Raw genomic sequence first — 72,089 nt, forward strand, 5'->3', positions numbered from 1 at the left:
AACTTTGTAATTCTGTTTGTCTGTAACCTCCCTCCAGAGGTTATTCTAGTCACTTCCCCTGAAATACCAACTCCAGCAGCTTCTAATATGAGAGATGTAGTTCACTAATCTTTTCCTGTCAAGATCAAGTCTTCCGTGTCCAAAAAAATATTGTGGAGTCTTTTCACTCCCATGTGTATTTCAAGTGAAGCTTCCCTTCCTGCTAGCTCTTTCAATCCTTTTGGTTTTGTCTGTCACTGCACAGTGTTGGGATGCCCCAAGATGGCATCTGTAGCTAGACCAAAACATCTCTGACAATTTACTCCTGGTGAAAAAGAACCAAAGGACCAAATAAAGGTCCCCCTGGCTATTCTCACCTGTTTCACAGAATCACAGAATCGTCTAGGTTGGAAAAGACCTTGAAGATCATCCAGTCCAACCATTAACCTAACATTGACAGTTCCCAACTACACCATGTCCCTAAGCGCTATGTCGACTCGACTCTTAAACACTTCCAGGGATGGGGACTCCACCACCTCCCTGGGCAGCCCATTCCAATGCCTAACTACCCGTTCTGTAAAGAAATGCTTCCTAATATCTAGTCTAAACCTTCCCTGGCGCAACTTGAGGCCATTCCCTCTTGTCCTATCGCTTGTTACTTGGTTAAAGAGACTCATCCCCAGCTCTCTGCAACCTCCTTTCAGGTAGCTGTAGAGGGCGATGAGGTCTCCCCTCAGCCTCCTCTTCTCCAGACTAAACAACCCCAGTTCCCTCAGCCGCTCCTCGTACGACATGTGCTCCAGACCCTTCACCAGCTTCGTTGCCCTTCTCTGGACACGCTCGAGTAATTCAATGTCCTTTTTGTAGTGAGGGGCCCAAAACTGAACACAGTAATCGAGGTGCGGCCTCACCAGTGCCGAGTACAGGGGTAAGATCACTTCCCTGTCCCTGCTGGCCACGCTATTTCTGATGCAAGCCAGAATACCACTGGCCTTCTTGGCCATGTGGGCACACTGCTGGCTCGTGTTCAGCCGGCTGTCAATCAACACCCCCAGGTCCCTCTCTGACTGGCAGCTCTCCAGCCACTCCTCCCCAAGCCTGTAGCGCTGCTGGGGGTTGTTGTGGCCCAAGTGCAGCACCCGGCATTTGGCCTTATTGAAACTCCTACAGTTGGCCTTAGCCCATCGCTCCAGCCTGTCCAGATCTCTCTGCAGACCCCCCCTACCCTTGAGCTGATCAACACTCCCACCCAACTTGGTGTCATCTGCAAACTTACTGAGGGTGCACTCGATCCCCTCGTCTAGATCATCAATAAAGATGTTAAACAGGAGTGGCCCCAAAACCGAGCCCTGGAGGACACCACTCGTGACCGGCTGCCAACTGGATTTAACTCCGTTCACCACAACTCTTTGGGCCCGGCCATCCAGCCAGTTTTTTACCCAGCAAAGCGTGTGCCCATCTAACCCTCGAGCAGCCAGTTTCACCAGGAGAATGCTGTGGGAAACGGTGTCAAAGGCCTTACTGAAGTCAAGGTAGACAACATGCACAGCCTTTCCCTCATCCAATAAGCAGGTCGCCCTGTCATAGAAGGAGATCAGGTTTGTCAATCAGGTTTGTTCAGGGAAAAGACTTGGCCAGGAAACACTTCACCCTCTCTCTCTAGCAGCCAGTGCTCATGCTTGTTTTTCAGCCATTTGTTGTGAGAGCAGGCTAAGGTCTGACCACAGCTAGACAGGAGAATTTAGCTACATGGGTACCCTGCTCTGCATCACAGACTGAGAGATTCAATGTAAGGAACATACTGTGGCAATCCTGCCCAATTTATTTAGCTGCAATACAATTCTCATGTAATTTCTGCACTGCAATTTCTATGCGACTGCTTTATTTTCACACCATTTGTCTCCAGTTTAGAGACAGGCCACACGATAAGGTTCTACTGACTCCTGCTTTTGCTATTATAAACCCTTCTGCCCTTGCAGGGAGCAGGGCAAACATAGATTATAAACCCCCATTTCCTATTTAAACTCTCTATTTCCAGCAATCTCCTAGCAATTTGTTATTTTGACCTTTGTACATATTTTTGCAGACTGAAGATGGGAGGGGGCCTGTGAGACAGGTGTAGGGAGACTGAGTTATAGAGTTATAAAGAGTTACGTGCAAAGAGGGAGCAGACTTAACTGTTAATTCCCAGACATTCCAATTTTTTATAAAAGTAGAGAAATACGTTTCTTAAAAACACATGATGTTGACTGTTGGGTGGCAGCTGGATTCCACTTTTAATGGGAGCTAGGGATCCTCTTAATCCTCTATTTTGTAAAGATTTTTGTATATAAATAAATGTACCTGGTACTATCACAAGCCTCCAGACCGTATTTTGGAAATCACTGGACAATGAGGCCTTGTACAAACAAGCATGGAGCAAACGGAGGCCTGATCATAAGGAAAGCTAGAAGAAGGATGGGGTGCAGCCCAGCTCTGGAACCATAAGGGCAGAAGTACTCACTGCAAGGGGCAGCATGAATGAAGGAGGGTGAGTTTAGTGCCCTTGGCTACCTCTGTAAATTCATTCTTGCAAGCTGTAGTCCAAGAACTGAAGACTGATAGCTGAAGAATCAAGCCATGGCTTTGCTTGTACAAATTACATCCAGAGAACCTCTTACACACACACATGAGTTTCATAACATGCCTATTAGCAGATCTAGATCTGTTCCAGGTTAGAAACACATGCTAATGTATTATTCCTCGGAAGTGATTTCCTTAGCTGCCTTAAAGAAATGGGACCTGAAGGGCAGGACTGAGGGGAGTTCCCCTGCTGGAAAATATGCCCCTTTCCAGGTATGCACATGAATCGGCGGAAGGGCAACTTCAGCTTATGAATACCCTGTGCTTCAGGCATCTGCTGGGGTTACTAGAACTAGTTCTTTCAGATCTGCTTCCAATACCCCGGGTAGTACTTAAAGAGTAAAGAGAATATTTCAGTCAGCTGCCACAGACAGCCACAGACAGTAGTTTTTGCAGCCAGAAGAATTTTAAGACAGTTAGTTTTGCCAGGTTAAATTAAAGAAGGTATGCCATCAGTAGAAAGCAGCACTTTGTATGATATGATATGATATGATATGATATGATATGATATGATGATTGATATGATGATATGAACTCCCCACAGCATAACATGGTCAGCTGTAAGCATGGGGAAGCAGGCAGTTCCTAGAGATAGCAAATAGTCCTGGGCCTGCTCTCTACTTTCCCCTTTCCTGGGGAGCCTGTATTGCTGAGGGCCAGTGTTCCCCATACAAGTAAGGCATCTCCTTCTGTAGGAGCAGTTTGCCTAAAGAAGAAAACTTTTTGGGGTAGGAGGAAAATAAAGCTCAACTCTCCAGGGCTCTCCCCTCAACTCTTTATTTAATTCTGCCCTTTCCCCCTCTCCCACACACTTTTACTGCAAGAGTTCCCACCCTTGTCCTGGTCCTGGCATCCCATTGCTGGCAAAAAACCTCCATATTTCTCTACAGTTGTTGAGAATCTCTGAGCCAGCTCTAGCCAAGGATGAGTTTTCCATCCTGCTTTCATGTTTTCTTCTAACCAAGCTCTACTAATTGGAAATTAATGCTCTCACTGTTCGGACTTGTAATATGGCAGTGCCATTTTGCTACCCTGCACCCTGCCCTGGGGCTGATTATGCTGTGTAGCCAGAGGTTGACTGCTGTCACCACAGGCCTTAAGGGAATGGTACTGTGAGAAAGACCAGAGTCCACAGAGCATCACCGCCTCCTGTTAAGTTCTCCTGGAAGCAGAAGCTTCAGTGAATATATGCAAGGTTTGATACAAGGCTTGGACATTACAAGGCTAATGTAACTGAAGCAGATTTTTTATTACCTCTCTTTGAACAGTTGTCCTTGATCCTGCACATGACTGAATGAGGTAAAACACCTGGAACAAGAAGGAGAAGGTTTGCAGAGAAATGGCATGGACTTTTGATTTGCCACATTTAACACAGGAGAAGAACGACTGCACTGGTTGGGCATTCACAAACCCTTATTCAAGCACATGCATTCACTAATCAGGTGGCTTTTGGACAGCACAGTCCAAACAATCTGCCCAGCTTGGTCATGACATTTCCTGGCAAAGACATTCTGGCTGTCACAAATTATGGTATGTTATTGTCTATTTATTGTCTATCTTTTCAGGGATGAAAATATTCGTTCTAGACAAGTCATAACATATGATATGATAAACTGCAGTTATGGAAGTTTACAACCCCTTGCTATTAATAAGTGGGGTGGGCAGCATCCCTTATATCAGAACATCCGCCTTTGAAATACAAAGTAACCACAACACATGATCTGTCAAAAACTATCATGATGATAAACAATGGGGTAAGCTCCAAAATAAATAAATAAACACTGCCAAAGAAATTATTTGCATATTTTTCTCTCTCCCCAACCAGTGCTTGAAAAATGTCCTCATTCAATGTGCTTGCTCATCCACGCAGCTGCCAGCTGTGCCTCCTTCCTTCAGCAGTAGTCACATGTTACATGGTTTGTAATACTGAGTCCATATTGCTGCAGAAACCTAAGCTATGAAATACAACTCTCTCTGGCCCTTTAGAAATTTTGTGGAATTACGATTTCAGTGCTGCAACTAAAATTTGACATTCGGTTGAAGACTGTGGCATGCAGGAAACCAAGACAGACAGAGTACATGCAAAAATGTCCAGACACTGAGAGACATCTCCAGCAACCCTCATGTAATTAACATAAATCTGGGCTGCCAAAAGTACTAACAGCACTTGAAGCAGCTTTGAAATCCCAAATGCACGACTTCTAAATTTAGAGCTCTGTTCTTACTATATTCTGTTATGCACATGTTTAGATTTCTGTTGATTGTTTGCAGAAGAAAAGGAATGTAAAGGTTATTTGTTTAGAGTGAAACCATGGCCTACAACTGCAACTCAGTATTGGGGGATGAAGAAAAACTACCCTGCCAATGCAGGAATTTAGAGTGGCATCGTGATTCACAATAAGCTCAGAACTGAGGCAGCTGCTCCGCTCTTAAAGAGGGTGAGGCTGGTGATAGTGGTGTTTGCTAGCATACGCAGTCCGCCCTGTTCCTTGTGCCCTGCCTTTTGCAGATGCTAAAAGAAATGGTAGGTCCGCACAGCTGTTATGCTCACTGAGTGTGAGATCCTGACCATAACTGTCCCCTGTGTGGATGGCACAGATATGGGAGATAAAATTAGAGCACGGTATAGTGGAACTGCAGGAGGTTGCAACTGGCACTGAATAGAAACACAGACTTCAAATATGGAGGAAGAAGGTAAGGACCAACATGGATTTCTTTTCTTATTCAGGAGTGTCACCATTCCAATTTTGGTACTCAACAGATATACTGTTTCGCATCCCCCTTAACATGTCACAGACAGCTAGATTTGGCTACAGTTCAGTTGTTTAGCACCACCTAATTATCCATAAGGTCTGAATTTTTAATCTGTGTATTTGTTACAGGGCTTCTACTTCAACAATTCCCCTCGGACATTTCTCCCATGATCTTTTAAGACACGTCTGTGCCATTACATAGCTAATAGAAGAAACACATACCCTACTCCTGCTATTTTATCTTTTTATTTTTATTTCCTGTGTGGAAGGAGATCAATAAAAGATCATACTTTGTATCTACTTTCTAAAATCTAATCTTTCTTATTTCCTGTTTCTAGACTTATGTGCACCTTTATGAAGCTGAAACTGCTTTAATGTGTGCTTTTACATGTGCTTCTGTAATGATGAAGCTGTTCTGCTTTGTGATTACACGTTTTTACACCATTATGAATCCTGACATTAATGTTCTTTTTTTTTTTTTTACTTAATTATTCCCTTGTAGTTCTATTAACTCTGTGAAATGTATTTTGATGGGAAAATATGATTGCGATTATTGGTCAATATCATTAAGTTTCTCCCTCTTCTCTGTTTGGGGCAATTCTCTAAGAACTGTCTCCTTTTCCCAGCAACTTGAAAATTATGTTTCCTAAAGTTTAAGGTCCTTTTATACCAGTACGTCTTCCTTTTCTTTGTAAATAATTTTAGCAGTAGTCTGAACGAGAAATAGCATGTACTCAGTGGAGTTCACAGATACTATGGAAAGAGACAGATTGCTTGATTCTAACGGATATCATCTCAGTAGTAGAGGGAATAATCTCTAGGTAACGTATTAGGTTGCTGTTAACGTATCCGTGAAGGCAGAGGGTGGTAACAGGTTAATACTAGTAGATATACTCAGGTGTTTAAACCAGTTTTATGGTATCCTTCACACGATAATGTAAGCAAAAGGGGTCAGATAAGGAACACGTATTTAACCATTTGTATATCAGTGAGAGGAGCCTAGATAATAAAAATAACAGCTGGAGATGCTCTTGCCTGAGAAGGAATATTCTGCATTTGGTACTGGAAATATGATAAGATGGTTGTTATGACTAAAATAACCTTTCATACTTCCGGCTTCTTCCATAAGGATAAAATGGGGAAAAAATACACAGACAGGGACTTCACATCAAAGACACTGTTAGTTGTCTCTGATAGCTCAGAATGGGAGTCAAATGTTATGGATGAAATATCTACATAGCAAAAAAAAACCCTACAAAAAAAAAAATCTACTGGCTTGTTTCTAGAATCCACAATAGAAAACCTACTCACAGTAGATAACAGCCTGTACTGTTCTTTAACATCTGTCCATAATGTGTAACAAAGCTAAAAATTTTAATAGGGGTGACTTCATCCCGGAAGATGCTTGCTCATCCTCTCATGCATCACAAAATTTTCCAGAATTTCTAAAAATAGTAAATGGTAATATCTTTATGCAGAAAATCCTGAACTCAGAAAAGATAACTCATTTTTTTATCTTATTTAAATTAATTAAGAGCTAATTGCTGCCATAAAGCAAATGGTTTCCTAGGTATAAATATCATGATCTGATTACATTTACCTTGTGCAGACAGAACCTATCACCAAACTATGTATAGTGGGTGTATATATATGTGTGTATATATATATATATATGAAGTTTGTGTAGGCTACTTTTTGGTATATTGTACAATGAAACAGTTATTGGTATATCACATATTTAAAGTGGTAAGTATTGGAAAAATGTGGGAATTGTCAAAAAATAAAATCCTGGATACCCACAAGCATGGTTCACAAGTAAAACAAATTATACTGAGCAAGAAGCTATCCTAGTTAAAATGAGATTAAAACCAAAATAGAATATAAAATATTAATACAAAACCCAAGTAAATAACAAAGTACTATAAGCTACAAGTTAAAATATACTCAGCCTGAAGAAAGGACTGTATGTCCAAAAGCTTGTCTGTTTTTTCCAGTTACATCTGTTAATTTAGTAAAAACATCCCCTCTCCCTGCAAAATTTGCACTAAATATATCCTCCAATAACCATGGCTACAACAATACGTAATAACAAAAGGAATTTAAATGTAGAGGACTAAGAAAAACCCTAGGTTATGCATGCTTATTCTAGATGGCAAACTGTAACTAGGTATGTATGTTCCATAGATATTTTTGGGGTTGTCGTTTTAACAAAAGACTATACAAATCACATTCAATAAAATGCCAGGGACTGAGAGTTTATCACCTTCAAAGGATGGCAAATGAGGAAGCATATGCTAAAATGATGTAGTTTCAAATTAACATATCTTATGATAATACTTTACATGCAAAAGCCTTATAGAATCTAATCACAGACTTTTGAACAACGACTATTATGTTTTTGTAATGAAAAATGGGGAATTTTCAAGTTATTGAAAAATTTCCTGTACCAGTACAATTCTGATAGAAGGTTCACCCAACCAGGTTTAACTAAAATATTTTAAATTTAGGATTATATTTACAGTTAAACTTGGGTGAAAGAATTGTTGCCAAACAACCATTTTTGTCAAGATTACAAGTTTAATCAATGTGTGCTAGCATAATAAACAGATTTCTCCAGAGCCCAGAACACTTCAAAAATTGACAGAGACTACACAGATCAGGTTAAAAACAGCTCACTAAAGATCTCAGACTAGGTAGTCCTGTTTCTAAGGAAGCCTTTTGAGGATTTATTTTTATCCATATTATTTTACACATGTGCCAGTCATCTAAAGATGGTACAAAAATCTTTGTTAGTAAGTTTTGCAGATAACACAAAGGTTAGTGGGGTAGATAATGAAGAGGATCATCAAGAATGATCCAAATAATCTGCTTAAAATGCCAACACCCCCCCAAAAAAAATAATTAATAAAATGAATATATTACCAAGTAATAAACGTGGGAATAAAGAATGAAAATTGTGCCTGTGGGCTGAGAGGTTCTGCTTTAGAAAACTGTGGCAAAAGGATCAGTTTAAAGATACTGCAGGTTAACCACCTCAACTACCAGTGCAAGCCTATGGCAAAAAATAAAAAAGACTTGACGTGATCCATGGACATCTAAACCAAGAAAAATCAAGTGGAAGCAAAGAGGTGATCTTGCCTCCATACACCGCCTTAAATGTCAAATCCTAGCTGTGAGGCCAGTTAAACAGGACTCTAAGCCAAAAAGCTGGACTGCCAGGTCTCTCCACACAGACCACGAGTAGAGACAGGCTGAGCCAGGGGTCACCCAGCAGAAGAAGCCAGGTTCGACTGGTGTGGGTCATCCCATGCAAGCCTCTGACCAGGCAGCAATTTAATGGGGTTTTGCTTTCCTTGTAACAATAGCGCCAGGAGCATTGGTGGAGAAATCCTCCCTCAGCCAGTGATGCTGCGGTCTTCATCTCTCCTGTGACATGCAGCTTAACATCCCTAAAAACTGAGAAAGTTTAAATCTAAATAGTTCAGTTGGTAGAGGGAATTTATTAGAGGCACCTGAGCCACTTCTGACAGTGACAGTTTGGGTACTGGAGACAGCACAGCTGCAGCCGGGAGCTGCCGTGCCTGGACTACGTTAGCTGTACCGCTTTCAGCACTGCTCCCGGTCTAATGCAGCTTTATTGCTTCCTGTAGCTGAGCTAATTTGTTCAGAGGTAGCATGGGTATCTCTGTACGGCACTGCACCGTGTCATGTGCATATACCTTTTATGGCCTGTAATGCACAGGATGTCAGGCTAAGATGATCTAATAATCCTTTCTGGCCTTAAACCGCATGAAACCATCATCAGTCAGTTCCATTAATCTTCCATGAAGGAAAATAAGACACCTGAACATAGCAAGACAGTGAGATACAGCAGTAAAAATGTTGAAAATGTTTCTCAACTTCACCCTGCTCTCTCTCTAATTCTGCCATAAATTACCAGCCCGAGTCATGCACTGTTCATGGAGACACTGAGGCACTCTCAGACTTTACTGGGGTGCTGCAGAGGACTTAGGTTTGGGCTTGCTACCTTTGCAGTAGCAATTAGCACAGTTTGGGGGAAGATAAGGAAGAGATGGTTATACGCAAAGACGTCCAGTGTGCTTATCAAAGCCCCTACATGGTAGCGCAAGGATTTTTAGGCGACATGTAGGCCCACCATGTTAGGTATTGTTGGCCATGCAGCCCTTGCTATTTTCATAAGCATGGGAGAGAAACAAACAAACTTGGATTTACTCCCTCTGTTTTCATGTGCCTCATGTAAAATGCACTGAACAAGTTGCAATCTGGAAATGGGTAAAAGCTTTGGATCAAAAAATCCGATGGATCTTGGCCAGTTTGTGCAGAAGTTACCAGAACACGGTCTCATTGCTCCATACACAGAGAACAAACAGCTGGAGGGCCTAAGCATCCACGTGATGGGGGTTTGAGAGAACCAAGCCTGGGAGATGCACTGATTTTCTCTTCTGGCATGTGAATAGGTTTATTTTGGACAGCATCTGTTTTATTTTTTTGTTCTCCGTTGTATGTCATGTTCCTTTAAAAAGGGTGTGACTAGGTCAGATGGACCCCCTGGAGAGAGCAGAGATTCCTCCTTTCCCTGGAGAGCAGATGAGTATGCTTGAGCACTGGGTGGAAGGAGGAGGAGGAGAGGAGGAGCTCCCGGGCTTCGGGGTGTAACGGAGAGAGGAGAAGAGAATGGGAGCCCTAGCGAGAAGATGGGAGCCTGCTGTTCATGGAGAGGCTCATGAAAGGAGCAGGGAACATATGCACAGCCGGGCTCCCTTGGTGACAGGAAGAAAACTTCCTAGGGATCAGAGAGGCCTGCGCGGAGCTTGCTGCAACCCAGAAAGTCACTGAGTTGACTGAAACTGAACCTGGAAGCAAGTACTCACCTAACACCAAACAGGGGAGAGGAGTGAAGCTGTTTATAAACTTTTTTTGGTTTTTTCCTCACAGAGAAAATGTTTCTTTATAAATAAAGTTAAACGTTCGCATTTCTATTCTATACAAATTGGCTTTTTGACTTTAAAAGACCCTTTGGTCTCTTCAGGGAGCTTTCAGTAAGGAAAAAGTCTAGATCATCATGAAGGCCCCGTCTGTCCTCTCATGAGGTACAGAACCAGAAGGGACCCCCAGTTTTGCTCCTCAGCACTAGAGATATGTGAATGATAGAAATAGTGTGAAGCAGTTAATTAAATTTCATCTGTAGCATAAAACTTCCTCTAGAAGGTGTATGAAAAATTGGGAAAAATATGTTAGTTATCATCTCCTTAATAATTCTTCATTTAGTTTCAGTAGGTCAAATAGGGAAAAAAAGGATTTTGGTTCACTGGTATTTCAGAAAAAAAAGAAAAGGTTTGTTTTGGATCAGATTGAAAACTATTTTATTTTTTATAATTTCATGAAACATTGCAAAAGTGATGCAACCCAAAATATTTTATGTGAGTTCAAACCTTTTAAAACTGTTTTTCTCAAAAAATTAAAGGGAAATTTCAAAAAGAAATGTCATTTCAAATGAAATAATTGAAATGATTCACTTACAAAAATGTCAAAAGGAAGCATTTGATTCTTTCAAAAAATTATAAGTTTCTTTTCAAAGTGGAGCACTCAACAAAATTAACACCATTTTGCAAAATGTTTTGGTATATCTCTGCCTCTGTTGCCAAAAAAAAAGAATGGTTGAAAAATTTCACTCAGCTTCACAAACAAGCAAACATTAAGAGCTAAAAAGCATGTAAGCACTGAACTTTTTCTGGCCATACAGACCAGAAGTGCCCCCAAAGACTTAGTTTAGTCATAACCAGAATAGCCTACCAGAAACCCAGATCTGTTAAGAATAAAAATTAAAAACAGATATGCCATGAATGTTTTTTGTTGCTCTTTATTATTTTCCATTTTCTTTTACATTCCTTCTCCCCTCCTTTTGCTCAGTCCTTCTTAGATGCCTGTGTACCAGACATTCCAGGACAGAACATCTTGTGATCTCCACACAAATATCTCCCCCAGAACAATTATGGGTCAAAGTCTCTGCTAGCAGAAATTGTCTCCCTACTAGTAAAAACTGAATTGTTAGCTGGGAATCTCACCTGGTAACTTCAGATACAGTGATTTTAAAAGCTTGTTTTACCAAAAGGCTCAACATATTTTGGCAGTTTTTATTCTGTAGATTTTCATAGGCACGATAAAAGTTTCCTATTTGGGATTTAGAGAGAAAACAAAGCCAGAGTCAGCATCACTAGTGGATTTCAATTATTTAAGAAAAGAAATTATTTTCAGGATGAGCTGAAGGACATGCAACACTCCCTTTGCAGGCTAAGGACTCTCCTGAATAAGAAGAAGATCTGAGAGGTTAAGCAGAAAATGAAAACTTGAGGCCTTTAGGACAAACTGAGCCTACAGAGTATTTTCACACGTTCCCAGACCTCCCAGAAATCTACAAGCACATCAAACTGTGCTGGAGGAAGAGTGCCTTGAGCTAATGCTGACCTGAAGTGCTAAGCCATATGGCCTGCTGCTGTGCCATACAGATGCCCCATCTCCAACTGTCAGACAAGTTTATTAGTTTTAGTATCACACCTCAGGAACAAAGTTACTTTGCTTTTTGAATCCACGCAGGCTCCCAGAGTACCAGGTATGCACGATTCTAGGTGTCAGGGAAAAATACTCTTTAAGTGTGTCAATACAGGTTAGGTTTATGCTGTCCCTGTTCAGTAATGCTGGGTGAATATGGAACACAGCAGGCACCTGGATGCTGGAAAATGAACCAGGTAAAATCAGTTTGATGTCCCTGAGATAAAAAGTATCTGCTCTGTTCCTAATCGACTGAGTCCTCTGGTGCTGATGAATTCATATGGGGGACTTCTGTTGTTTTCAGTGTTTCTCTTGAGGACAAATCTTCCTTTTGTTAAATCAGTATTATCTTCCTCTTTTTTTTTCCTTAAATCTGAAAAGCAGAATTCACTGGAAAGCTCTCTCACTGTCTTTCCTTATTTTCTTCTTTTTCTTTCTTTCTCTTCTTTATTCTCTCTCTTTCTTTCTCTTTCTCTCCTTCTCTTTCTCAGTTTGATCTTTTGAAGGCTTTTTAACATTATAGGAATACCAAGTTTGGTCTTTGCCATTTCATTTTTTTTCCTGGAGCAGCTCTGGGAAGTCTTGTGTTCTGGGTGTTCTGGCACTGTTGTATAAAGAATGAGGATCTTGAACAAAGACTTTCTTTGCCCAAAATTGTAATTAGTTGCTGAAGTTGCTAACAAAAGCAGAGGCAGATGAACAAAATTATTCTAGACATTAAAAAGCTTGTATGATGACAGATTGAAGAGATAGGGACTTTTTAGGGAAAAAACTAGGTCATTTTTGTTCAGAATAACAACCAGACTTATTAAAGCAATAAAAATTAGGTAAAAATAATATTAGCACAATTACTATGTCATTGTGTAAATCAGTGTTGCACCTTTATGTTAAATACTTTGCTCTGTTGGCTAAAGTACCATCACAAAAGAGAAGTGGGTCTTGAAAATTATTCCAAGTTTCTTAGCTCTTGATACACTGAGGACAGCGAGACCTCATGAGTGGATGCAGCTGTTGATAAGAAAGTCCACATTTATTTACTGAACCTAGCTAATCCATGAGATTTACAGGATGATTTTTGTCATATTTTGCGCAAGTCCAAATAAATTATGTCTGCCAATCTTCTTGTATTCACTCTTTTGTTATCACACCCAACAATTAAAAGAATGTGAATAGCTTACAGAGGCACAGATTTCTTTTACAGAAGCCATGGTGATCTGTCTCCATCATATTATTTTCAGCTGGGTCTTTTATAATTCTGTTTTTAATTAGCATTTCAACCAACTTTTTTGGTGCTAAAGTAAGAATTCTCAGCCCCGAATTTCCCAGAATAACCTTTACAGTAAAATACCATTTGCAACAGAACTGTGCTCCAAAACAGCAGCTATTTAATTCTGATTTCTTTGTGCTTTTTGAACACTTTTGACTAATATTTTATTTTTCAATTCTTGTTTTCAAAAGTCGTCATGCTATTTTTTTTCTATTATTCTTCACCTCCCAGAGATTATTTTCCATCCACTTCCCCTGTAGCACATGAAAGGAATTGTGTTTTAATGTAAACCCAAAGAAATTCTCCCAACAAGAGTCCATAGACAGAAGGGTATCACATATGGAGTAAAAAAGGATCAATGGATAGGCTGAGAGAGAACTCAGCAATCAAGTTATGGAAAGGTAACAGTATGGCAGAGCAGGTGTCTTACATTTCCAGTAGGTGATGGATCAGTTTTAAGTACCTGGTGTATGGCTCAGCTCTACCTGTCACAGACATGTAGGACTCTCGGTGCCTCAGCAGTCTAGCAGAGTGCAGCAGGACATATGACTTGACCAAGGCCTTTTTATTCAAGTAAACAAAAACCAAGCATACTCTGCCCATGGTTCAGACAAATCAATTTTTGCCATCTGTTTCCTTCAAAAAATAGCAGTTCCGGTGTAGACAAAGACGTGGGACCCATTTTTTACCGGCTTTCAGGCTGTGTGCTGTTTATAGTTACAAGCCTAGGAACCAAATTCTTAATCAGGTCATTAGGTAGTCAAACATTTCAGAAGAGTTTTCTTTTATCAACTGTGGAGGGGGTTCAGATACTTATTAGCCCAAATCACACCAAGGCCAACAAGGTATAGGCTTCTAGTTATTTCACTGTCCTTGAAAATGTCATTTAGTTCCAGAAATCTTCTTGAAGCAATGACAAAATACTCCCTAAAGTCAAAGCCAAGATGCTGGTACAGCTTCTTCAGAGAGATCTTAACCACAGGAATTTACCCCTCTGTGGTATTCTGATTCTGATCTGTCATCAAACCAGCTTGACCAGCCAGCTTATTCAGACGGCGGTTCTGTGATCTCCTATATACGTCTGTGGGTGGTATGCCCATTGGCCAAGTGTCCGTAGCACTATACACTACACAAGGTTGGGTCTACACAGTGGAGGAAGTGCACTCCAGAGTGCATACTACAGGCTTGCACGCCTGGTCATCCAGGTAGCTGGTGACCGTCACAGTTTCCTTCATACTCCCACAAGAAATTATTTTTCTCAAATGGAAATGAAGGGGGTGTGAGTTGAGACAGGTTTTGCCCTGACATGCTCACCTCAAAACCCTTGTGCTGACCCAGAGAGCATGCATAGCTTATTTGTGAAGAGTACTCAGTTTGTATATTGTTCTTGAGCTTTATCCCAAAAGTTAATGTGAAGTGTATGTTTTATATACAACTCCTACGTTGAAAGTGTGCTCTAATGCTTGAAACTAATTTTTGTCACATATATCTTATTTGATAGAACTTCTTTATATTATTCTGCTGAAATCTAGAGTTATATATGATGCAGAATAACATTTACAAAAGAAAACTAATTTTTAATTGTGAGGTTCGATAAAAACATAATGTTTAAAAGTACAGAATATTCAAGTATTGTAGCCAAACAATCTACCTTCTCTTGGTCTGGAATCCAACCTTTGGGCCTTTCGCTGAATTTCCTCTCATGTTGTTGTTGACCCCCAGGTGTGTTTTAAAGAACAAAGAAAGATCAGGTGATCAGCTCTGAAGTACTCTAAAGAACCAATTTAAAAGAGCTTTGCGGTAAATATCAATAATGGGATATGACAAATGAATTAAAATAATGCTGTGTGAAGGAAACAATTCATGATACAGTTTTAATAAAAGTAGCGGAGAGAACAGTCTTACTGCTGATGCTTTCATATGCTTTAAGATATGAAGAGACAGAAACATCGTCAGTCCATGAAGACATCATTCTTGCCCAACCCCAGACACTAAAGTTCAAAGGTCTCATTTTGTTTGTTGAAGCAGGAAGGAACATCACAGAATCCTTCCTTTATTATCTAGTCACTAGTTTAAAGCTCCATTATTACAAATACAAGTGGATATCTCTAATTTGCTCCCTGTCTTTTGGCTCATCCTGTGCAAAGTTTCACCTCCTGTGTACGTTCCATGGTTACTTATACTCATCCAGTTCTGCTGCGCCCTTGGTCCTGCCTCTTGGCTGGAAAAGTCGATTTCCCCCATGGCCCTTCACCTATTAATATTTTCTTTGATTCTTCTGTGCTTGTCATCTTTTTTACAACCTAACTTATGCTGAAGGTCTTAACTTGAAAAACATAATTTGTATTTCTAAACTTACTAACAGATCTGTAAAGGTCTGTTAGCATTACTACCTCCCCACTAGTATTCGTATATATGTGTCCTATTTACTGTGTAGTTTAGGAGCAGTCCTTTTAGCTGTGCGTTTGTGCTCCACCTGGTATTACAGCCTTGATCTTCTACATAATATTAAAGAGTAATCTTGAATATTGATGAAATAATTATTTAATTTTTTTTAACTTCACTGAGTTTTCCTATGAACAATATGGTGAGCCTGAAAACTAAACAGCAATCATGGTTCATTGACAAAATACTGAGCAGTGACTTTAAGAAAAGTAAATCTGATAGACAGCATGTGGCCAACTAAAGTGGAAAAGGGAGGAAGCAAAAGATAAAAGACTAGTCCCAAGTAAAAGTCACAGATTAGTTTCTAGTGTTAGCGAACCAACAATTTTTTTTAAGCAAAATCTGTTAAAAAAAGTCAATTAAAGGAGCTGAGACAGTTCCACTAATCAGGTAAAAACAGAACAAACAATTAAAACAAAACAAAACAAAAAAGAACACATTAAATGTACTGTTTCTTCTTTCAATTGCATATTTGAAACAAGCATATTTACAGGGAAAATATTCCTTTATATTTTTTTTACAAGGGTTAGAATTAATGTTTTATCCCTTCACACATTATTTTTAGTCAAGTTCATGAAAATATTTTTAGTAGATAGTGTTCACAAATCCGATAAAGTGCATACATTAAACTGAAACACAAGAGGTGTTACAAGCTAAGTACCTATCCTTGAAAAAAAATTAACTAATGTGCAACTGCATATATCCTATTAACTGTGTTCGTGCAAAACCAAAAACCTATTGTACATTCTTACAAGAGTAGTGCTGAACCATTTCTTATATCAGTGTATTTGCAGAATTAAGTTTTGTTAGTTTATAAAAAAATCTCACTAGACCTATAGTGAAGGATATATGACGTGTCTGTCTATTGAACCAAAGTTCAAAAAACAAGAAGCAGCTCATAAAGTTCTTTTGGTGAGATTAGTCCCTTCTGAAGGTCACAAAGGCAAGTCCACCATTGCCAAGTCATGATGCATCTGGCACACCATTACTTTCTAGAAAATCTCATCTAAGTGAAAGTAAAGGAGTAGCAGCAGGGGAGGGAAAGAGTGAGAGAAAGGGAGGAACTTTTGGGTTGCAAATCAAACGGCTTTAAAAAACTAAAAGACCAGAACACTATAGAAATTTTGATGATCCCAGGGTAGAGTTATTTGAAACAAAATGTCATAGCGAAAACTGCTGGATAATCAGTTGTTTTTTCTTCCCACCCTTATCACTTCCTATCTTTCGTCTACAAGGACTCTACCAAATGGGTCCCAGATGAAAAACCCGGGTGGTGTGTTTGCATGAGAAATAAAATTTAAACATTGTGTACCTCTGGTGTTTGAGATAATGACATCACATAATTCTCAACAACAGTTTCAAAAATCCACGTTCAAAAGTGCAGAGGAGTCACGACCTTCTAAGGACTTCGCTAATTAGCAATTGGGGAACATCCAAGAAAAGAAAAAAAGGATCACTTCACTGCTTGCCTTTCAGAGATACATTAAAAGATCATGTGTTTTAAGGCTGAGCTGCATAAAGCAGAATTTATTGTTTCTTGATAAGAATGAAGAGAGTTATTCTTTTAAACTTCTGGAATCTACACTTCAAAGATAAAATGTATTTCTGAAAACTGAAGAAAATCTGTTGATTAGTTTGTGTTGGCCTTAGTTTTATGTAGATCTTTTAGAAGAACTCTGTCAAGCTTTTTTTTCCCCCAAATGTCTTACTACTAGCAAAATACAAGCTCTCCAAAACTTCCGTAGAGTGAAGAGTCAGCTTATACACAGTATTTTAGCCATGACAGGATCCCACTGTTGTGCTGAGCATAGCCAAGCACACAACAAAGTCAACAGTTCATGTCATTCTTAAAACCATGTCGATATCAGAAGGAATCAAAGCACAACTCTTCTTTTCAGCTAGTTTTCATTCTGTGCTCCTGCCGATGGAAATGAGTCAGATGTATGAGAAGAAACGTGCACGTGTTTAGACTTCTCATTGGCAAATTGGCGACCAGCCTTTCCCAGACGAAAGTGTCTTAAAATCTACACAGTTATTGGTTGAAAAGCTAGGGACCAGATGGTCTGTCTGCCCTTCCTTTATGTGATGTGAAGGAAGGCTGCAAACTTAGTTCAACTGGCAGTCTACTCTAGTATTGCTATAAAGCCAGGAAAAGCAGTGAGACCATATGAGTAAACTTAGATAGCATTTTTTAACAAGTTAGAAATAGTGTTATGTTTTTTTTGCTTGCAACAATATTCAAAGTAATATTCGGGGTTTTTCTTGTTTACCATTTGTATATGAAGGACCAGTATTATGAAAAATCTTCCCCCCAGAAATCAAAGATTCTAACTTGGAGTTAGCTGGAAGGTAAGGCATAAAGAAAAAACAAAACAAAACAAAAAAGAATTCTGTAGTAATTCCTTAACTAAATGTAAGGAACACTGGAAGTTCAACACTGACGGGGAGGAAATATCAATTTAAATGAAAATATGAAGCTAAGAACTTCACTTACCATTGACTCTGCCCATTAATAGAAGACAATGTAAAATTATTATAAAGTTACTTGAATGTTTACGAACTATGGTGCATCAATTTTAAATAGATTTTTTTTAAACACCTCATGGTATCACTAAACACATGAATATGTGTTAGTTTTCCTGAATATGACTACGGTTTTTCTGCCCTTTTTCAGTCTACTTTTGGAAATACACCAACAACCTCGAATGACTCTTTAACATACAATGGGGATAGTTGATTGTTCTGAGAAAGGGGACTACCAGGTTTTAGAATGAATACAAAGAGGGAGGTTATTTGTTGGAGAGAGTAGGACTTTCCGGTTCGGGAATGGAGGGTAGCTTGATCTATAAATGTGTTTCTGGGTCTACAAAGGAAGGGTACACATACACGTATACACACACAGAAGCGAATGAATGTATGAATGAATGAGAGAAAAGCACAAACCAGGTGAGCAGGTGCTCTCTAGTGTTAAAAGCGGTGATCAAACAGATGATGGCAATTACAAGAAGGGGAAAGGGTCTGGCAGAGTGACTTCAAAATTGCCTAAAACAACTTGAACCCTGGCATAAGTATGAGGAAGAACCAGCAGAACCCCATGTACACCCATCTACTGTGGGTGAAGCACTCCCAAGAGCCTGCCTACCAGTGCTCCTTGGGCACCCAAGTGCCCCAACCTACTTGTTGACTGTTCCTGTGTCGGAAGAATCCCTTTTAACGCGAGCCTTTAAAATAGAGCAACCCTTCAGCTAAATCGTCCTACTTCTCCCTCACCCGGTCCATCGCCCGCTTGGCAGGTGTACGGGGCGCTGCAGGGACTCAGCCGGGATCCCGCGGACTCCGAAGCGGCCTCTCGGGGACGCGCGGGCCGCGTACAAAATCCAGAGGCGCAGCGGTGGGAGCGGCTGCCGGGCTCCCGCCGGGCCGGGGACGGGGCTGGGGCTGGGGAGCGCTTCTTCCCCCGGCAGCATGCGGGGCGGGGTGGGGGGTGCCCCTCGCCCCCGCCTGACCCCCCGAGCCAGCCCGGCCCCTCCCGGTGACCCTGCCCGCCGCCGCTGCCGACGGTGGAGGGGGGGCGGGTGAGGGGGGTTCGCCCCGGCCGAGCCTGGTACGGGCTGCGCTGTGCCGCTCGCACCGAGACCGGCCTGAGGGGCTGCGGGGAGCGGCCGCGGGTCCGCGGGGGAGCGCGACGGGGGGCGGCGGCCGCTCCGAGCCCGCCGTGCCTCTGCCTCCACGGCACGGGTTGCTCGGCGGCTCCTTCAAAAAAATAGATACACTGATTTAATTTCTTGTTTGCTGCTTTTTTTTTTTTGTTCTTTTTTTTTCCCTTTGCCCCTTAAGAAGGAGGAACTATCCCACCGGTGGATCGTACACTTGTTCTCTCGCTGAGGAACAGTGTCTGCCTTTCAGGTGAAAATAGCAGGCTCAGGAAAGCTTTGGAGGTCTTTTATCTTATACTTACGGATACATATTTGCTTATATTTCTCTAAGCAAAAAATGACTAAGACTCTTAATAAGTGTGACACACGGGAAGCAACTTTTCTAAGCCTACTTTTCAGAGTTGCGCTTTAGTTTTCTTTTCTATTAAAAAAAAAAAAAAAAAAAAAAAAACAAAACCAAAACATTCCCCCCAGTAAAGTCCCAAAAGGGGGGAGCTAAATCCTCGTAAAGACATGGCCCGTCGAAGCCGCAGACGTCCGGGGGGGGGGGGGGGAAGCTGCAAACAAGGGGTACGTTTCATATGTATCTAGTTGTGCGCGTTTGCGTGTTATAGACAGTCGTCTAAATTCTTCAGCGCTCCCCTGGGCAGACCCTTCTTGCGGTGTATTTTGAAAATGAAATACACTATTCCGCTCTTACTGAACTGAAAAGGCGGGGGGGAAAAATGGGATGAGGGGAAAAGAAGTGACCGTAACTCATGCGAAGAGTCCACCTTTTAGCGCAGGTATCACCGGGTGACAGTTAGATAGGATTGTTAATAAAAGTAATGCCTGAAATATGAAAAGAAACCTCAGGGAAGGCGCTTACATAAACAGTTACGCTGCCAGCGCTCGGGAGCACTGGAGAATTCATTGCCACAGCGCCCCCTCCCACACACGGCTTGAACTAACGATTTTATCCTGAAGATGGGGAAAGAAAAGTTCTTCCTTTTCCTTTCTCCCTCGCTGTTTCCCCCACTCCTTGCTTTAACCCTGCGAGCAGACCTGCGGCACAACGGCTCGCCCAGCTCGCCCCGGCTCCCCTCCCTCGCACAGGTCGCTCCTGCAAAGCACCTCGCTCCGAAAGAGCCTCGGAAACTGGGCGCCTTTTACTAGAAAACTGGACAACTCCGCTTGCACAGTATGCGTGTGTCATTTGTTATTTTTAAGTACAATAGTCTATTATTTCACGTCGTTGTCTCCGGGAGATGGTGGCGGTCCCCCATTTCATGAAAGAAAGGAGAAAGCATTCCCAGACCATTGTGTGGTTATGTCACAGGAAGCCGTTTGGGCTGCGCATTGTGCTACATCTCCAAACCCCACCAAGTTCCACTTCGCTCTGCCTAAAAAGTTGCTGTGACCGGTGTCATGACAATTGGGCAACTGGCATTGTCCGGGTAATAGGCGTGTGCGCCTCTCCGGGCCGCAGGGAGCCCTCCCGAGGCGGGGAAATCTCTCCTTCACGCCAACGAAGGGTTTATTTCTTTTCTTTCCTTTTCTTTTTTCTTTTTTTTTTTTTTTCCTTTTTCCTTTTACCTGAGTAAAACTGAAGGGAGCGGGGTCCTGTGTGGGTAGCCACGGAGCAGCCGCCCCGAGTGGGTGCCGGGCCGGGGGCAGGCAGGCGGCCGCGGTTCGCCGCCGGCGCTCCCGTGGCGGGGGCAGCAGGAGCGCCCATCCCCGTAGACGGGGCTTTCAACTTCACCCGCCCGAAAACTTCAGCCTCTGTCACTAGTGCAAGGACATGTAGCTAATAAATGACAAACCGCAAAACCTGTCTCCCAGGACGGCCATGAGCGATAGCTGAAAAGGGGCAAGGGGGGGGTGGCGGGGGAGGGGGGGGTGGTGGTGGTGGTCCTCGACTACCTTCTCGACTGTGCTGGAGCAAACTGAATTAAAGAAGACAAGGCGAGAGCACCGCTTAAAATCTGGGAAGGTAAACGTTGTACTAATGAATAGATTATTCAAATAAATACGCAGTGTGTAAAGTCTTAATGTCTCTGTGTAGGCATGTTAATTTGCCACAGTTATTACCAATAAAAAGTGCATGTAATACTATTCTACTGTTTAACAGCGCAAGTTAGACGGCTTTTTATTAGTAACGGGTAGTACTATGGGAAAATTAGATTTCGGCGGTGGAGCCGGACAGACGAAAAACCTCTTCCCTGCGAAAGGCATTCAGATCAAACAGAGGTAACTCCGAGAAGAAGTTAAACACAGCCACGCACACTGGCCGATATTTAAAAACGTTATTGACACGGTTTTCTGGTTTGTTTATCGCAAAGACTTCGCCACCTATATTTAAATGACCCCACTAGCTATTCGTTCTCCACATTGTGCAGAGTCAAATTAGTGGTGTACTTGTTGTAATAAAATGCATACCGTCTCCTTGCAGTTGGTAAATCCATTCCTTTCTGAAGCCATACAAAAATTATGCAAATCATATCAACGCAAGAACTTGTCTTTTGAAATGATAATATTTTACTCCATTAATCTCTGATTGCGAAATTAACGCCGTTTCTGTATATAAAACAATATTTTTGGACTGCACAAATTGAAACATCAGAAATATAATCTGTTGCTCTTTGTGTTTGGGGGAAGGGGAGTAATGTTCCTGATTTAAACATTCCTCCAACCGAAATCACAAAAATGTATTTTCATAGAGGAAAGACATGCAGATGGAGGCAAAACCAGCACCTACATCTTACACGGACGGGCACGTATACCTAGCGTGTATAACACATGTATATTGTGTGTAGGGATGTATGGAGATTTGTATCTCTCGTGTGTGCCTGTGTGCCTGTGCGTATCTACACACACTCTGAACTGAATTATATCAATTCTCCTGGGATCACGGTATTTATTTAAGTACTCTTCCCAGGTCATAACTGTAACACTCACTTAATAGCATTAATCCCTTGTTATAATGTAAACACAACGGCCATTGTATTCCCAATCTGTATTGTTCCACTAATTATTAAAGAGGAGGAACTAAAAGCAATCAATTCGCGTAGATAAACACTTACTTACACCACTCCTGCTGGAAAAGAACAGACTTGGCTTCCCAAATAAAAATGCAGGGAGTATAGCACATTTTGCAAGGCATGCAGGTTGACTTAGAGAGATTCATGTATGACTTTATAATGTTATAATTAATTTTGCATTCTCAGCTCTCCAGCTGCTGCTCCGTTCAGAAGCAGAGCACATATACTTAGGAATCGGTCTGCGGAACACAAGAATTGACTATTCAGATGTAATCGCATGATATCGATTATTCCATAGAACTACTGAAATATGAATGTGTTTTATATAAAGCTCTTGTTTTTAGAGTTTCTATTTTTATTTAATATATGCGCATTAATCACCAAGCAGGGAAGCAAATGTCTTTTCTGTAATCTGTTGCACTGAGTTTACCAGTTGTTTATCACTCTCTTATCAGGAAGTCGGGAGTTAATGACAAGAAATACCTGTTGGTGTTAACCTCCTCCCCCTCACCTGCTTTTTTTAAGGATTGCCTCTTCTACAGGCCAGCTGATAGATCTGGGTAGGAATTAATCCGGTATGTCTGGTGGCCAGATCTCTACTGCTGCGTGCAGGGGCAGGGGTAAACTGGTATGTGGGTTTCACAGGAGAGGAAGGGAAAGAAATAAAAAAAAAAAAAAAAAAGGCTAGAAACAGAAAATGGAAAGCTCGGATTGCTTCAGACAGTATACGCATCCCGATACTTGACCGCAGTTGCAACACGGCATTTTCCCCGCTGTGTCCGCGAGGCTATTGAAACGGCTTCTCGAAGTGTATTTTTTTTATTAGCTGCATGTTTAATTGATTAACAATAGACTGCCCTGCTAACCCGCAATTCTTCAGCTATTGCCATCTCCCCTCCTGTCGCTGGCGAGCCGATTCCCCAGCATTCCTCATCTCCATCCTACCTAACTGAAATTACCTGAGGGATGCCGTGAAGAAGTCGGCCGTTAACGTCGAGTGACTTCATTTGGTTAAACACGGGATAAGTGCTCGTTCACAGTTGTTCGAAAAATAAAACACGCGGGCTGATGGACATTTTTTTTCCCTTTTTTTTTTTTTTTGTGAGCGCCTAGACAGTTGGATTTTTTTTTTTTTCCCCAGCTCGTCCCGGGCTGGTAAACCGGCGCAGGTTGCGGGTGAAGGGTTCGGGGGGAGCGCGGTGGCTCCCGCCCCGGCGGCCCCGGCCCTACCTGCCGGCCTGACCCTGCCCCGCCCGGGCGGCGGCGGCGGCGTTGCGGGCCGCAGGTGCGGGCCGGGAGGCGCGGAGCGGCCTAGCGCGCCTCGGCGGGGCGGGCAGGGCCCAACGCCATGCCCCGGGGCTGGGGAGGCGCGGGGGGGAGGTCACGGACGGACACCCAGGGGACGGACGGCGGCTGCAGGACGGCGCGCAGGCACCGCGCCTGGTCCCGGGAGGCGAAGGCCAGAGCTCGGGTGCGGGCAGCTCAGCGCCGGTTTCTGAAGGATCCCTCTAGACCAATCATTTTAAAAAAAAAAAAAAAAAAATCACGCGTACGTATATGCATTTACTTATGTTTGCACTGAGAGGAAAAGAGTGGTGCCTTCGTCTCGTCCTCCCATATCCGGCCCGGAGCAGAGCTGGCGACGGCTAGAAGCTGATGGTGGCCAGGGCCGAAGGGAGGGGGCAGAGGAAGGGATTACGTTATTTGGGAAATTAATTACATCGTGATCGTGTTCCAGAAGATTTATCTGAACTGCAAAAGGAGGAAAGGCGTGGGGAAGGCAGCTAGCCCCCCGGAAGGAGTCACCCAGGCCTCTTCTCCACACACCAGACCAGGAAGCATAGAAATGAAAGAAAGATGAGGGGATTTTTTTTTTTTTCTTTCCCCTTCATGTGCAAACGCGCTCCATGACTAGATCTTGACTGTTTGTGGCAACTTAGAAAACTATAAAGCTCTCGTTGCCAGGAACAGCACGATCCTGGATGCGCTGATTTGAGCCGCTGCTCGTCGTTCCTACCATATAGGGCAGTACTTTACGGAGTGCTCTTCCCTTCCACCCTGCCCAGCTCCCTCCAGCCTGGCCCTGCGTACCCACACGCGTGTAAATGCACATATGTAAGATACGTGCGCGTACCTACAGCGCTTCGGCAAGTGCGTGTGTGAAGGGATGCATATATTTATAATACATATGCTTTTCCATTCCCCGCGTGGATACAGAAAGAGGGAGAGAGGGGGGTGTAATGGAGAGTGTGCGAAAGAGTATTTATGGCTCCGCGAGTCCGGAGAGGAGCTGATGAGCAGTATCATCGTTTGGCTTCAGCAGTGTGCTCGCAGTCGAGAGGCTGGCTTGCATTACAAAGCCTGCCTGCCTTCGCTGCCTGCCTTCGCTGCCTGCCTGCCTGCCGGCCGCGGGAGGAGACGGGGCCGGAGCGGGAGGGGGCGGGCCCGCCGCGCTATGCAGATGAGCGGCGGTGACGGACAGCTCTGTTTTCCAATGTCCCTCAGAAACTCGAGTGCTCCTTCCCTCAACTCTTCACTTCAGACTCTATACTTCCCCCAAAATACAGGCTCGCAGGCGCTGGGGGAGCTGGCTGGCTGGGAGAACTCCAATATGCAGCAGCCACTTTTCTGATTTCGGGGGCTCGCTTCTCTCTCTCCCCCTCTCTCTCCCCCTCTCCCTTTCTGTTTCTCTCCCTTTCTCTCTCTCCTTCTCTTTTTATTAACCCTCTCCTCTTCCGTTTCTCCCAGATGCCCTTCCCCTCCCCGGTTAGATTCTGAACCGCGCGATTTATTTCCCTTTTTTTTTTTTTTTTTGTGGGGGGGGGGTGTTCTTTTTTTTTTTTTTTTCACCTCCTGTTTGTTTTTATTCTGACCGGGAGCGCATGGGGGGGAGCATATAACAATTCTGATTCTCTACATAACTGCACAGAGCCAACCGGGGGGGAGAAAGAGCGAGAGAGGGGGAGAGAGAGTGAGAGAGAGAGAGAGAGAGAGAGAGAGGGCGGGGCGGGAGAGAGAGAGAGGGAGAGCACGAAAGCAGCGCCAGGATCAGCGGCAGCAGCAGGGCCGGTCACCCTCGCCCCCTCCCTGTTCCTGTGCACGCCAGTGCAAGCCATGTCCTATCCTCAGGGTTACCTCTACCAGCCCCCGGCTCGCTGGCTCTGTACTCCTGCCCGGCGTATGGGGCGTCGGCGCTGGCGGCCCCCAGGAGCGAGGAGCTGGCCAGGTCTTCGTCGGGATCGGCGTTCAGCCCTTACCCGGGATCGGCAGCTTTCACCGCCCAGGCGGCGGCCACAGGCTTCACCAGCCCGCTCCAGTACTCCACAGACCCCGCCACGGGATTCCCCTCCTACATGGTAACTACCGAAGAGAAACCCTCTCCTTCTTCATTAGCATCCGCATTCTCATCCTCATCATCTTCAGCCTCTCTCCTCACACACTGACCATCAGCCCCCGACACCACGCCGCGCAGCCGGGCGCCCCGCACCGCCAGCCGCGCACCGCACTGCGCGCCGCCGGCAGCCCGGCCGGGGCCGGCGGAGACGCGCGGAGCGAGCGGAGCGGAGCGGCGGGCCGGGGCCGGGGCCGGGGCTCAGCCCGCTCCGCACCCCAGCCGAGCGCGGTGCCGGCGGGCTGGGACCCGGGCTCGGTTCGCGGAGCCGTGCGGGCGCCCCGGTTAAAGAAATACGGATCGTCTCAGTCAGTTGGCTTGGATGCTTTCATTCTCACCCCCCCCCCCCCCCCCCCCCCCCCCGCTTTCCTCTTTTTTTTCTTTTTTTCTTTCTCTGTGGTAGGATAGAGGAGGGTTTCTTTATTATTTTTTTTTCCCACCCCCTCTTCTTTTCTCTTTTTCCCCCCTCTCTTTTTAAGTCGGTGTTTAGAGGCGCTGCGGGCTTTATCCCCGTGTGGTTTTATTTACTTTCAGAGTGTTTTGTGCTAATGGTTTAACTGGATTTTAGGAATGAAAAGGAGCATCTGTTTGCGAGATCTGTGAGCTCCGCTTAAGCCCAAGATGGTTATGGTGGCCGCAGTTTCGGATTTCACTTTCTTCTTATTAGTTAAAAGGAGCATTTGCAATTGCGTGTGTGTGTATTCTGTGCGTAAACTATATAAATAAAACCATAAACTATGTAAATAAACTGCACGTCTAGATGGTTATATAGTTTTATAAACACACACACACACAGAGTCAGACACGTATCTAGTCCGTACACACAAAGACCTGTGCCCGGAATTTGAGCTGGAGCCGCTGTCGAGATCCTAGGAGGAATGGCAGCGGGGTAGTTCGCTCTCCCTGCAAAGTGACAGGGAAACTAGTTGCTTTCTGTCTGTAAAATAAGGTGCATAAATTGTCGTGCAGTCTTTATTCGGGGTGGTGTAAAAGATTTGAGGATCTCGCTTGCTTGTTTTTCCTGTTGAGAAGCAGTAGGCGAGTGGCTGGAAGTTGCAGCGAGGTTGTGAACTGTGCGGGATATTGGGTGATGTTGCTCCTGCGACTCGCCGATCTGTGGGATTCAGAGACGTGCTGAAAGTTAGCGAGTTCCTTAGCGATATCTTTAACTTTTCTTGCATTATGCAGACTTAAATAAGCGCAATTTAAACGTTAAAGGGCGAATTAAAATGCTAATTACATCGCATATTGAACAATTCGAAACGGTGCATATCTTCTGATTTGCAAATTGGATTTGCAATGCATTAGTGCAGTGAATTGCTAAGTGGCGCTTTGTTGTATTTTCTATAGCAAAAAAGGAAACATCTTTTGAACCTTTGAGAGAAATGTAGATATCAAGACGCTACCTGTAGGGCCTTTAAAATGTCTACGCGGTTTCAAAAAAAATATTATAAAAATTATTGGGAAATATTCAATTACAAGGAGCTGAAATTAGTCAGAAAGATTAAAACATCGCCGATTTTAAGCGCGTGTGCCTGTGTCTGTGTGCTGGGCGGAGGAAGGGGGGGGGGGGGAATCGCAACTTAATGGCCTTTGGGTGCCGTTTCTCCCCCTCATAGAATATGGATACAAGACACCATCCGGGGAAATACAAATATAACCGCCGATCTCGCCTTGACAACTTACTAATGGCTATCGGCAATAACAAATTGCCAACCCCACCGTTTTGTTCTGTCCAGGGCTCCCCTTACGACGCCCATACGACGGGGATGACCGGAGCCATCAGCTACCACCCGTACGGCAGCCCTGCCTACCCCTACCAGCTCAACGACCCCGCGTACAGGAAAAACGCCACCCGCGACGCCACGGCCACGCTGAAGGCCTGGCTGCAGGAGCACCGCAAGAACCCTACCCCACCAAGGGCGAGAAGATCATGCTGGCCATCATCACCAAGATGACCCTCACCCAGGTCTCCACCTGGTTCGCCAATGCCCGCCGGCGGCTCAAGAAGGAGAACAAGATGACCTGGGCCCGCGGAACAAGAGCGAGGACGAGACGACGACGAGGGCGACGGTGCGAGGACTAAAGAGGAGAGTCCCGAGAAGATGCCCGAGAGCAACGAAACCTCCGCGGAGGACGAAGGTGGGCGCGCGGTGACCGCGGCCGCGGTGGGGTGGTCCCACATCCCGCCCCGTCGCGTCCCCCGGGAGCGGGGCAGAACGGGGGGGGGGGGGGTGGGGGGGGGGGGGGGGGGCAGCGGCGGCATTTCACAAAAGCGACCCAAAACGTGTCCCGTCCTGTCGCCTCCGGCTGCTCGGGGCGCTTGTCGCCGCGCAGTGCCGGTGGCCGGGGCGGGCGGAGGCCGGCGGGCGAAGGTGCCGCGGCGGGCGGCGGCAGGCGGGGGGCGGTGCGGGGCGCCGCGGCGGAGCTGGCCCGTGGGATGGATGCTCCTCGAAGCGGGATTGCGGGGAAAAGGCCAGGACGGCCAGCGTCTCCCTGCCCGCCGCGGCGGCGGTGGCGGTGGCCGTGCTCGCTTCCCGGCCGCCCGCTTTCGGCGGCCCCCCCGCGCTGACTCTGCCTTTCTGTGCCCGGCGGACCCTTGCAGGGATCAGCCTGCAGGTCGACTCGCTGACGGACCACTCCTGCTCCGCCGAGTCGGACGGCGAGAAGCTGCCCTGCCGAGCGGGCGACCCCCTCTGCGAGTCGGGCTCGGAGTGCAAGGACAAGTACGAGGACATCGAGGAGGAGGAGGAGGACGAGGAGGAGGAGGAGGAGGAGGAGGACATCGAGGAGGACGACGGCGGCGGCGGCGGGGAGCGCGACCCGCCGGCCAAGCCCGCCACCTCCTCGCCGCTGGCGGCCGTGGAGGCCCCGCTCCTCGGCCACCCGCACGCCGACGCCGCCCGCAGCGCCAGCAAGGCGGCGCTGGGCGGCCGCGCCTCCCCCGGGCCCCCGACGCCGGCCAGCAAGCCCAAACTCTGGTCGCTGGCCGAAATCGCCACCTCGGACCTCAAGAGCCAGACCCTGGGCCAAGGCTGCCCGCCTGCGCCGCTCTCCTCCGCCACCCCCGCCTCCGCCCCGCACAGCGCTGCCTACTCGCCCTCCACCCTCCTGGGGAGGCATATTTATTACACCTCACCTTTTTATAGCAATTATACAAACTATGGGAACTTTAACGCTCTCCAGAGCCAGGGAATCCTGAGATACAACTCCGCAGCAGTGGCTTCAAACGAGGGACTAAGTCAGACTGTCCTAAATGCCAGCTCTGTCCACAAGCAGAGCAGTGACTCTTTGAAAACGATCACTAACCAGCTAGAACAACATTACAGGCCCTCTAGTTATGACTCTAAGAAAGGTAGGTGACTCGTTTTTGCCGCTTTCTTCCCTCTTCTCCCTCGCCCTCCTTCCCCGACCCATACGAGTCCTTTATACACTGTAAATGCCGAATCCTTCTCTGGAGAAAACAGGGAGAGCGCTCTGCCACCAGTACCACCGCCGAGCGAGGATGGGCAATGGTATAATCCGGGGATTAAAATGGGCATGTCACCGTCCCATCGATACCTGCCTCTAAGCACCGAGAGGGGAAATGTGAAAGACGACTTTTAGAGCAGTCTCACAGGCTGCAGACACAGCTTCTAAAAGTGATTTTCAAAAGAAAAACTACACACGAAGATATCCAGAGCGCTCTGGTGTCATTGCCTGTAATTTTATTTTTTTTCCCGACAAATTGTTTCGCTCTCTTTGTTTTCAGTATTCTCACGGGTTTTTGCAGCTTTGGGTTCAGATAATTGTTGACTTTGGACGTGAAATTACGTGGAACGTGACATTTTTAACCCTCGGTTCCCCCCCCCCCCCCCCCCGAAAAAGTTTTGCACTAATATGATTGTCAGCTTATTCTAACAAAATACTCGAGTTACGGGCAATTATAAAATATTGGCCAGCCTTTTAAACGCCCTGGCTACGAATTCTGAGCGAGTGAGGGTTGGGACCTACACACACTGTATAATCTAGTTATCTGGCTGTGTCCTGTGACTAACTGACGGTTATATTTTGACAGATCCCACTGAAGTCTGCACAGTAGGAGTACAACCATACCTATAGAAGTGCAATCACACAGCAATGCAAGTAAGTGAGAACATTTTCTATTACACTGATCATTTGGCATCAGGTCTAAGACACGCTGCACAGTTCTAGACTTGCTTAACGTTAATTTCGTGCTTCATTACTTAAGAGTCTGATTACGAAGTAAGACACTGTTTTCTGCTGGTTTTTTAGAACTCTCGTTACGACTTTTCTTTCTCGGGTTTCTCTTAATTTCAAAGTCAGGTTAGACAGTTCCCTCACCTTGCATACTCTTCGCTTGTGTAAGGCAAAGCCGTAAGGACTATTTAAATATTACGGAAAGGAAGCTTTAGGGGAAAAAAAAAAAAACCCAAACCTTTGAAGGTATTGTTGTTTAAAAACAAAGTGCTTGTGCTCACGTGGCAGTGCTAAAATCGTACATTCTGAGTGAGGCTTCAAGTAGTGACCGTGTATTTAAAACAAAAGGAGACAATTACTAGAGAGACCGACATGCATCTTGAGCAGGGTATGTTATCTGTGAACTGCCTCTTGCCTAGCTAGCAATTGCAGTCTTAATACCTCCGCTATTTAGGGCTAAATAAACAACCAAAAAAAAAAAAAAATCGCCTTGTCGATATTTTTTCAACTAATTTTTTTGCGAGAAGAAATTAGACGAGTAAGAATTTTGCCTTACTTCCTTATTTATTTATTTTATATCCCCCACCCCCACCCCCCCACCCCCCCGTTTAGAGGGTGTTAGAGTGTAATTGAAGGATTTTTGGATGATCTGGTTTTTTCCTTGGTCCACAGGTAGGTGTCACAATTGCTTTGAAAAAAGTCAGCAAGCCATCATCTCTCCCCGAGCTAATATATATAACAAATCTCTAAATCCGGATCACATCTTGTGCCACTGTATAAAAGAAGACCACAGAGCACTATTAAATCTTCAGACTCTAATTATTAAACCAGAATTTTGTTGGACATATGTGAGTTTGCTGGTATAGTATAGTTTCCCCAATGTATGTGTGACTTTTGAAAACAGATCTGTTTTTCTCAGGATATCTTGAATTGATCACTTCATTGCCACGGTATATATTCGATAGGTGTGATAGGATTTATTGTAAAATTTATTTGTAAAAGATGTATACAGTAGAGATAATAAAGACGTGATTGGAGAACTTGAGTCCTTACAAAGTGGAAACAAATTTGATATTTATTTTTGTAACGATATAAAGCTTCTAGTAATTTATGCAAGTTGTATTGCAATGGAATCTGAACTTTTTGTAAATAAATTTTGCCTGGTTTTTATTTGAAACGTTGATGGTTATACAATCTTTGGTTGTTTAACGAGAATTCTTTACTAATTTATATCTCTAATTGTAAATAAAAACAGACTAGTCTGCAACAATATGGTGTTTTTCGTTCATTTCCCCCCAAATAATAATCTATTCTTTAGAAAATGACGAAAGTTGTAATTTCACTAGTAGAGCTTAGACCATAAAATAAGTAAGCCATTTAAATATGTTGCAAAGATATGCTTTGCATAAATTAATTCCTTCTGGGTTGTTCCGTTATACTTAAGCTTTAAATACACACATGTGTGCAAATACATATTTGTATATATACATGCATATGCGTAAAGTGGTATGAATACATGCATGTTTCTTATAAACTATTTATATTGGGTGTGAAGTAGATCTTTATTTGAGTAGATCGTTATTCTTCAAATCGACCATTTCTAGGAAAAAAAAAAAAAAGAAATATAATCAGCTACGGCTTATTTCTAATTTCTTTGTTTCTTCTTCTGGCTAAACTATGCAAAGGCATTAAAAAAAAAAAAAAAAAGATAAAAAGTCCAATTCCCTGTTTTTATGATATTCCCCCTTTTTCTTTATATCAGTAAACCATATCTGTACAGTCACATTGGAAATCCACTTTGATTGGGCTCATAAAATCAGCTGAATAATAATTTTAATTTTTAGTAAAATAATGGGAATCCTCATATAATATGATTTCAGAAAAGAAACGGACAACCATTTATTTTCCCCAAAAGATAAATTGAGTGAATATAACTTACGGTTATAAAACAAGAATAATAGCTTCTTAGATTGCCCTTTAATCAATCATACACTTATTTTTCAAGAGGCTCATCTATTTTATTCCATGATTAATAATGTTCCAGCGTGAGAGCATTATTAGATCCCAGCAGGGGAGATCCTGAATGCTTTTAGCTGCTTTGGAATGGTCAGTTGGGGTTCATTATGGTCTGATATTGAACAATTTATAAAATCTTGTCTAAACATCTGCCAGCTCAGATAGGCCGATGTGTCTGAAGATGGGAAATTGCTGGACCAGTTGATATTGACAAACGGATCTCTCTCCAGTGGCTTTTTGTTCAGTGAAAATTAGTGGCCTCTTGCTCAGGTCTTGTTAGAAAGGGCATTTGAAAGTGATCTTAGATACTTCAGGCATCAGCCTTGGGAATGTTAACTGGATAAAGAGCCGTGCTAGTCTGCAGTCAGGAAATATGTTGTGATTATATTAAACAGGGGGAAAGGAAGCTGTTTTTCTTAAATGCATATACACAATTCCCATGATCCATCTTCCCCTGCACCCCCGCCCTTCATATTTTACCCCTAACTGATTGAGAAAATGCATGTGTTTCTCAGCTGATAGGGCAGAAATTAATATTGTAATTCTGGAAAACTCTGGGATCCATCTAGCTAAATATAAAACACTGAAGATCTTTGCAGCTGGAGGCCTACTCATCTTATGTTGTTTGTAGAATGATGCTTCTTTGCTTTGTAACATCCTGTTTTTCATTGAGGTAAAATGCAATTGCATCTGCGTGCATGTGTAGTACAATTAGACAAACAGCTAAGAAGTAATTCAGTTTTTTCCCTCCAATTTAGCATATGATGTAGATGCAAATATTTACTATAATCATCCTCGACCGTCTTTACCGTGCACTTAAGGAAGGTTTTACGGAGGGACTTTTTATGTCAGGGGAAGACGCCTGAACTTTCTTTTCCCCATTCTTGCTCCTACTCTATCCACCCCCACCACCCACGTTTTATGTTCCAGGTCTCCGTTGGACACAACGTGTACATTTCAATTGGTAAAAACCAAAAGCTGTGGCAGAGATTAAAAAAGGCTAACGACATTCCTTTGATGTTTATACGCCCAAAGACTTATAAAAGATTTCCATAATTTACCCACCCTTGCTAGTATTTAGACCTGGATTTCTTTCTGGAAAGAAAAGTAGAAAGACTTGGAAAACTCGCTTTTAAGTATTCACTATGTATGTAAAACCCAATGGACTTCTCTCATCCTCTGAGAAATTCACGAATGGTTCATGGATGCAGATGGGCGACACCCAAATGATTTGGCAGATAAACTTATTTTTTAAACCAGAGATTAATGGGCAAGAACTGCATATTCAACGTCATTTGAGATTTAATAATCAAAATTGAAAGCAGGAGGAAAGTGTAGCCTTGCTAGATTGTTGGCACAAACAATGCGATTATTTCAGTATAGAAAGACAGAGGAATGAACGATAAAATACATCACTTTGTGTACGGTTTATTTCATAACGATGCTAATCAGCCCGCTGGGATTCAAATCTCACACCCCTTTCTATATTTACTCCCTCTCCCCCCCACCCCCTCCCCTCGTTTCTCTGCTCGTTTCGGAGCGGGAAAGACAAACTCTCCCCTCTTCGGGGCCAGAGGTTTCATTAGAGCTGATTTATTGAAATTCAGGCTTTAATCTCAGGTGGGATCCCGGAGGAATTGGCGCTGTCGTCAAATAGGAAGAGGGTCGCTTTCCACTTTGCACTTCCTGGGCTGCTTTTTTCCTCGCTCCCTGCAAATGTCAACATTTGTTCTCAATAAGAGAGTTACTGTTTCAGGAAAGCTGCTCACCAACTGCCTTTGAGAGTGGAAAAAAGCGTCGCCCACCTTTGTTTGGCTGGAGACTGGGGGAAGGGATGGGGACGGAGGTAACACGCAGCCCAGGCCAGCAGCGGACAGACAGACAGACGTGGGAATTGCTGCTGCACACCAGCTCGCGGCTGGAGGGGAACCGGCCCGGCTAAGGGGAAAGTTAATATAAAGCGCAATGGGCGTCTGCTCCAGTTGCATTTTAGCTGCATTTTAGCCACAGACGTGTTTAGAGAGAGGGAGACTGCACGGGGAAAAAAAAAAAAAAAAAAGTTACAAAAAAGAGGACTGCGTTCCCAAACGTCCACACGCGGAGGAAGTGTCCAAGTTTTGGCGGTGAAGGGTCATTTTCAGGTGAAGAAACAAATTGCAAGGTGCACCGTCTGATTTAGTCTCACCTGGAGGCACCCACCTCCCTAACAGGCCAACAGTTAGCTCCCGACAAGGGGGGGCCGGCAGCCCCATGCCGGGAGCGGGAGCGGCCCGGGGCCGGGCAGCCCGGAGCGGAGCGGAGCAGCCCAGCCCAGCCCAGCCCGGCCGGGCTCGCTCCGTGCCCAACCTCAAGGGAAAAAGAAAAAAAAAAAAAAAAAAAAAACCACCAACAGAACAACCCAACACAAAAAAACCCAACCCCAAACCAAACCCTCTCACCACTGGAAGTTTCTGCCTCCGTCACATGTTACATCTCACTTAAAGGCGGTTCAGACTCACCGCGCCGCTGAGGAACCGTGGCAGGGATGTAATCAATACCGAGAGGATTTTATTGCTTATTAGGTTTTGGAAAAAAAAAAAAAAAAAGAGAGAGAGGCAGAATTTACATATAGGTCGATTCGTTGCCTTCTGCATTGAGACATTTCTCGGGTGCTTGGGCAAGCTTCTCACGATCCAATTGGTCGAAAAGAGGCTTTCCATTGTAGGAACTGAATAATGATGGTAAAAGATATTGTTATTAGCAGTAATACTGCACATTAAGTAATATAATGTTCACCCCTTTGTTTTTAATCCAGTAACTAATAACTTAGGTATGCTTCCGGCTTCCGAAGAAATAAAAGCGAGGAAAAAAAAAAAAGTTAAGAAACAAAGGGATCCACGGTGAATATTCAAAGCACCCATGCATCTAATCCCTGATTATTACTCGGCGGCTCTGAAGCAGAGTCTTTATTAAAACTACAGAGGGAAAGCGCGATCGGCGGGGCACACGCTGGCGGATCGGCAGCTCGGAGCTGCAGGCAGCGATTTGGAGGCAGCAGGCAGGCAGGCAGGCAGGCTCTGGGGGAGCCTTTTACCTGTAAGCGCCTTGGCCGAGGTGACAGCCGGGCTCCCGCAATCTGGACCCGTCCCCGTTCCACCCCCCCCCTCCCCCAGCCGTGACTCACGGGGGAATGTCACCATTTCACATCCAATCCGGGCCGAGCCGGCTGCATTTTCCCTCAGCAAAAGTAAGGGACGGAGGGACGCGGCCGCTCTGCCTCGGGGGCGGCCACTGTTAACTTTGCTCCCTTAGGGATGTGGGGACTGAAAGGATAGGGAAGGGGGGGGTGCGGTCATCTCGGCCCAGCCCTCCTCGGAGCGCAGGCTGGCAGCGAAAGTCACTTCTGCTTCACCCGGGCTTGTGTCATCCGTGACGGGGGATTTCAAAGTACTCCCGAATATCTGAGACGGAAAAAAAAAAAAAAAATCATAGTCTTACTGCTCCTCGTACAGCGGCTGTGTGGATACTGTCGCTGCTCGAGCTCTTAAAAAACGCCGAGGAAAAAAAAAATAATAAGTATGTGCATTTTTATAGGGAGATAAATTGACAATTTATTGTGTATAACTTCTGATCAATTATTAATCGTTAGTGTCAACAACAGGGTTATAATTACCTTCAGTTATTTAAAGGAATATTTATTTTTTCTTCTCTCTGATCTGGTAATTAGTTAATGCTCTGGAGTAATGAATTCAAAGCTGATTTGATAATGATTGAGACAGGTTTTTTTCCGTCTCTTTTGGCAGCCCCCCTCGCGGGGGGGTGGGGGAGGGAGGTGTCTCCCCCCGTTTGCAGAAGAGTCCATGTAAAGGCAAATCGCGGCGCGTTTCACTTTTCAGGCCATAAATAACGATTCTGGGAGGAAAAGGGCGAAATGACAAACAAATAGAGCGCAGCTGGGATGAATAAGGCCGATCAAAGTTAGCGGGGGCCGACGCTTCCCGCAGCCGCAGCAGGTCTGAGTCCCATAAAGGTGCCAGCAACTCTTACCTCTCTCCCCGAGATCAAGGGAGAGGGCGAGCAGGACATTTTAACCCCCGACATCTTTTCGCGAGTGGAGGCGGGAGGGAAGAAAAAAAAAAAAAGAGGGAAGGAGGGAGCAGAGTATTTCTTGTTTGCGGGAGTCCTCAATGCCTTCACGATCGCCCAGGGGAGGGGAGTGTGTGCTTTGTGCTTTACCTGCAGCCTGCGAAGCGCCCCCCCCCCCCCCCCCCCTTTATTGCCCGCGTAGGATGCGCGGGGGTGGCGGGGCTGGGCTCCGCTCCTCGGCGCGGAAGAGGCGCAGTCTTGCGCGTTTAAACGATCCCGAACTCGGCTCAGCCCTGGGAATGGGGAAGCAAGAAATTATTATTACTTTCTTTTTTTTCCCTTCCTTGCGTGAGCTCAGTAGAGCCTCATCATGAAGAGAAGCAGCAAGGGGGCAGCCCGCAGGGACTGCGGCTGCCGCCTTGCTCCCGGGTCTCGGGGCGGGGGTACCTCCTCCTCTCCGGGCCTGGGACTTGGCAGCCGAAGGCAAGGTAACCACTGAAAAGGCCCCCCCCACCTTCCCCCACGGGCGTGTGGCGCTGAGCCGAGGTAGAAACTCCATCGTTGCCCCTCTCCCCTCTTTTCTCGAGACCTCCACTTAATTTAGCGTCCGACGAGGTCTCAGAGCCAAAAGGACTTTTCGTTTTAGCGTGATGGGGCTCGTTTTACGGCAGATCTGCGTGAGGTGGAATACGTGTGCTATTATATATAATAGTCATATGTTTTATATATAAAATGTTTCCCCCGTGCAACAAAACTGCAGTGGGAATTGCTGTGCAAAATGCAAGTTTTAAAATTAATTAATCCTGACAGGTTTGACATCGCCCGGCTCTCTTTTTCCTGCAACTCCGTCCGCAAATGAATGCCGCTTCCAGAGTGTATGTTTTAATTTGTCACATCAAGGCAATAAAAGGCAGCAATATATACTTAAGCCAGTTAACATTGTAATAACAGGTTTAAAGGAGCAATTAAATGGTAGTGAGTCGCATGTCTGACTTTCTATAGGCATTACCACATCAATGGTACCTTTTAGACTGACTATAACTTAGCATGATTGTCTCAATTAGTTTAGCTACATGATAGTTATTGTGAACTCTTTGTGAGTAATCAATGTTACGCAAGCTTATGGGAAGGAGTCTTTAATAGGGGTGAGCAGCAGCTAAGTAACACGCACCTCCTATTTCCAAAAAACACCTTTCCCTTTTATTTTTTCCCCTTTTTTCTCTCCTCTTCATTTCCTTTCCCCAACCCGAAAGAAAGAAACGGTAATTTATAGTCTTATAAATCTGTTTCCGAGATCGGTGTAGCTGAACAACGCAGATTTACAGGCAAATAACGACTTCTGCCGCGGCTTGACAAACGAAACAGCCGCCTCAGTTCAGCGCGGATGGCGAGGCTCCCCTGCTACGCTTTTTTTTTTTTTTTTTTTTTTCTTTCTTTTAGTGGTGTGTGTCGTGGCTGTTCATTGTCACGATTCAGCCCCGAGCCACAACTAACCTTGAGGGATGCTCCCATCAAATGACATGTGTGCACACCAACTTCACGGGCGCCTGAGTTTCCTTCCCTGTGCTCACACCGGAGCCGGTCCGGATCGGCGACTTGCGGAGAGAGACCCGTGGGTGCGTGTAAATCAGACACGGGTGTGTGTGGGGGTGTCAGAGCGAGGGGCAGAGGGGGGAATGACCGCAAAGCGGGGTTATAATACGGTATAATGCACAGAGAAAGGTCCTGCCGGAGCAACCGGCCGTTTAGTAACTCGCTAATTCTTCACCTACAGACTCTCTCAATAAATACTGAGCCACGGGTGGTTAATGCAAAATAGAGGGCTGCAAATTTAGTGGGAGTTCGGCGAACTGCTTCAAAACGCTAACAAGTTTGTAATGTTTTCTGTCACGGAGGGGAAGAAAAGATCGAGAGAGAGTGTACCATTAAAATTTAAGATAAACAAGATGCAGGGATATTTCTGTTGGTGAAGTTATTCTCATTAGTCCTAACAATGTCTCACCATTAGACAAGGCTGGAGTCAGCCTCAGTCTCAAGATTTCAGATCTGCAAGCTTTTCTTTCTTTTTTTTTTTTTTTTTTTTTTTTTGCATGCACATTACATTTCTGTCATGCTTTGCAGCAGAACACGATATCCCCAAAGAACCCGAAGAAGAAAAAAAATACTCTGACAGCAACCATTAGTTAAGAGTGCAATGAATAAACCCCTTGCACAAGAGTATCAGGACTAATTAAGATTCTGTTTAGCAGCCCTGGATGGAATGTTAATGTAGCTTTGACTAACTGGGAATAAGCAGGGGGAAAAACTGCATTTTAAGAGGAATGCTGGAGTGATAACATCTCTCACTTCTTCTGTCCAAGGTCTGCCCAAGCCTGTTACAAAGTCATTATCTCAAATTACTCCTGTACTTCATTTTTAGAGGGTTTGGGCAAGATCCCCTGGCGTTGAAGCGCTGCCTAGAGCCTCACAAAGCCAATACTCTCTAAGGGGATAAAGGCTGAATCAACCCACTATCTCTACCTTCGAGAGTTTGCTGGTACCAGTTCCTTGGACAAATACAGCCAGGATTCTGGAGGCAGATTAGGATCTATTGCTGGCGTCTCCTCGCAAATCCCTAAAGGGTTTTTGACCCTTTGAAGTTTCGTCTATTTTGCTTACACAGAAGTTTACATGATTAAGTCAGGATTTTACAAGGCTCAACAAGGCAAATTTAGTCACCTCGGAACACTCAACACCAAAAAAAGAGTAAAATATCCAGTTGTCCTGCTACTCGTTTAGCTCCAGAAATACTAGCATGCTGTGATATTTACAGTGATTAGTTTAATAAAGGAGAAAAGTTTCTGCAAGACTGATTCAGCAGGGGAGGGTAAAAAAAATCCCCTTCCCCCACGGAGATTATTATTATTATTATTATTATTATTATTAATAATTATTATTATTTATTATTATTCTTCCTTTGATACAGTAATCCCACCCCCCCCCCCCCCCCGTTCCAAATGATCGTAAATGCAGCTATGTTTCCCAGAGAGTGGATAAAATTTCCCGATGTCCTTTCCAGTCCTTCTAACATTTCCAGCCTGCCTTCACTCTTCCTTAGCCAGGCAGTTGCATTTTTTCACCGTCGAGCGACAAGCCCGCCTAATCCTTCTCTCTGAAGTAAACTTTTGCAAACGCTTTACTTGTTAAAAGCAGCCTCGCATAATGCAAATCTTTGCTCGGAAGGAGAGGGCTGGGAATTGACAGCGTAAACAGGAGAGGAGGAGCAGAGCTCTTTTTCGGGGAATAGCTACCTATTTAAAGAAGTCCCCTGCAATCAGAGCAGGAGGGCTGTAGCTAGAGATTGCGGTTGCATCTGGCCCACCATACTTGCATCGCCTTTTGTGGAATACAAACAATCTTTTTCCCTCTCTCTCTTTATCCCTTTCTCTCTTTCTCTCTTCCCCCTCTCCCACCAGAGGGAAGATCGCTCTGCCAATGGATTACTGCTGCAGAGTTATTTTCTACGAAGGAAGGAATGATCCATTCAGGCTCTGAATAATTGATAATAAAAATAATAATAATATGATAAATAAATAAATAAACAGACCTGGCAGGCTGCAAAGTTTCTGTAGACAGATCAGTGAGTCGCAGGGACAACAAGGGCAATCAAGCGAGCTGCAGATTTCTCTTCCTCAATTGATTTATAATTGATGAATGGATTTTCTTGTGCAGCTGCAGCGTGGTTAAAAACTATTGAAGAGGTAGGTGTCCTGGGAGGTGTTATTTTGTAAGGGAGACAGTTAGGAGTAACTGGGTGCGTTTATCAGCAGGAGATCTGAGCAAGCAACATGATTACATTAGCTGTTAGTGGCTAGGATTCAACTTTCCATAGGCCTCCAGCACCTGCAGTCTTGTAGGTGACTCCCATGGAAATGGATTCCTGCCGGTGGTCAGCCGCATTGTGGCATTGATCTGATGCAGAGCTCCCCATTGATTTTGGTGAGGAGCGCTGCACCCATCTCAATGGCATGGTGTTGCGCCGTTGCCGTTCTGGCAGAAATTGGTCAGGTCTGGTTTCACAAGAGAAGGGGGAACAATATCTTGCAGCATTTCTTTCTCTCACACATTTTAGAGGAACTGGAAGGGATTCTCCTACCCTTTAAGGTGGGCATATTTCCTATTTCTGCTATGAGTTTTCCCCTTCCCTATAGGGATGTACCTGGTAGTTAAAACAGTGTGGCTTAAAGAGAGAGAAGCTTTAAAATGGGTACCAAGAGATACTCAAAGCTGTTATCGTGCCTCTGGATTGTGGGTGTTTACCACAGGTCCGGATGAACTTCAGGACCTGGTCCCTGAGTGGTGGGCTTTCCATATGTTCCTGATTCACCTTGTAAACCATCTGGGCGTCAGTGTGGTACCTTGTTTTTATGTTGCTCTTTGGGAAAAAAAAAGTCTTCAGAAAGTACAGGTCCCCAGGCATCAGGACAAGAAGGGGACAAGATATAAATGGAATAGAAAAGTCTTATTAAGTCTCGTATCTTTGAAATTTCTCAGCTTCAGAATCATGCTCCTTTTGACCTTAAACTCACCCAAGAAATCACACGCTGTCTTTCCTTATGTTTAGAAAGGCTTCAGTCTTCCCAGAGGCTAGGAGATTATGCTCAACCATGCTTGGGATGCTGACCTCAGCATGCCCCCACCCCACATCCTTGAAGGACTCAGGCTGGTACACCTTTCTCAGGTAGGCCTAAAACCCCAGCCGCTCGCAGGAGGTGGTCATCCTTGCCTTCTCCAATGCACCTCAGATGGAGTTGTTCCTGCTGGTGACAGCACAGTACAAACCCAACATGAAACCTTTGGAGCATGGACAGAAACCTATTCCCTGCTGAGTGACTTAACCTTTAGGCAATGCAGGCACATCCCTGTGCTGCTTCTCACTCTCTGGTGCCATGTCCCTCTCCTCCTTTTTCTGCACAGTCCCATCAGGGGAGGGAGATCCCCCCAACCCTTCCCCCTTCATCTCTCTGTGAGAGAGGGGACACAGAGCCTTTTCCGTAGAGGCGGGCTCCAGCATATAGACATTATCTTCCCTGAGCCTTGAGTCGTGTGCGCCTGTGGGGGGAGCAGATTTAAGCCACATTTTGCCACTTTTTGTATTTCCTATTGAATAGCTGCACACAGGTGAGGTGACTTCGTGCCCAGGAAGAGGGTTGCTTCGGACGCAGTCCCCTGCTGGCAGGGAGCTGGAGGGAAGCTGCCAAAATGCAGGTGAGGCTCAGTCACGGGGCATTGAGAGGGAGTATGAGGGGGAAGCTACAGGGTTTAATTCCTCTCTCCCTGCTTGCTCTTCTGCTGCGTGGGAAGAATCTTATTCTCAGCACATGTTTCTTCTGGTAAAAAAAGAAACAAATGCAAACCTTGCAGTGTTGTGCTCAGCTCTATCTGTTTCTACAAATCATGAGATTTTCTTTTTTTTTTTTTTTTGTGGGTTTTCATTTGTCTTCCGATATTTGAACTTCTTTCGCACTAAATTTTACACTGTAAGTCTCGGAGAGAGGGATTAATTTGTAAAATAATGAAATATGAAATACCTCATTATTCAGTTCCAGGATCTGGGGCTTTGAAGTAAAAAAAACCCCAACCAAACAAGTATGAGATTTCCTGTAAACCACTGAAATCTCACTTGACTTTAAAGTATTATTATTGTCAGCAAAGTGACTGCATAATTACATTTCTATTTCTCCATGTTTAGTCAGAGTTAATGTCTGTAAGCTAGATCTTCTTACTTCATTGGTCCACATACATTTTTTCAAATTCTTGTTAGAGCTGCAAAATGTGGTTATGGAGGAATAAAAATCTACCTCCTTTGGATTTTTTCATAGTAAATCATTTGAATTGCAGAATATTATTGGTGAACATGTAAGAACACATCATGTAGCTTTCTTATGCTGAATTTGGAAAGTTGGCTATTACAAATAAATTGTTTATATCTTTTTACAACAGTTACAAAAAACTATATAGTGGAATCCTCCAAACCGCCTTTGTGCAAGCCCCTTCTGAATTACAAACACACATAGTTCTACTTCAGTTGACTTCAGTGAGAGTTAAATACTCAAGAAGTAGCATTGAAATGAACTTTTTTTTTATCTATCATAGCAAGAATGAAATTATAGTCCTGCAATTGACATAAGAGGAAAAAATATTTATACAAACTAATAAACAGCAGAAACTACTCAGTTAAAAGCACAACTTTTTGGACGTTTTAGAGGACTAGAAACAATAAAAATGTCTGTGGAAATATGGTCCATAATATCCTTGAAAAATCCATACAGCTGAGTCCAATTTCTGTTATTGAATCCAGTCCTAAAAAAAGTGGTAAAGTGGAATTATTCATCCTTAAGTTATTTTAATGTAGTGTGTGTATAAGCTTATTTTTATTAATGGAGTAGATTTGTGATTCTGAAGATAATAAGTCACAGTGTAAATCCATAGTAAACTTGTTTCCAAGCTAATGAAAGGGTTGGACAGCAGATAAATCTGTACATTTTGTCTCTGTATTTTTTTCCTTTTATTTTATTCTAATCCCTTCTATAATGCCTGAGAATATTAAACATGAATGCATTAGGTGCCTGTGTGAGTCAGTGGGAAATATGGCTTCAGTCATCTTCTTCCATTTGCTTCCATTATCACACAGTCATTAGAATATTATAAGGTAAAATATATATAATGAATATACAGCAAAAAAAAAAACAGTTGTGAGAAACAGCCTCTTTTAAAATATGTCAAATCATTCAGCAAAACTGGGAAAACAGTTTCTAACATTTTCCTATTGTGAATTAGCTATTTTTGCATTTAAAGAGAATAAAAGAGTATGCTGGTTCTAAAATCCAAAATCTAAAATGCACAGGTTGAATGAAAGCCTATTTAATTAAACAGAAGACTTGTTATTTGGGAAATGTCATCTTTAGTGGAAAATTGCTACCATGGATATCTACCTTTGTACAGAATGAAGAGAAGTCCAGTGGAAAAAAACTGTATGGTCATATAAATAATTACTTTATTGTAAAACATATACATAAGAGGACAAAATTAAGATCCCACAGCCATTATTTATGTGATATCCATACCTTCAACTGTTTGAATTTAAAGGCTAAATAAGTAAACCGCTTTTTTTCTTTTTTTTTTTTTTAACTGTATTTTTTTATACTGTAATACATAGGATTTCCTGAATTGACTCATGTAGTGGAGGACCAAACTCCAGGTGCCTCTGGAGCTGAAGACTGTGATGATCATTCTTCCAAAGCACACTGGGAATATGACAAGAAAGGCTATTGTCCTGAGCTGGAGCTGGGGTGGTTCGGGAATTTCCTTGCAGAAATCTGCTGCGAGGCACTCCTCCATCTCCAGCTCTGTGCCATAGCTTCTCTCCCAGTCTGTAATTCCAGATGCAGCTGGTTAGTGGATCACAGATCAGGTCAGGCAATTGCATTTGATGTGTGGGGGTCATTTGTAAGACCCATATGTAAGAGAGAAGGAGGTGGGGGGGAGAGAGAGAAAATAACACTGCCTTGCAAATGTGCGAGGCACAAACACAGTAAAAGGAAGATGTTTTGGGAATAAAATGGTACAAAATGTGTGAGATCTGATATTTCCTTATGTATGTTATTTCCACATTTTTAAAGAAAATAAAAATAAGTTGTGCTGTAACTACCTGTTACCATCTATCATCAGCAGTAAGGATCTAGCATTTTTTGTACACACCTCAACAACTGAACTGAACAACCAATGTATTAGGTAGGGTGAGGTGGAGGAGCTGCGCCTGTGCTGGCCTCTGGGAGCCTAGTCTAACCACATTTTCACCTCAGTTGCTGAAACCATCAGATATTTCTGGAACAGCATCTATTGATGGTCAAGAAAGACTTCTCATTTCTTGTCAGACAGACTTAGCCGTCACAGCAATTAGCTGGTGTAGGGAGTAAAGAAGGGCAACTCTTGTGAACTAGACTGAAGCTGGGAAAGTAAATAGTCTCAAGAGAAATGTGGTGTGTTTATACACCAGAGAGAGAAGGAAGAAACCACATTTCTACCAAAATCAGAGCTTCGTAATGTTCAGCCAAGGATTTGCCTACATCCTGAGACACAGCTATCAATTTGTAATACAAAGTTGGCAACGCCCAGGCTAAAGGAAAACTATATATTTGTAAAATATATTTTACCTTGAAAGTGTGACATCACATTACTGTAGCTCTACAGAATTACATGTTAAACATATTAATCTCTTCAAATATGCTAATAATCCATGGATCAATACATAAGGATCTATGAGTTGACTTTAAGGGAATACAGTTGCCTTTATCTAAAAATGTAAACACATTTAGAGATCTAATAGATAAACCATGATGAGGTTAGACTTTCTGTTAATTCATTTAAGATTTATGTATGCAACTGCTGTTATACTCTGTGAGATTATCCTACATGAATCCCTTGAAAAGAAACCAGAATCTTAAAATGAAACAATGAAGATATTCCTATTCAACTATTCAGATTTTTTTTTTGCCATATATAAAGAGAATGGGATAGACTTCACAGTAATTTGAGAAAAAAAGTTCTTCTAAGTGAGCTGGGGTTTTTTTTGCCTAAATTGTCAATAAATCATGTGGGAAAGAAGCAGTGGTAAACAACTATGTGCAGCGGGATTTTAGCAAGTGCATTCAAGAGATGACCTTGAAGAAGAACCTGGAGCACTGTAAGGTGCTCAAGGCGTTTTCATCTCAGAACTCTAAGCGCATTTACATTTTACATGAATTTAAGCATATCTTGGGTGAAAATAGTCACTGATGTTGCTCAAAAAAGGATGTTGAATTTACTAAGAGGAATTTGGCCCAGTGAGTTTAATGGGAATTTAACATGAGAAACAGATCATGTGTTTGATGTGCTTACATACAAATGCAGGTAAACAGAAAAACTTTGAAATGCATGAGAAATGACAGTGCTAGCAGATGGTTAAAAGTAGGTAACACTAAAAAATGAACACTTATATGTATATATATGCTACAGATGGAGCTGGAAATGAGATCTCTATTTAAAGATAGATATCATTTTCTTATGTAAGATTCTGGTGTGTTTCTCATTGTTAGATGTAATCGTTCAGACAAGAATTTTTATGACTGATGTCTGCCTCACACTGTGTGTCTTGCTTTTACATAAAAAGAAAGCTTCAGCAACAGTTTAACTGTTTCCAGGAATGATAGGGAGAAATTATTTGGTCTGCTAATGTTAAAAATCTGTGTGACCTTACTGAATAAACTGCTTTACAGTAAATGATGTATATTTAAAAAGGAGGGTATCTTGAAGCCAGAAAGAGGTATATTTTTTTGCTTTTCCTATAAAAATACACACCCATTTGGCAGAGTTATCATTAGGTATTCTTGATATAATAGCTTATCGTTTAATTCTTTGTAGATTTCATCTGTAGTGTGTATGTTCAAGGCTGGCAATCTCAGAGCAGAGCTAAGCATGTCATTCCCTATAACTGTTCCTCTTATGTACCTCAGTAACTCTAGAAGCGAGGGTAAGAAGACTATTTTTTCTGCTCTCATTCCTCCTTCATTGCCATCCACATCACTTCAGGGCAGCCTGAAGAAGGACAGATTAATCAGCCTTGAATAAAGGTCTAAGTGGGGAGCAGAGCTGGGATGGGAGCAGGTATCTGCAGAATTTAGGATCTGAAGGAGGTGGCAAGAGGCTCTAGAAGAGGTCATGGACAAGGTCAGGTGACAGAAACAAAAGAAAATAGGAAGAGATGTGAAAACAGCTTGTGCAGAGTAAAAGATAAGGGCGGAATATGATAGGTTATAAAAGACTGTAAAATGTCTATAGCCACTAAAATATCTTCCAGAACCTGGGGTAGGACCTGGGATTTCTGTTTTCCAACGTTCCTCTGCTACTTATTAAATAACTGCGATGTCACTGACAGTGTAAATCTCTTATTCCTCACAGCAGTGGGTCTGCAATCACTGTTGATTATTCCCTTGTTTCAGGTGATAAACTTCTGCTGGAATTCAGATTCCAGCACCGTTGTCCACAATGTAAGAATTGGAAAGATTTCATATGATTAACATTTTTGTCAGACTGAGAAACAAAGAAGTGATTATCTTTTTTATTTCCTAGGCCCTGCATCATCCCATTTGATTGTCTGCTGGATAGACAGATCTCTGAGAATGAGGCACTGTTTCAAAAACTAGCCTCTACTTGTGGATTTTCTAACTTTTCAATGTTTGGCCTTGTAGCCCCAATGCTTTGTTTAAACTTGACTCTTCAATGCAGCAAGTGATAGAAGAAAATGACACAACTGGGCTTCTTGTCACTCATCATCCATACTATGACTGTTTATATATATAGATATGTGTGTGTGTGTGTGAATGTACACGTATAAATGCTTTATATATATGAATATATCTTGTTATGTGTTCTTTCTTTTCATATGGTTTTTTTGTGAGCTGAAGATGGAATAAAGAGTAGCAGGCAGTTACATAATCCTATAAGCAGTTACTCTGGCGAAGTAATTTACCTTATTTGAGTGAGGACTGCCAAATTCAGCATGAGAATTTGTGACATTGATGTTATTCAGATGTGAGAGTTTCTAGGATTGCAACTATTGGCTGTAGTTATTTAGAGACTTTCTGTTTCTTCCAACAGTGTTAGTGCTGCAATATGCTGTAACTAACTGATTGCAGCAAGGCTCCATGCTAAATTTATATACACAGAGCTCCCATATCTGTCCAAAAATGTATGCAGATAGCTAGTGTCAATGCAGGCACCGAGCCATTTGTAAGTTTAAAGTTACTGGTTTACATTAACATTTGCAGTATTTGAGGCTGGTTATTTTGTTGTCTTCTTAAATGGGAAAGGGATATGGACAAGCCAGGGCTAAACTGCCAGATGTGTTAGTCCCGCCAAAGCATTTGCAGTGTATCTAATGCTTTCCTTGAGCCAGTTGGTCAGTCAGTCAGTGATTCTCCCCTCAAAAATTACTCCTGGAAAGAAAAACAAACCTAAGGATTTAGCAGCAGAAAGGGTACATAAGAGACAAGAATACACTTTTCTCTTGCTTTCTTTCAGCTACCTCAGAGCAATAAGACATTATATAACACATATAAAGTAACAAACATCTAACCCTTAGTGCCACCCAAGAAGTAACAAAATAAAACAATGAGAAACCATATGAAGGAAAATTTTAAGGATCTCTCAGTTCCCAGTTATGCAGATTAATAATTGCACCAGCAAGAATTCAGATCTCTGGTTGCCATGTAGGCACACATTTACCCCCGTTTCTCCTGGCATTTTACATGTTTTACACTTCTGTCTTGTATAATGGATATTGTTACTTATGCACATCTGCAGGAAAGTTTGACCTCAGATGCTTTATTTCAGAACATTTGGTAATCTTTGATTAGTATTTATGATATCAGAAAAATTATTTCAAAACATTTTTGCAGTGGTCAATCAATAGTGCTAAAAAAAGTGTATTATGCCATATAAAACCTGTCAATCTAGGATAATTTAGGTATCAGATTAGGAGAGCATCATTACCTTAAAATAATGCCATTTTCATGAAGGCAATTCAAACTTGCTTGGATAGGCCTGAGCCTGGTACATTCTGTGGCTTTACTATTAAAAATTTCTCACTTTAATGTGCTCCTGTCTTGCCAGTAGCCATGTGTTGTGCTTCTTTGACACTGTATAAGTTTTCATATGTTTTTAAAAATGACAAAATGTTGTCTAGATATGGGAAGGATTGAGAAAATAAGCAAGACGAATGTAGGGATAGTTCCTCTGCCCTACAGACTGACTCAATGTGCTGCACAGGATGGTGACCTCAACTGCTTATGCCCTCTGTGACTTTGTCTCAGACAGGGACCAAAGCACTGCAGTATGCTGAAGGAGCTCTGTTCTGGTGCGCCCTGCTGTTTGTCACTATGTTACATCAGGGGATGTAACATCCGAGGGTAGAACTGGCTACTGCTTCCCCGGGGATGTCTTTCGTTCCATGGAAGTCGCAGGGAAAGAGCAGTCTTAGGCTGAGAAAATCTTTCAAGCCCATGAAAGACTTGTGCTCAGGTTTGGCCCTAAGCAGGCAGTATTTTTTTTGGTAGCATTAAAAACAAATGAAAAAGGGCACAGAGAGCCAAACTGCGTATGACTTCACACTAGAAATTCAGAGGATTTCTTCAGGATGCCTGAGGACATCCATTTGGGCTGATGGAAGTCCAGGGGGTATTCAGTTTTGTCTTCCCAAGACTAAAGAGTCTGTGCCTGATGTGAGGAAGTGGGGGCCAGCTCTGGGGAGCCAGGCGTCTGGATCCTGCTCCATCCAGAGGGATGGGATGGTTGTGGCTGCATCATCTGTTTACAGTAGTGTTGTGCTCAGTTTCACTTTCGCCCTCCCGAGTGCATTCCTCTAGCAATCCCCTGCCCCAGGCAGCTGTTTATTTTGCTTTTGTCTATAAGCCAGCCTGAAAAAAAAAAGAGGAAAATTATTAAAATGATAGAGAATGTCTCAAAATCTTCCACTATAATATTTTGCTTAAATATCTTTAGATTTTTAGAGGGTCCTCTTTACAGACATTAATAGTGTTTTACACAACAGATTTTCAAGGGTCAGAATGAGTATTGTGGACATTTAGGTTATATTGTTATGATATCCTCTTATAGACAAAAATGAAAATTAACAGGAGCTGAGCAACGCGTAAAAAACCCCAAACATAATACTGTTAGAAAGTGTCTTAAATATCACCAAAATCCTGGAAACCTTGAGAAATACAAAAGGAAAAAAATAGAATCAATTAGGTACAGTATTTTGTGCTTTCCTGCTGTAATTTGTTGACACTAATATTCCTGAGTTATTTTTTTACAGTCTGCATTGTTACTGATAGAACTGAGTTCATTATTTCAGGTTAAACAATAAACCCCTTCCAAACCCCAGGGCATAATGTGCAGTAGCTAAATGTGACACTTCTTTAGACTTCTGTCAATTGATTAAAGTCAAGTGAGTTGTGCCAGTTTGCAGACCTTACCAAAAGTTCACTGAAATTGTCAGAAAATCTCCCTTTTAATTAATTGAGATGTGGATGAAGTTGTAAGTGGAGGCATTTTTTCATGTTTAAAAATGTTTGATAAGAAGAATTTATGCTGTGACTTTTATTTGGCTCTAGAAGGTGAAGTGGTTAATGCCTTGATCATTTCAACTATTCAGGATGGACAATATACTCAATCAAATTAATCTGTTTAACTTGTCAATGATAGGTAAAGATATTTATGCATGCTATCATTTTTTTAAATTGCTTGTTAAATAGTTTTATGAGTGTCTTTAAACAATATACTGAACACAAATGTGATTATTCAGTATATTGTTTGACAGAATTAAATTCCTGTCAGAACTATGTGACTGAACATCAAAGTGACTTGACAGTGCTTTTCGTGTTTTAGTTGAATTCATTTACCCTGAGGTTTTTATGTTGTTTCTCAGTTGTTTGTTTGGTTGTTGCCTCCCCTCTCTCTTTTTTTTTTTCCCTACAAAATAATGACAAGCCTAGTTTGATCATTTGGCAAAAAATATTTACTTCATGGATTACATTATGGATTGATTATACCTGTAGCTAAAGAGGGAGGGTGAATTTCCAGAAAGTTAATATCTCTTGTTAAGCAAATCTGGAATATAGATCAACTGCAAGTACTAAACATGATGAAAGTGAATCTGGAATTTCTTAAGTCTCCTCTAGTAAAACATAAACAGATGCAAAATATCCATCATCATATTTTTGATGCCTGGTGTTATATCTAAACTTCCAACATCAGAATGAGTTTCCTTTATACTGAGAATTCTACATTGTGGAGCTTCAAGATTTTGTTTTGAAGAACTTTATTTAACCTACAACCACTCCGGAATAACCCTTTGAGATTTATATTCATTAGAGTGGAACATTAAGAAGGTTCTGACTTAGCTTATTTTTTTAGCTTAGCCATTTGTATGTATTTGATTGAGGTGAGACATCAAAAATAAATCAGTTAATTCATGCCTTGATTTAGTGTCTTTAAGAAGTGTTGTAATAATAATAATAATAAAAAATAGAACGCCCTAAGAGTTCTCTCTGTAAATTGAATAAGTTTACTCCCTAGCTAAATCTCACTTAGAGAGTTGCCTTCCTTTCAGGACAATCATCTTTCAGCAAATCCACACAGGAATATTAGTCTTATTTCATTTAATCACCAAATCCTAACAACTAAGTATTCACTTCATTAAAGGCACTCAAAAATTCTGGCCAGCTGTTTCCTGCCACTTGGCTGAGGACAAGGTGGAGAAAGACAAGCAATTCAATCCTTGGTAACTCTCAGTTGTGTTCAACGTAATTCTGCCACATAATTATACTCTCATCATTTTATTCCTAAACTAGAATCTGAATCCAAGGTGGGTTCTGTGACTTATGGGCTTAAATACCGACATGTTTAAATTCATGCTTTACACATGAAAATTTCCCGAGATTTTAGTAATCTTCTCAGACTAATTCTTTGTTTTGTCAACTGTGCTTTCTCTTCCTTTCTTTCTTTTTTTTTTTTTTTTTTAATTTAAAGCATTTTAAATTACATTAGTCAAATGGATTGAAGAGGAAGGTATAATTAACATACTAGTTGTATATACAAATGACGGATTGGTTACTTGCTCTGTTCCTGGAAAACTGTTTCCTGTTCTGGTTCAAATACAAAATTCTGGAAAATTAAGAACTCTTTGTCAAAGATCAAGGTAACCACAGTATGGTGTTTTTAAAGCTGGTAGTAATATTTATGCACTGAAGATAAAAAGAAATGCCGATTACAACTGAAGAATGACTTTAAAAGATATCTATTTGATTGTATGAACTGGCAAGCAGTGAAAGTAAGTGCTAAGATACCAAATCATACATCAATATTCCAAGGCCAGAATCCAAGCAGACATAAATCAGTGAAGTTATATGGACTTCAACTAAGCTGTGCTTATTTATACAGCTGGGTCTGGCTATTGGGTGCTGCAAAAATGGCAAAGTTATCCAATTTGGTCATAATTAAGGAGAACTCTTTGAGAAAGATGTACTTGACCCTGGAAACAGAATTTTGTGTTCTGTACAGCCCATGGGGAAGATTAGGTATGTCAGGATGGGATGAAACCCTGTCCACCAGCCCAGGAAATGCTGAGCAGGGCTGTGTGAAATCCTGTCCCTCCCTGGGGTGCAAACAGCCCAGCCCAGGCATCTGCACCCACTTGTGCACCACAGGTTTATATCCTCTCTCTACTATAAAGCTGCTGCTGCTTTTCTTTGGAAGAATGAACAGGACAGAGTCTTTTCAATAAAGGGAATCACCTGCCCAAGAGCCTAACAGCTGTGGAGCCAGCGAAATTTTTGCAAATTTTGTTCAGTCCTCTGTGTAGTTCCTGTCCCAGTTCAGTGTTTTAAACCCTTGAGCCAAGGGAGTGGGGTGTACGGACCTGTATACCCTATTCCCACTACATAGGTTAATTAATGGGATAAAGTGCATTCATTTTCCCTTGCCCTGGGGTTTTAAAATCAAGGCACAGCTTCTCATGATGCTGTTGGCAGCTTGATTTTATTAGTGCTTCTTGGGCATAGTCTGCAGGTTGTGACCTGAGTCAGGCAGCTCAGCCAGTAGGGACTCATTCAAGGGGTAAGAAATACCAAGCACTTATTAGACAGAGACTCTCAAGGGAGTCAGACCTAGTTTGGGATTCCCAGCAGGCTGGTAAACAAGGTGCCCAGCTCCTCATCCCAGCTCAAACTAGAGCAAATCTGAGCTCTATAAGGTTCACATTGTCTTCAGGGCGAGGCAGTAGCCAAGGAAAAGTTTTTGGACTCAAAATTGGCCTAAACTTCACTTCAGGTGCTGTGTTTCTGATTGGTTTGCTCCTCTAAACACTTGCCCTCAAGAGGTCTTTAACATGTGCTTATAAGTCAGGCATAAAGCTTAGATGTTGTCTTTAAACAATGATGCTTTACTCAGTTTGGTAAGTTTGACCAGTTACAGCTCTAAATAAGGATCTTGGAAAGTAATGTACTGATATCCTCCTGATGCACTTTGTAAACTATGTGGTCTCACCTGCTCTTTAGTTTTCTGTATATAATACTTGGGGTTGCTTTGCTTTTGACTATACAGTTTTTGAGAAAGGTTTTGTATTATGTGGTGGTTTAGTCCCTGCCGGGGTCCGAGACCACGCGGCCGCTGCCCCTCCCCCACAAAGGGAGTGAAATACAAAGCCCCGGGGCTGAGATAAGGAGAGGTTTAATACAACAGTGCAACAGCAACACAACAAACAACAACAACAAGAATAACAGTAATAACAATGAACAGAGCAAGATATGTGCCGATACAGCAGTGAGAGCAGAGAGATCGCACACCACACGTGTTCACCGACTCTCCCGTGGTCCTGCACTTGGGCACCCGGACGTGACGTCAGCATGGTATTGAATAACCCGGCTAGAGCTTCCCCCCACTGCTGGGGAAACTTAACCCTATCCTGGCTAAACCAGGACATAATTCTGTATATAATACTTGGGGTTGCTTTGTTTTTGACTATAGAGTTTTTGAGAAAGGTTTTCTATTATTCAAATAATATTCAAATTCTGTTTGTTTTTCTCTGTTATATGGTGGAGACAGCAATTGTAGCACAATGTTTTCATGGAAATTTGTAAGTAAGAATAACAAAGAGAGGAAAAGTAGGTAGGTGGTAGTTTGACACTACTGCATAGTCATTTGTTTCTCTATCATGGTTACTGAGCTTACCTGTTTGAAGTAACGATGAGCATCACAGGGAAGTGAAGTAGTATTTGCTCAATGTTTCTTTGCTCCTTCAAATCTCATTGTAATGCTGTAGTTTTTCCTATTGCTGCTGTTCATTTAATCAGTAACTTAATCTCAATGGGCTTTCATGCCCTGAAGAGATATATGGGTTTACAAGAATCAGATGGTGTAGGAGACTTTCTGACTGTATACATGAGCCAGAAAAACTGCAAAACTGTCACCTGCAGTTTGCTAAAGACTAGCTATTCTCACAACTGAACACTGCCCTACTTTCCCAACAGGAAAGATAAAAATGCAGAAGTTTGGGGTATGTCTTTCCTTTTGGGATCTTTCAGCTTCTCTGAAGGGAACTTCTCATCTGACATGGATGGTTAATGATTATGAAAAAAACTAGTTTTGCTGCTAGATCCCTGAAGGGATTGAAGGAAGTTTAACAGCCTTCAGTCAGGTGTTGAATTTTTCTGTACAGTGTGGGGGGGTGGTTAGACACCTCAGATTGGTCCTCACCGCAGTCAGTACGCGGATCCAAAAACTGACCTGGAGCACATAAGAGAGAAAGAGTCTTTCAACTTGTGCAGGTAAGTGCTCTGCTGAGTGCTGTGTCAGGCCTGTAATGATCAACAACAAATGAGGATTTGCAATGCAGAGCACAGGTTGACATTATCAACCAAGTCCTTCTTTCCAAAAACAGATGAAGAGAGATGCCACTCCTTATTTTTTAAAATGCTGACTGAGAAGGAAAACAGTACCTGCGCAACTTCCAGTAACTCTTTGCTAAATTTATGACCTCTGACTAAGCACTGAGTCCTGTCAAGGAGGAGACAGCTTTTGGTATACACAGCGGGACTGTGAAAGTCTAGGAAGCTCCCCTTTAAAAAAGTTCAGATCTCCACAGATTTTTTTGTCCTACATTTGATATCTTACTGGCAGACATGGAAGTCTGAGATAATCAACCAGAGCTTCTTTTACAGTCAGTAATGGGACAAACTGGGTCCCTAGAGTCTTAGCTAAAGACCTGAAGACTTAAGTGTATGCAGTTACCTAGATGCATGAAGAAGCACTTAAGTCACATACATTGTTTTATAGAGCCGTGCAGAAGTTGCAAGCACAGACAAAGCTATGTAATCCTCTTCAGAATAATTCTGTCCTAAACTGCAGGCATCTCTGAGGTAGGTCAGCTTTTCTTCTCTTTCTCCTCATAACTTCTGATAAGACTCCCACCTGGAACAAAGGTAGAAGATATGGACGTCATTAAAATAAGCAACTAGTTGGTATACCCAGGCTGCTTAAAAGCTGGCAGATGACAGATTTTATGATGAGAAGGCTACCAGAATAACAGAAAGAGATCAGAGTTCTTGACAATATTACCAAAATGAAGGAAAAAAGCTAGAAATTATTAAGCTAAAATGCTTGCATTTTCATGATTAATTTAGTAGAATAAAGAAAGTTTCGCTTTTCTGAGTTGACTTAGTTTTAATATTCCTTTGAATTTGGCTTCAGTAACAAAGTGAAAGCAAAAAAATCCCCCAAACATCCCACCACAGATATTTTTTATACGTGCAGAACTGTTGAATCACTCATATTTTGTCCCTCCAAGTGAAGGAAGGTGGTTCCTGTTCAGCTGATCGGTGAGTCAAACTCAGTGGGTGCAAAGAAATCTTGCAGAGGCCTGTGCAGGATAACTACTTTTTACCACACTTGTCACCATGCCACTCACTATCTGCATGGAATGATCTATTGCTGCTGCTGTTGCTGACACGATCTTTTTTTTTTTTTTTTCCCCACATGCTTTTCCTGCCCAACAGCATCTGGTTTTGTTCAAAGAAGCCCATGTCTTCGCTCACCTTGATGCTCCATTGCTGTCTCTTTCTGGCAAAGAACTCAAAAGATTTGGCCGGAAGGTTGCACTCAATCAATCCTGCCTTTAGGGTGTCCTAGAAGTGCTTTCTTGGATCACCATTGCTTCCTCTTTCCACACTCCAGTTCCCTGCATAGGAGGTACTTGAACATATGTACATCATTGATCCAAGCCATATGTCCAGCCCATTACACCTGGGCTTTCCATGTGGATACACTGCAGGAATTCATCACTGGTCAGCTTAGTGTAGCATCTGACTCAGAGCAAGACACATAGGTGCCTCTGGTGGAACTTCTCCAGCTGGCAAATGTTCTTTCTATATTATGTCAAAATCTTGTGTGTGTTCAGCACAACAGCCTTGTACAATTTTAGTTTGCCCTGCAGTCCGATTTGACACTGATTCCATATTTGCTTAGTAAACCTGGCAGAAAACTCCCCTAATTCTATAAATGCAGGAAATTACCTCTCCATCAACACTGGCACAGTAATTTGAAATAATTTGAATGTAAGTGAACTCACGTGCAATAAACAGCTCAGTCTCACTGTTTAGTGGAAAGGACAGCATGTTCCTCTCTGTGTTGATTGCTGCACCATCTCAGTTTTTCTCAAATTTATGATTAGTCTGGGGTTTTTTTGCTTGTTGTGGAAGTAACATATTTGTCTGTTAAGAAGATCTGAAGATCTTGGCTGGTATGAGCCACTGCTGTGTAATGATGAGCATACCAGCGTTTTTGTGTACTCTTCTTGACAACCTTAGGCTTGGTGTGCGGTCCTCCTGCAGCTCAATAGTGAGTCTTGATATTTACGCTGAGGGTGCATTCATTTTATCCAACACCTTGGAATAAAATAACATTTTCTCAGTCAAGGACATCAGAGAATTACACTCCATTTCATAAACAGTGATTTACAAAAACAAAGTAAGAGACAATCAGGGAGGGTCTGAACAGCATGCAGTCTAAATAGAAGGCAGAAGAAAGAGGAAGGAAAGAAGGGGAGAATTAAGTCAGAGAGAGGTGGATGTGGGTAGTATAAATGGACAACAAACACAAGGGGGAGGATGTTGAGATTAAAAATGAAAGAAAGAAGCCTGTCATCATGGACCTTAACAAAGGAGTGAGTGAAACTACATCACAACAGCCAAAGCACTGTGTAAGCAAGAAACTGCACTCAAAACACATCTAAGTGAAATTAAAGGGAACTTCAGTTTTGGAGGTACTAGTGGTAATAACCTCTGAGAAATATTCTCCCAAAGGAAATGTTTAAGCACTGTGCATAAAAGATTTTTGTAAAAGGGATCATGTCTTGGTATAACAGTGGAGCAATAAGTGACAGATACGAGTCTGAATTTTTTCCTAAAATTAGGATCTCAGTTCCATATATTCACTTTAACACCAAAGACTGCAGTGCAAAGCCTCTCTTTTATAATCTCTTTGATGCCAATGTTTCATGATGTATTTATTAATCGAACATCGGATTCATCCCCATGTTAATTCAACTTCACGTCTGTGTACCTAATAGAATTGGATCAACAAATCTGGAGGAAGAAATGAATTGTGGTTTGTATGCTTACAACTTGGGGGTTTTATTTCCCCATTAGCACAAGTTTGTAAAAGAGCTCTGCAGTTCAAGAACTGCTTGAAGTTCTGCAGAGTTCAGACTATGGCTATGTCAAAGAACAGCTGATGTAATAACTCTTCACATGCATTGCCTTATCAGCAAAATATTCAAGAGTGCCTTAATGACCAATAAACACAAAACATTTGGCTTGGTCTCATTTGTTTTAATCGATTGACAAGATAACACCATGTTATGAAGAATCTAACTGAAGGTTCGGAATAAGTAATTATAATCTCCCAACAGGAGTTCCTGGGTCTTTTTTGAAGCAACCCTGTTCTTGGATTACAAAACACTGATAGAAGTCTCAGTACTGTAAGTCACATGAAGAAAAGAAACCTCAAATTAAGAATGATAATTAAAAATAAGAGACATTTCTTCTCTGTCTTTTTTCATCAAAAAATGCCAACTTGGCCATTTAAGACATGAAACAATGTTATCAGATTTTTTTCCCATGTGGAATATTTGCAAAGGAGATACAGATACTAACGGCATGCAAGTGTAGTGTGTAGCATGCAACATCATATAACAACCTTCTTTGAGGAAGCAGATGACTGCTTTCTACAGCCGTCTGATTTCAGAATCGTTCAATTCTGCAATAGTCTTGTTTTTTGTGACTGAAGAAAGGAAAAAATCAAAAGACATATTTTCCATTTTCTCTTACAATTTTTAAGCATTCCTTGCAGATGTTCAAGTGCTCGAAAAATGATTTGAAACTGCAATATGAATCTATGGGAGGAAGTTTAAAGTATGTTGATCAAACTGTTCCATATTGTAGAAATCATGTTCTTGGGATTAAGAAAGATCAAACAAAAATAATAATCCAAAGTGATCAAACCATGTCTCCTAAAGAAATAGTTCTAAGTCCATACACATGCACATGGATAAGATAAAAATTTGTAAGTAAGAAGGTGAGATTGCATTGATTGCAGTGTGATTTGCAGACATAGCCAGAAAGCAGTAGCTTCCTTAGTGTGGATTTACGGACCTAACTTTAGGCATTTAATTTTACAGAGGGCTACTACATTGTGATAGGAAGCTGTTGTGTGTGCTTATAGAGATATTTGTAAGGATACATGTCTGAAGGGATGGCATTCTTGTTTCAGTTAGTGGAAAACTTAATAATCATATCAAAATATTCTCAAACTGAATGTCATAAACTCTAAACTAGACATGGAGATATAAGGCCAGCTACTACATTGATTTTAATTTTGGGAAAACCATAGGGATGTTGGTAGGTTGATTTGAGTGAATTTTGAGAGTTTGATTATTTTTGAATAAATAATTTGGAGTCTGGGGGTCTCAGCTGTAGCTTTTTTTTTAAATACAAAGGAGCTAATGAATTACCCCAAAGTATTCGTGTTTGACTTCGGATTTTCTATGTATTAAGTAACAAAAAGCTAAATTATAATGATACAATTGAGCTGTACAGCAGCAAGGTATGAATAGCAGAGAAAGAATTTGAGTCATATACAAACAAAGTTCTGAGATTTCCTTAATAACTTTGAAAATATAAAGTGAACTCTATGTAACATAAAACCTTTCCATGAAAATTGCACAGGATGTAATATTTCTGTGCAACATACAAAAAAGTTCACATCACCTTACCTCACAGTAGGAAAATAAAACTTACTATTTAAATGAAAATATTAATCGTATACTACTTTCTTCATCTTGGTTTGATAGTATTTAAATGGAATTTAATACAAATTTAAGGACACCTATGCTTAATGCAATGAATAATTCTAGGGTATCATCACCTCTAGTTATTTCAGTTTGATTTCTTTTAGCGTAAGTTAATACTGATTCTGATTTTGAACAGACCTAACAGATACAGAGTCAGGAGGTTTTTTTAAGATCTACTTTATTTGAAAATAGTTCTTTTAAATTCTAAAACTGCACTGAAATTCTAGATTAATATTTCATCTTTAATGACCTGTACATGAAAGTCTGATGTTATTCTGTCTGATTAAGAGGAACCATACTTTTTTAAATTAAGAAGCAGAAAAGCATGGCTGTTTATGCCTTTAACAACTGACATAGTCGAAGGGCCTCTTTTCAGAAAAAAACATGGCATCTCACACTTTTTTTGGAAATATATGTATATATTTATCACAGCTACTTAAGTGCTTTGTTTAGCTGAGAACAGGTTTTCTATGCTTCAGATGGGGTAGCTTTATTTTTGGCAAAGCAGAAGGATGATGTTGAATTCAGGGGAAACACTGTGAGCTAAGTTAAGTAACATGTATTACTTACCATTTGGGAAGTGAAGTAATGTGTATTTCTTACCATTTGGGAAACTTACCAGAAGAATAGAGTTTTATTGTTGTTGTTGTTTTTTTTTGTTCCCCCCCCCCCCCGCCCCGGGCTCGTTATGACTGATGGTATTTGCTTTACTTGTGGATGCTACTGTGTCATGTTTCCTCCAGAGGAACTGGGTGGGGCGGGCGGCTGCCCTTACCCGGGAGAGCCACGAGCAGGACAGCCTTGCTGGATGAGTGTTTGGAGCACAGCAAGGAGTTTGTCAACTGCTGAGAAGAGCAGGGAGCACACAGGGAGCAAGGTCTTGCAGGAGGTGTGAAGAAAGGCCAATGAAGGATTCAGATCTACGTTTCTGCAGATTTAAAAAGGCAGCGTACTGAAGCCACAGTGGAGGTCACGACTGATGTGCACATAGATAGGGGTTTATAAGGATCTTTTAATTCTGTTTTGACTTACCTTGGCATTTTGAATTTTATCTGTTCTAAATAGGTGGTTTTAATTTGTCCAAATGTAACTGTCATTTATGTTTAAATACAATGAATACAAAATTTGTGTAAGTACAACTAAATTTATAAGATCTCATGGTGTTATATAGGTTATTTGCAGTTTCACCACAAAGCTTCTATAGCTTCTGGTTGTGAAGTTAATTTTAGAGTCCTGATAGGACCTGTGCTTAGCAGTAGCTGCCATTATTTTCAATATTAAACGTTGGCATTAAAAACCTCTGATGCCTGCTTAGGTTTTATGTATAATCTGTGGCTTGTAAACCAATGCAAGAAACCTCCCAGTTCATGACCTCCACATTTGTTTTTTGTTCTCACACGTGAAATATTTGGTTCATGAGTAAAATTTTTAATTTTCACTATTACTCTTAGAGTCTTTCACAGTTAGGATCTAGTTAATGTATGATTTTCAACTTAATCCTTGTTTTCTTTTAGTCTTTGTTCTTAGTATCCTTTTTTAAAATGAGTTAAAGTATAAGTCAACTGACACTATTCATCGGTACAAGATAAAATAATCATATGGATCTGAGTTTGACAGAGATTTTCTTCTTGGATTATTTTCTGGTATTTTGTTTTTGCAAGTAACTGAACTGTACGTGCTCATCAAATACTAAGGTCAAAGAAAAATACAATGTTTTAAACAGGAATTTAGTTGACACACATATTCATAAAATGTGTCTCGAATACACTACTCTGTGTTTTTAAAATAAATGATTGATCAAATAGTAGTTCATTCTGTTCCAAGTAATCCCTCCTGCTTGGTGATTTTTTGCACATCATGCTTGTGGGTAATCAGGCTACTGGAATAAAGGCTACTGTACCCTTTGTACAGTATTTAATCTACAAGAGAACTGTAATATTTTAACTATGTTTCACTACTCATTGCTTTGTAATCTACACAAAGTAGTAAAATGCTTTAATAGCAGAGTGTTATGACAGATATGTTGTAATAACAAAACCTCATTACTTTTATGGTATATCCTGCAGTAAATTTGCAAATAGCATAATTAAAATAAATACATTTCCCACTAAATTAGAGTGTGTTTTATCATGTAGAAAAGGCCCACACCTCCACAGGTCAAATAAACAGGCTGATTTGATTTCCACAGACTTCTTTTGGTCCTGTGTGCTTTCTTGGAAAATGGCGATTGCCTCTCTCAGATATGGACCCTGTTACACTAATTCATTCCTTTGTCATATTGAGATACAGTCTTCACAGGAATTTGTGCGATGCTTTGTGTGGGTGTCTTTGAATCGCATATTAAACATGGTTTGATAGAATGGTGTTCCATCACCCACTCGGCCACACTCCTGCTGCAAGGTTCAGTGTAAGGCTCTGGGTTTGACCTAAAGAGTCTAAAAGATGCAAGGTGGAAAAGCAGTCTCTGTCCATGGTTTTTCACATTGTATTTGTTTTTTAGCGTGGCCTACCTGCAGGTATATCAGCATTTGAGTTATGCCGAAGAACTTAGCTTTTCCTACAGGGTTTTCTTTAGGGTGGTGCAAGATTTGGCTGTAGTTCAGTGTTGGTCATTGCCACATTTTTGTACCAAGGGAGGATTTCTAATATCCATATTCCTTGGAGCATTTCATTAGTGTTTACTTATACTTTAGAATAGAAGTGTACCATTTAAATTGGCATAACTAACTAAGTTGTGGAAGTACAAATAGATCTAATTTATACTGCTGACACCTAGCATGGGAATTTGCTGTTGCCTTTTCATATTTCACCAAGCTCTTCTCTCAAATAACTCATAGCAGTGTCAAATGAGGAAAGCATGATGTATTTTTGCAAACTATGATACACAAGGGAAAGACTATTTGGTTTTAAGTTCAAAGACTATTTAAGTGATTTTAAGTGATTATCCTTAGAGAAAAAGAAACTGGCCACAAGCTGAGCACTGGTTTTGTAAAGAATCTTTGTCCTGGGGTACTCGCACATGTCTGGAGGACATGTTTCTAAGTCATTGGCCAAGACCAAGTAACCTCCTTGATATACACTGAGTTTTACTACGTAGTTTTCAAACACACACTGCAGATTATTGTGGATTCAGACTTTTACCACAGTTTGAATTACAAATAATTTCACCTTAGTTCACAGACTTCCTTTAAGAATAGAGACCCACCCAGTCTGAATTATCTGTTTCCCAAGAGTCCTGGAGTTTAAGTGCATTTATTACTGCAAGATCAGTTTGTAAAAATCTTAGTTAAATGTCATCCGCATATTAACTCCTCTGTCCTCACTGTTCAGACTAGTCCATTATTTATCAATGACAATCGTCTATGCTGATATTAACTGACAATTTAAGAACAATATTTACAAATATTTTTCAAAAATTTCAAATGGCAGTTTGAATTGCATTCAAACGGCACTTGCATCTTATATATTCCTGCTGCATAAACACCGCTTTGAGCTAAGTTTTGTTCCTGTAAGCATTCACAATAATTAGAGACATGCAGTCATGATTAATTTATTAAGGAAATAAAACTCATTTTGATCTTGATGGAGGTAGAAAGAATTTAGCGATATTAGATGATCCAATTAGGGTACAGAAACAAGACCATGTGGTGTGGGTGACCTGTCACTAACCTTTAATAATAAACAGAAAAATAGTTGTTATGAGCATTCCATCAAATAGTCAATCTCAACACAACTCATAGATCAAATACATCAATATGACTCTTCTCTGAAACGTGCCAGATAGAAAACCAGTCAGTCATGATGATCTCCTTGCAGATGGTTCACTCTTAGAGAATGGTCTGAAAGTGTCAAGGTGCAGGTGCCCTTTGCCATGGAGAACTGTTCTGAGTAGTTTCCAATGGGGTCTTTAAGCTCTACTTGGTCTTACCTAGCGTTATATTAAACTATCTGAAGATAATGTGAGACAGTTAGGTCTTAAATGTTAACACTAGATTTTACAATACTCAGCTAAACATATCATTCTCATTTGGAATAAAATATGCTGTTTACTAGCTTTCTCAGAAGAAATACCTGAATGAAAACCAGGGAGTTTTAGTTTAGTGTGAGTTCAGCAGCACTGATGATCAAAGGAACAAGTGCAACTCCATAATGCAAAAGGTCAGAAGGAATTAAAGTTTCGCCTTTGTAGTCTGCTTGCTTACATTTTGAGCACAGTTTTTGGTAAACAATGCAGACATCAAACTATTTCCCTCATTGTTCCCACCTTATGTCCCCGTGACCCAACAGACCCTCGATAGCATTTATGCATGATGTCAGTTTTAAATGACTGCAGGATTGCCTTTTTTAAACGTTTCACAAATGATGTAGCAAAAATAGTATTATTTTGAATGTCATTATAATTTATTATGATATTTGCAAAATATGTTTATTAATAGAATGTGTGTATATAAGGTTCTATAAACTTTAAAAATAGTAGTGGACCCAATTCTCTCTGTGTTTAAAAAATAGGTAAAATAAGTTAAAAAATAGGTAAAAATGTATAAACATTTTTTATATATATACATTAAAAACTGTATATATATAGTTATACATATATATGGCAAAATATTACATTTTCCTGAGATGCAACTATTAACACATCAAATACAAGCATATCCTGCTAGAAAATTAATCTTAATTTAGAAATAACTTTTATGAGAAAACATTACTTTTATGGCACTTGAAAATTTTTATGGGAAATTTGAAATTAACATTTTCTTACTTTATATAGAATTTCCATTTTTAGCAGGTTTCTTTGGAAAATTGTACTGCTGAAAATCCACATTTTTATTTCTCCTTCATTATTGTCCTTTTTTGATAAAAAATATAAAAAATGAAAAGCATGGAAATATTTATTTTCAACTGTCTATTTTTTTTAATTCCCTTTTTCACTGTGAAACTTTCTAGACCTTTTTAAAGATCAGAACAATAGCAGATAGTCAAGGAAATAATGAAAATACAATCTTATCTATGTCTTCAAGAAATTTGAAGGAAAAAGAGAAATACAGATATGAAAGAAGAAAAATTCTCTCAAAGGAGTTTTTTTTTTATTATTATTTTGTCTTCTTGTAAAGGAAAAGAATCTTTTTTAAAAGAAAAAGAGAGTGCTTCACCACCATCCAGTGATCTGAGAGTTCTTCACCCAGCTGTGATTCCTGTGTATTTAATAGTTTCATTGTATTTCTCTAACAGGGGTTGCCTAGGCTCCTGCTGAACATATATAAGCTTTCAGTATTTATCTAATTTTGTGACAGGGCATCCCACTTTAACTACATTGCTTTAGGAAAGATCACCTTCTTTTCTTTCCTTTGAACCTTCCTCTTTCTAGCAACATTTAGCACCTCTTAGTTATTATACTGCAAGTGACAGTGAACTGGTCACCCCTGCCCATCCTTTCTGTCCTGAAGATGATTTTATCATACCTTGCTATAACTGTTTATTTTCCAGTTTGAAGAAACTGACGTGCTTCTTTAGTGATCCATACTCTTGGTTGTTCTTGCCCTCCTCTGAACCTTTCCCAATCCAGTGATCTCCTCCTGGAGATGGAGCAACCAGAGCTTGTGCCATTCAAGAGGTGGGTCAGACATCTGTTTACTGAGTGACATAATAATATACTTTTTCCTTCTAATTCCTAATGGTTGATTTACCTTTTTGACTGCCAGAGTACATCAAGCTGATGTTTTCACAGAATTTTCCATCGTAACCTCAAGATCTCATACTTCGGTGACAGTGGTCAAGCTCAGGGACCATCCTTTTATATGGAGAGGTAGGACTTATTTTACCATAGGCATCAGTCCAGGTTTATCAAAACTAAATTTCATCTGTTGGTTTATTGCTGAGACCCTGAATCACATGAGATTCTTCTGAAGTTCTTATGAGTTTGCAGTCCTTGTTTTATTATCCTTGACAGTGCCATCAGAAAATTTGTCACCTGGTTATCCTTCTTCCAGGGACATGAACAGCATGAACTGTAGGGCAGATCTTTCCACTGAAAAACCTCCTTTCATCATAGGAATTGACCATCTCTTCCTACCCTCTGTTTCCAGCGCAGTAGTACAGTATTTATCCTATATCTACATTCTATTGTTGAACTCTTCAAAGAAGTGTCACATGACTAAATTTAAAATGCTAGTAAGCACTGAAAAGATAAATGAATTATCTCCATGTTTCTCCATAAGAAAACTTGAGACTTCTTCAATAAGATTCAGTATGATTACTGAAAAAAATTATTATATTGTGTTTTAAATTCTTCTTTTCATGCTTATGTAGGCAGTGTCTTAAATTCAGACTTTTTGATAGTCAATTATACTAACAAGCTGTTTCTTATCCCGTATGAAAATTCTGTTTGTTCTACTTAAACCTTAAATGCTTTATTTCTGATCAATTATTATCCCATGAAAAATCCTGTATAGAATTATTTGAGATTATTTTTCTGTCTAACTGTTAAGGAAATTAAATATGATTTTGTACTGGACACAGTTCTTTAGGAGGAACAAATAGAAGAAACTTCTTCATAATAATTGAAGTGTCATAAAGAGAGCAGACAAGTGCAAGCTGGAATCTAAATGTTCAAGACAGCTGCACACAAGTAGTGGGGAGAAGACTAATGATGAATAGAAGTGAAGTAAATACAGTCGAGTATATTTAAAATTATAACTGGAGGTAGTTAAAGGATTTTATGTAGGTCATTGCTCATTGACAATTTATAGAGAAAATCATATGTTATTACAGTAATGGTAACGTGAGAATGCAGTCTTTTCCAAGCTGACCATAACCAATTATGTTGTGCTTAGCATTCAGCTGTTTTTCTTTTTGCTTCACTTAAGACACAACATCTGGAGGGCCTCATTAAATGAAGGTTAGATAATCTACTAATAAACTATTTAATTAGGAATTCACCAGCAGGAAAAGTACTAAAGCTGTTATTTGTCTTTACTCACATTTATTAGTGAGAGAAAACAAACCACAGCAATTCCTGGAATATTTTGCATCTTTGAGAAAATGCTTTTAAAACAAACTTACTGTAGTTATAATTTAAAGTAGCACATTAGTGCTGCAGAATTCTTTACCTAGCTTCTTTCTGCATTTCAGATGATTTTGTCATTCTCTTACCCATATGCTTTTGCCCTCTTCATACCAGCATCAGTAGGGAAAACTTTTTCTGAACTTTTTATACATGACTAGCAGACATACAATATTCTTTGACAGTGAAACTGTAGTCCACTCATCTTGGGCTGCTTTAGCATGTATTTCAATCATTTAATCACCAGTCTAGTATGAAGTACCCCTTGCTATAATAAAGCTATCTGTTTTGGTGAGAATGCTGAAAGAGGACCAATGCTGGGTGTCTTCTGAGATGACTGCTCCTGTTCAGTATCAACTGGGTTGAGACCTTCTTAACACATTTCACTTGTGATCTTTTAAAGCTGTCAGGATGGAATGATTTTCAGTCACTTCACTCTGTAGTGGATTTAAAATCATGTCCCAAAGGTGGTAGATTAATAGATTAAAAAGGCAAAGTATTAATCTAATGCACTGTCCTGTCTCCTTACCCATAACTTATAGTATAACTGTCATATGATTATGGCAGATCTCCGATGAAACAAAGTACCTATATTTTGTTCTCTGTAAAGCATTTCACTGGCTAGTGCACTTGTTATTTCAGTGCGTTATTCTGTATGGCGCAGAACAGTTAACCAAACTGATTTTACAGAATTAAAGACCATATGAGCATTTATTTTGATTATTTTTACACATTTGAATATGGACTTAATTATGTGTAGTAAATCTAAGCGTTAGTTGGAAGAAACAATTTTCCTGAGAACTTAAAATGTGTTCCTGGCATAGTGCTGAGTCTCAAGAAGGCAAAGAATGTTTTAATGTGAAACACCCTCATACACTTCAGGTTTTGCTCAATAGCTCTACTGGACAGATGGTGAAAGCAAACCACTCTTGGTTCTGAATACAAAAATTTTTTTCCCTTTGCTAATTGTGATGGAGGAGATTCTATGTTCACTTGTTTGTTGGTGTGTGTTTCTACGGACTACAAAAATATTTTTTGTATGTCAATTTTTTATTTCTTTTTCTGATGAGTGGAGGTTTTTTGGTTTCTTGTTGTTTGCTTGATGTTTTTTTTAGTAAAGTTCAAATACCTCATGAGTTTGTTCTCCAAGATTGTTTTGCTAGGCTAAGATCCAGGTTACTTTAGCTAAGGAGTTCCCAAGATAGATACAACCATCTATAAAATGACTAACTTCTACATCTATTTTTAGAACATTCTTAGAATAGTTTTTAAAAAGAAGTCACTCCTGTGTCCACTGAGGTTCATGGTTCTTGCCCAGTACCATGAACAATCTCAGGAACTTGGTATTTTAGAAGGAATCTGATTTATCTTTTGACTCTGTGGAATAGTGCTTTGAAGTATCATGGGCAAACGGTGGAACGTCTACTTGTTTTAAGCATGAATATTGTCTGGAAAGCAAGAAACCTATGACCACAAGGTGCAGCCCATTTTCTGTCAGTGGCTGAAATCTGTTGCTATATGATTGTACACCTGTCAGCACAGTTTAATTTATATGTTTGGTGAGGTAGAGGCTGTGTAAGTAGGCCAACATATGTCAGTTGGCTTAAATTTGGAGGTTTTAATAATGTTTTTCTCTGCTCATACTATATTATTTCTTATATATTATAGTATTTCTTATATATGCTTCCACTTTTCAGACACATGAAGTACAGTGAGATTTCATGCCACATGTTCACTGGTGTTTTTCACATTTAAGACACTGGTCTCATAAGACATGTCAAGAAATCTACACAGTTCTCATCTCTTAGTTCACCTCTCCTATGACTATCCAAGAATTTACATCTCTCTGTGTTTGCACAGGCTGCTGTTCCTCAGTACAGCAGAGCCAAAGCTTGATATCTTATCCAAACAAAGAAAACAAAGAAGAACATTAGGATAACTATAGATTTGAACATATAAAAAAAGGCAAGAAATAACCTGAGAAACAATTTACAAAAGGCATAAAAGTACTAATAATTTTTCAAATATATCAGAAGTAGGCAGCTTGCCAGGAGATCTGAAGGGAGCTTAGAGAAGATAATTTTACAGTTTAAAAAAAAAAAAAAATTTAAAGGCTTTTTCGTAACAAAAATTTTGGGAGGTTCAAACAGAATAATTCCTATTTATGGGTGAAACTCACAGGTTCTGTCTCGAAAAAAAAATATAAGTAGAAGGAGCTGAGAAATAAATCAATAAACTGAACTCTAAAATTTGTCAAAACAACTTATGTTCACCTGCCTCTCAGATTCTATAGGTTCTCTTAAATGAAACAGTTGAAATATTAACTGTAGCATATAATTTCCCTTGTATCACAGGCTCAAGATGCAGGTTTTTAGGAGATCATTCAGGGATTAATATAAGTCTGTAAGTTATGTATGTACCCAGAAAATTGGTGGAAACTACAGTAAAGGATAGAATTAGATAAAACATGGATAAATATGATAAGGACTATAATATATTCAGTAAGAATCACCAAGTGATTGTGAAAAGAATTCTAATCAATTAATAAGTCATGACTTGTTTAAGAAGTCAACAAGTATGTGGGTAATGAAGATCCATTGATGTAGCCATTTGGTTTTCCAAAAATATTTCTGTTTGGAGTTTCTTCTCCAGAAGTTCTTGAACAGACTTGCCATGAGATAAAAGAAAATCTTCTCACATTGACAAAAAATTGGTATGAGAAAAATCATGTAGAAATAAATTTTCACAGTGGAAGGAGATCACCAGTGGAGTCTTACATGGGTCTGTGTCATATAGGTACTGTTCACCATTGTAATATATGATTTAAGAAGAAAGTGAGCAGTGAGGTGAAAACATTCACAGGTGTTACTAAGTTAATCAAGGTTATAAAAATGAGAGACATCTGCAAAGTACTGCACAAGGACTTCATGGTGATGAGTGACAGACCAAATGGCAAATGAAATTTGGGGTAGATAAATTTTAATTTATATGTATCAGGGAACACTCCTAACATTGTAGTTCCTTGACAACTATGCTCAATATTAGTTAAAAAAAAAAAAAAAAAAAAAAAAAAGAAGTATGACGACAAATAGAGCTCAAAATAGAAGATGTTAATATTGTGCTACATTAAATCCCCCTCAAAATAGAAGATGTTACTGATGTGCTGCATCATATTGGATGTAGAACTAGCATCCCAACTTTGAAAGGAGCACAGGATCTGAGAAAGTCAAAGGACAGCAGGAAAAATCAGAGGTATGGAATGACTCCTATGCAAGTAAATATCTCATATGACTGGAAATTTTTGTAAAGGAGATGTCATAGGAGAGATGTGACACAGGTCTATGTATTCAGGATCGGAAGGTGAGAAGAATAGTTAGCACTGTTTCTTCCACTGCAATAACTTTAAAGTCATCAAGTGAAACAAGTCATTGGCAGGTCCCAAACAAGGAAGGCAGTTTTTCTTATAATGTGTGGTTAGTTGTGGAATCCCCTGCCAAAAGGACGTTTTGAATGTTAGAAATTTACCTGAGATAAAAAGTGATTGGACAAATTAATGAAAGAAAAAAATTATATACATAAACATACTATTTCTGGCTTGGAAGATTGAGTTGCCCCTGGGGATGACAGATTACCCAGGAAAAACATCAGCACGAGTTAGTCCTGTTTCTTAACTGTTCCAGAGGCACCTTCTGACAGGTATTGTTGGAAAAAGGATTACAGGGATCTTTGGTCTGACAAGGTGTTGCTGTCCTAGTGTTTTCATCTGTTCATTTCCTTCCAGACACTGGCTGCTCAGAAGTCCATACCCCAAAAGACACTATCACTCACTGATACCAGACAAATGGGTGCAGTAGCTCAGGTGTGAGGTTTGCGCTTACTCTGTGTTCAGAGGAAGAGGTTGAGCCACATGAAGGCAGACTTGCCATAAGCTTGCCTGTGTCAGCTGCTTGTAGAGTGAGTTTGATATTTGTGCTCATTTTCCTTGCCGTTCACACATGCCGTTAACATGACGAGGAGGAGGTACAGGAAGACTGAAGACTCAATTAGACCAGCAGAGAGCCTGTTTTATGGGGAGCTGATGAGAGGGAGACCCACACTGATGAGTGCAAGAAGAGAAATACTATCTCCAGAGCTAACTCCTGTTTGTGTTTGCGTTGCAGAGACATGAACTATGAGTGAACTCATAGCTCCAGCACATGTGGGCAGTCATGAATAGTGAGTTACAGTGCACATCTTCAGGCTGTTAACGTAATTCTGTGTGGGTTTCCTCATGCAGTTTGCCTTCTATCCCTAATGCTTACTTCATTCACGGCGTTGTCACAATAGTGAAGGAAGAGGGACAAGAATGGTCTGTTACTGAAAGATACTTACTATATATTTTCTTCTTCTCTGCTTTAAAAAAACCACCACACACAGCACCCTAAAACAGGTATTGCACTGTAACAAGTTGGAAATTAAGACAAATTCGTATTGCAGCGCCTGAATAGAGAAATGAGAGAGAGAGACCACAACTAGAGTAATTTCCTGCACTGACTAATGTGAACTATAATGGGCATGTTTGGAGATGCATCAGTTCACTGAAAATATAAACAGAGACAAAAAAAGAAAATGGAGAGAAAGGCAGGCAAGATATCTGTCAGTCTAACCTGCAGTTTACTAGGGGAAATAACCTGACTGAAGGTGAGGAAAGAAGTACTGTGCAAACAGAAGCCTTTACAGTACCTTCATGTGCTTTCTCAGCTGCCTGGGGCAAGAGCCCTGCAGGGCACTGTCAGTTTCCAGAGGGACTCTTTTGCAAATCTCATTCCAAAATTAAAAAAGTTCTTCTTGGTAACTCCAAATCAGCTAAAACACATTGCAGGAGGAAGATGATGTGCCAGTCCAAATGAATGGCAAGAATTGAATGGGAAGTGTATTAAAAGGCATTTTTTTTGTTAAGGAAGACACAAAGAGAAGAAAATAGGTATTACTATTTGTTTTCTTAGACAACAAATAGGGGTCCAGTGGATGACAGAAAGACAAGCTGTAGTCCACTGTCAAACTATGATCTCTGTCATGCTAAGCAACTTTATTTGATATAGCAGTAATCATATCATATACTGACTCTGATAAAAACCATTATTTTTGAGCAGCTAAAGATTAAAAAATTTCAAGTCTGAAGTGGGTATACTCAAGACAGAAATAGTTCTTCCTTTATTAGGCCAGAGATATGTTACATAGCCAGAGGGGATATCACACTGGAAAAAGAAACATGATTGGTTTCTCTGGTGGCTATTCAGATCTTATCTGGAAATGAAAGGTGAGAGGTGAAACTAGGGAAGGTAGGTAAAACTGTCAAAGTTGTTTGGTTGCTTTTTGGTGTGGTTTTTTTTTTTTTTTTTTTTTTTTTTCAGATGCAGACCTGTTTTGCACTCTAAACAGAGCATTTTGGACAGGAGTCTAGGAGATACCCTTTTAAAGTGCTTGTAATATGTGAAAAATACCCCATAAAATATGTCTGGATTTTTTTACTTTCTTCCCCCAACTTAAGCACAGTTTAGAAAATAGGGACCAGGATCTGAAAGAAGCAGCAAATATGGGAGGTAATCAGCGATGGTGGGCAACTGGGAGGCCAAGGCATAAAATAATATATAAATAATCACGTATCCAGAAGAAGAAGGGCAGTTCATGTTTACCTGGTTATTATTGAACACCAATCATTTTGTTTCAAGAGCAAATGGCTATTACATTCCTTAACCTGAAATGCAAAGACCTCACTAGTCTTTATCATTTACTTAAGTACATCTCTTTTTGTGCTATCCTCCTATTTTAGATTCCTTTCCTTTGGGGATAATATCAAATTGTGTAGTACAAAAAATAGATCCTTTCAGCACACTGCTAAAAATAAGCTAGATGGCAAATGCCCATTTGAACTTGTTTATACAGAATTTCATATTTTCTCCATTAATATGGTATGTTGCTGATAATTCATTATCTCTCTCATATGCTACTCAGCATGATTGCATTTTTGTAGCACCAGTAGCCCTCGCTGCTTTAACTGAGTCACATATCAGTAGCAATGAAGAGGCTGTGGTACATGCTTCAACATCGGTTCACCAGTACATGTGTGCTGGGTAGCGGGTGGGTGTTATCTTGTGTTGTTTTGCCTTGTCTACTGTTCAGTGCCTGATAAAAGTCCAGCCACATATGTACACATAATACAATCAAACCTTAGCAGACAGACCTGAATTTTTCTAAAGAAAAATCACATTTATTTGAAAAATCCTGTTTTTCATAAAATAAATTCTCTACAACTTCCTAGTAACTTCAGAATGTATCAATTTGTGAGCATCTCTCTAACTCAACTTCTACAGGGTTTTTTTGACTGACAGTTTCTTTTTGCATGTGAAAGTTGATGGGAGTTGAGCCAGTGGTACTCCTTGTCCCTTGCATTTGTCAGATGAGAGTCCTGCATCCAGGATCACAAAGGAAGGTGAATTCCTAGGGAGGAAGCTGGGAAGCCAGTTGCAGACAGTTGCTTCCTATCACTTCAGATCAGCTGGATGTGGACTAGCTTCAGCAGGAAGATGTGCAATCACATTAGCACAGTGCTGCGCCTGAAGGAATGATCCCTGCTGGATTCAAGTACCTGCTCTATTTGAGGATACTTGGCTCTTTTGCCTTGCAGCTCTCCCAACCTCTCTGGCATAGAAAGCATGTGGGAGAGAAGAGAGTGAAATGGTCATGACTAGCTGATGAGTCCTTTTCTCCTTATCAGCGAGGAGCCTGGGATTGTACTTATTGCTCTGTGCATTTTGGATGCAATAGTCATTGACTAAAATGCATGAGCATCTTTGAACTTTGAAGCAAGAGCTTCCTCACTTTTTCTACCCCATAAATCTCAGGCAAGTTACTTAATCTCTATACTTTGATTTCTGAAATCTCTGATAAATCTTGTTAGTTTTTATAATGCTGATCCTAAAGTAATAATACTCCCTTACAACATTGGTCTTACAGTAAAGATTAACATAAACTGCTTACATTATTCATAGTATATTGGTTTTGTTAAGCTTGGGAA

General features: G+C 41.2%; 1 protein-coding gene across 1 annotated transcript; it reads left to right on the top strand.

Annotated features, from left to right (window-relative positions):
• The first annotated feature begins 24,836 nt into the window (after positions 1–24,836).
• On the top strand, positions 24,837–31,173 carry IRX2 (iroquois homeobox 2). Its single transcript, XM_074847936.1, is given in 9 exon segments — positions 24,837–25,454; positions 25,457–25,668; positions 27,443–27,605; positions 27,608–27,730; positions 27,733–27,753; positions 27,756–27,845; positions 28,309–29,058; positions 29,761–29,828; positions 30,576–31,173. Coding segments are annotated over 8 exon segments (1,431 nt in total). The 5' UTR covers positions 24,837–25,426; the 3' UTR covers positions 29,805–29,828; positions 30,576–31,173.
• The last annotated feature ends 40,916 nt before the right edge of the window (positions 31,174–72,089 follow it).

The sequence above is a fragment of the Strix aluco genome, chromosome 1 (assembly GCF_031877795.1).
Source record: "Strix aluco isolate bStrAlu1 chromosome 1, bStrAlu1.hap1, whole genome shotgun sequence".
In the NCBI taxonomy this organism is placed as follows: Eukaryota; Metazoa; Chordata; class Aves; order Strigiformes; family Strigidae; genus Strix; species Strix aluco.